Genomic DNA, 71,188 nt, shown 5'->3' with positions numbered 1-71,188 from the left:
CCATCTCAGCCACGGTGGCGAGGGAGCACTCTCTGTTGGAGAGGACAGAAGACTTTGCCTGTAGAAGCCCACACAGCTGGAGCCCAGGCTGCCCTTCAGAGCTCAAACACATCCATTTGATGTTTCCTGTCTATTTTTTTAAACTCTTGACAGCTTCTTGTGTGAAGTGCAGAGAAGACAGACAACTTCAGGGCACCAAGAACAGACACGTGATCAGAAGATAAAGTGGGACAATGAAAAGAACAAAAGCAGAAAAAAAGATGTGATGCCTCAGCACAGATTTTCTTATGACAGGATCTGCAATGCAAATATTGCCTGGAACTACAGGATCATGAAAAAAAGCTTTCCAGTTCCTCCGATGCCACTACTGCCGGACTTTTTCCTTTATCTCTGTGAGGGACACCATTTGGATCAAGGAATAAGATGCACTTGTTTTCTGTCTGCTGAATAAACCAAGGGCAGGAGGGGTAGAAAGGGGCTTGTCCTGTTTGACCCTCACTCAAGGGGGGAATATCGTGCACTGCATACAAAATAGCTGTTTGGTCAGTCATACTCACTTGGGGTGGTGACAGTCTTCCACCAGGCTAACCAGCAGCTATCATTCAGGGTGTTAGTGGAGCAGGTATTTTGCAAGAGGTTTGGAAGAGCTGAGGGGAAGGAAAAGCAGAGCTTCCCCAGGAGCCACGTGTCATGTTTCCTGCCCTCCTCTGGGCAGAGGCCATCAGGTCAGTGCCCTGCGCAGCTCTCGGTGGGGAGATTTACAAGGGAAATAGCCCCTCTCTGGAGACTGGTACCCAATGGTCCCTCCGCAGCTTCTGCTTAAAAGGTGGCAAGGAAGAACATTAACCTCCATCACAGGCCCTGTGCCCTCTCTCCTCTCCATCCTGTGCTCCTGGGTTCTTTTCTCTTGAGCACAGAAGTCTTGGGGCTGACAACAAGCCTCTAGAAGAAGAGGAGGTTGCTAGCAAGACAGCGGGGAGCAAACGGGCTCCTGTGGATCTGTGAGAGAGCGGGTTTCATCAGACCGTGAAGATCTGCTGGTGAGTAAGGTGCACCTACAGCCGGCCTGATAAACCTGAGAGGGTCGCCTGCCTCGCTTCCTCCACCACTGCTCAGCCACATGAGTACGACTCAACCCATAGATGGGGACAATTTAAAGCTACCCAGTTTAAGTTATGAAGGGCTTTATGCCTGATGTTTTCAATGCCATAAAATAAGCCTTGACAAGTAAAATATATATATGTTTGACATTCATATTGGGGGAAAGGGATAAAAAAGCTGGAGAACTAAATGGAGTTAATCCCTCAAGTAGAGGATGTCTCTCCAGTGGCATGCTTAAGAGGAAAGGACCCAGCTATCTTTTGACCTGACAGTCTGTAAAGCTGTAGCTTGCAAACAAGCAGCAGATATATTTTCTTAACTTGTAACACTCCTTGGTGCTGTTGTGACCACAAATAGCACTCTTGAAATGAGCTCCTGTTGCATTTTGCAGTGGCAGTAAGAGGCAGATGAGACAGTTTTAAGTGGCCTCTCTCTTCTGTAACAAACATCTCCATCAGTGAGCTGATGACTGTGGGTTTCAGGAACATCGACCCATGAGGTTTTCCCTCTTTTATTTAAATAGCTTAACTGATTACATTATGTCATGCCCAATTAAAGTTCTTAAATATGGAAGAGAAGATAAAACCAGGCATGGACAACTGCTGTTTGACTCTGCCGGTACAGACAAGACAAATACGTATTTCGAAATGTCAAGTGGCTGCTGCTTTCAGCTTTCTTCAGTGATTACTTGGCTATGGTAGCAAATAAATGATGTTTGTACTCAGCAGCTTCACTTTCCTGAAAAAGAAAAACAATTTCCAACTAAGTTCTAAAGATTTAAATATTTAAGACTATTTCCCGATTGAGGTGTAAACTGGCAGAAATGCAGAAAAGTCCCTACCAACTCTTCAGTGTAGGTGTAGGCTGTCACAGTAATAAGTAAGACAAGAAAAACCACCAGCCCACAGCTTAACCGGGGCAGTACAGAGCAGCAGGTTCTGCTACCTCAGGGAGGAAAGTAAAGGAAAATATGTCCAGAGAATCAATCTACAGCAATAACTGCTGAAACGTTTGGAAAAACATGTCCTTTACATTCCCTCCCCTCAAAGATCTTGATTCTTTTTTGCAAGAGCTGATGGGATGGTAAAATCCTACACCACCACCAAAAGCACGACTGTTCCAGGTCATCCAGCTCGAGCAATGGATATCTCAACAGAAAAAAACTCAAACCGGAATACTGGCAGGTAATCTGAGGGCTTGCTCTGACATTCAGGAAAGTCAGCAGTAGACCTAAGTGGCCCTTGGCAGCAGAGGACGAGGGCCGCGGCAGGCAACCAAACTGCCTCTCTCCTTCCTGCTCCACAGCTGCACCTCCGCTTGTCCTGCTTTCAAGAATAAAAACTTAGACTTCAGACACATTCTCTGTTACTAGCTCAGGGTTTTATCTCATATTGATTTATTACCCAATAAAGGCAATTTTCAGTCACTGTTAAGATTTAAGCCCATGCATTTGATCTAAGTGAAATCCATAAATGACAAGACTAATAGAGAAGCCCATGAAATGCCCATTTAATACCAGGCATTTAAATGCAACTGTAGGTCCAGGTGCAAAAAGACTATTTACATGGAGATGGAGAAAGCATGAGGAAAAGACCAATATTGTAGGACTGCAGTGTTAAGATATCACTGTTACAGGCATTTGAGATATAGACTCAAATGTGCAAATGTTTGTGTTGGAACAGAAGAAAAACTGAGGAGAGGATGAATGAAGCAAGACATAATGTGCTTAGCAGAGAGATCAAGTGCTCTCATGTCCAGAAATGGCTTGGATGTTTTTATGGTGGACTTAATATATTGGAAAGCCTTCTGTAGCTCCTGGTCATAGACCAAATAAATCAAAGAATCCCTTCCAGCATTAACCATCTATTGATCTTCTGCAGGGCCGTAATTACATTGGGGAGCTCTACTGTTGGAACAGCAGCTGTATCCTGGATCCAGCCACAGCTCTTCGCGGTGAACCGTGTCGCAGGTGTTTAAAAAGCAATTGTACAGGAGAAAACCCTAATTTTCACCCATGGAGGACAGTTTTTTCAACCTGAGCTGCAAAGTCATTTTTCTATTATAGGTACTTTTAAAAGTGCTGTTTGGTTTTAGCCTAAGTATATTGCAGCTTCACATAGGCTTTGTTGAGGCTACCAGATTTTGACTACAGGACTATGAGACTGTTGATGAGCCATGGGACCTGTCAACAAAAGCTTTAAGCAGACTAACTGCACACAGCAATGTTCCAGGGTTGATTTCACTTCTGTTTTCAGTTTTCTTTGCCTGCTTTAAGGCTGCTCTCTGCATCCCTGGGAGCATGTACATTTGTTTTTAAGTCCGTATTACGAAGAAAGTTCAGTCACTTCCATGATCTGCACATGGATTACACGATGTAAACAGCAGACCTGTCAAAACAGTCGGGAGCAAAGGCTACACTAGGCATAGAAGAAAATCTCAGGCATTCCTAAAACAGGACAGCTTGCTGTCCTGCGTGTGCAGGATTGTACACGCATTGTCACCTACTGCCACAGAGCCCTGCAGTTCTGTCTAGCCGATGCCTTGTGGCTCAGGATTTTGTGACAATACTCAGACACATCCGTCATTCCCTCCCTATGATGTGCTAGGCCAGGGTAAGCACTTCACAGCTGATCAGAAGGAACATACTAAGCTGTATTTTCTACAGTGTTTTCTAGTGCAGATTAGGCAACAGGAGTGCCTAGGCCCCGAGGGAAAAGGAGAGGGCTGACCTCCTCCTTTGGCCCAAAACACTTGAAAGCCACAGAGCCCCAGGCTGCAAACCCCTTCTCACGCCCAGTGTGCCCCTCCTGCCAGTTACACCAGCGCCTCGCAGAGCTGCAATTTTCTTGACCGTTTCAGAAGTCCCAGGGAAGCGGTAGGCCCTCCTAGGCCAAATCCCAAGGGGCTTATTTAGCCAAACTTCCACTGGCCAGGCCCCGTTTCCCCCCACTGCATCGTTTCGGTGCAGAGCCGCTGGCCGAGCCGCTGGCCGAGCCGCCGCCCCGAGGCCGGCAGCCGGCGGAGGGCTGGGCGCTGGGGGCCCGTCGGTAAAACCCCGCAGCCAGCGGCCGCCCGGCTGCGGCCACCCCGCCGGCCCGGGGGGGCTCGGCGCGGCCGCGGGGGGTCCCGCCGGCGGCCCCGGCACTGCAGGGCGCGGCGAGGCACCGCACCGCGGCCGCTCGCAGCCGCCTCCGCGGCGCGGCTGCAGGTAGCCGGGCGGGCGGGCGGGCTGTGGCTGGCTCCTCGGCTCACCCCGCTCCGCAAACACCCCCAGCCAGGGCGCCCTCCTCCCGCCGCGGCTCCCCGGTTTCTCCCCACGCCCGCCCCGCCGCCCCGCACCCCGGCCCCGCGGCGGGGCTGCCTTTGCCCCTCCCGGTCTCCCCCGGCCCGGCCCGGGGCGGGCGCCCCCGCCGCCGCTCACCTCCTCCCGCACGGCGGCGGCGGCGGCGGCCCCCGGCGCGGGGGTGCTGCCCGGCCCGCTCTCAGCAGCCGCCTCGGGTTCCCTCTCCGAGGACATCCTTGGCCATCACCGGCAGCGGCGGCGGCTGCGGGGCCCCGAGACGGCAGAGCCCGCCGCGGGCCGGCCCCGCGCCGGGGCCGGGGCCGGGGCGAGTCGCCCCCCGCGCCCAGGGCCGCCCAGCCGGGTGCTCCCGGCTCCCTCCACCATCCCAGGCAGGCGGGCAGGGAGGGAGGGAGGGAGGCGGCGGAGGGGAGGAGAGAAAGACGAGGCGGAGGGGGGGTGCCCCTGCCGCTCCCGGCCCCTCCAGGTGGGCAGGCGACCGCCCGGCGGCTCCCGGCGCGCCTCTGCGGGAGGCTGGGAGCTGCGGGGTGCGCCCTCCCCTCCCGGGGGACGCCCTCCCAACCCCTACCCTCCCCGGGGTGCCCCCTCCTGTCTCCTTCTCGGGGTGAGCTTCGCCCCCCGCCCCCGCGGTGCACCCCCCCGCGGTGCACCCCCGCCGCCGTCCACCCCCTCTCAGCGCATCTTCACGCCTTCGCCGCCCGCAGCTCAGCCCCGGCCACCTCTCCCGCCTTTCCCCAGAGCCCGCACCTCGCCCGGGCTGGCGGCGGCACCCCTCGGGACGCGGCCCGGCAGCAGGAGGAGGAGGAGGAGGAGAAGGAGGAGGAGGAGGAGGAGGAGGAAGGCTGCCCCGGGGGAGCGCTCCGGCACGGAGCAGCCGGACAAACTTGCCCGGCGCCGCCTGGCGATGCCCCGCTCCCCTCCCCGGTCGCTGGACGCTCGCACCCGGGGCAGAGGGCGACGCTGCCGGGACCGAGCCCTGGGGCTGTCCCGGCCCCTCCAGGCGCAGCCGGGGAGCAGCAGCCGCCCCCCCCTCGCCCCCATCCCCCGCAGTGGGATTTCTGCTGCCTCCGGTGCGACAGGAGCGTTGGCGCGGAGCTGCCCCAGCACCCCGGCCCTGCTGCCCACCTTCACCTCCTTTCTCCCGGAGGAGAAGTTGGCAGAGGAAATGGAGGCACCCTGCTGCTCCTGCCCCTTCCTCCCCTCCCTGCTGCCTGAGCCTTTCCTACAGTTTCATCTGCCTCCAGCACAGGTCTCCCCCCCGCAACTGCAGCATCCTGCAAACTCCCTGCACTGTCAATATTTCTTCCTCCCGCCTGCATCCTGCACTCAGCACATCCAGTCATTATCTGCTCTCCTGCTGACCAGGACTGGTGTACTGCACCATCTTATCTCTGCATGTTTGCTTCATGTTTCATTACACTCTTTGCCTTGTGAGGCTCGTCTCATTTGATCCGTTTCTCTCTCTGTGCCCTAGAGCAGTATATATTTTAAATGCTTCATAAAATCTTGCAAACAGGCAAGTGAGCACACTTGAAACATCAACCTTCACTTTAATATTCGCACCTCAACTCCTGCCACAACATGCTTGCTGCTTTTCAGGCATGCTACTCTGGAAAACTGCACTCCAGTTTCAAGGCACTCAGGCTGCCTAAGAGGTTGGTTAGAAGGACTGTAGAGCAGGGAATGGTGCTTGGTGTGTGAATGTATAGAGAAAAAAGCCCCAAAGCTGGGATTTTCTAGAAGTGTTGGGGTCTGCTAAATCTGAATTTGAGGATATTAATTGCATTGGCCAAGTCTTGGCTGATGCCAGATGGAGAAACCCACCCATTTTTGGAGGTGCAGGATGTCCGTGACAGACAATTGACAAACTCCCTTTGCCTCCTGTGGCTCTGGATCACACTGCAGTGCATCTACTGCCACTGTAGCTACAGCCGCATGTGCCTTGTCCTCCCCTGATGACATCTCCTCCTGGCAGGAACGGCATTTGTTTGGCTGCATCCAATATATACGTGCAAAGTAGTCTGGCTTTTGCTTCTCTCAGCCCTGGAGAGGAGCTGCTGGATGCACATAGTGGAAAGCAGTACAACGCAGGTTTATAAACCGCATTGTGCTGGTTTTGGCTGCATAGAGTTAATCTTCTTCATGGTAGCTGGTATGGGGCTATGTTTCGGATTTGTGCTGAAAACAGAGTTGCTAACACGGGGATGTTTTAGTTACTGCTGAGCAGTGCTTACTCAGAATCAAGGCCTTTTCTGCTTCTCACACCACCCCACCAGTGAGTAGGCTGGGGGTGCACAAGAAGCTGGGAGGGGACACAGCTGGGACAGCTGACCCCAACTGACCAAAGGGATATTCCATACCATATGACATCATGCTCAGCATATACAGCTGGGGGAAGAAGAAGGAAGGGGGGGACGTTTGGAGTGATGGCATTTGTCTTCCCAAGTAACCATTACGTGTGATGGAGCCCTGCTTTCCTGGAGATGGCTGAACACCTACCTGCCGCTGGGAAGTAGTGAATGAATTCCTTGTTTTGCTTTGCTTGTGTGCGTGGCTTTTGCTTTACCTATTAAACTGTCTTCATCTCAACCCTCGAGTTTTCTCACTTTTACCCTTCTGATGCTCTCGCCCATCCTACCGGGGGGAGTGAGTGAGCAGCTGTGTGGTGCTTAGTTGCCAGCTGGGGTTAAACCACAACACACACGAAAATGCACATTTAAAATACCCTGTTTCCTTTCTGTAAGTGGCACAATGGGAAATTATCTCTTGGGGATAAGATAGCCAGCAGATGGGCAGGGAGTGGGTCACATCTGGGACACAGGAAGGAGCTGTAAAGAATGCATAAAGAATGCCTGTGACTTACCCACCAAGATCTATAGGGGAAGAGAGAATTAAAACCCTGTTCTGCTTGGTCAGCCCTTGTATGTTTGTCTAGATGGTTTCAGTGACCTTATATACACTATGAGACGGGTGTCTGTGGCCGTGCTGGGGCATGATGGAGTGCTGTGGTTAGAGGGGAAATGTGCCAAGCCAGAGAATTGTGCACTGAGAAAGCTGGGCTGAACATTATATTTGTGCCAAATTTCTACTTGTAGGGACTGTTAAAAAGCAACTGTTAAAGGCAATATGAAGGGAAGTAGAAAAAATGGGCTTCGGCGTATCGCAAAGCAGCTGTGAAGAAGCACCCCCATTCGGCAAGGCAGAAGGGGTGACAGTTTTCTGAAGTCGGGGACCCTATTTGTACAGACACCAGGGAGAGGCTGTGCACTGGAAAGGTGTCAGCTGGGCAAGCCAAGCAGCCCAGGAGTAAGAGCATCAAATTGAAAAGCTGAGTCAGACAAGGACGGAAAACGAAGACCTGGCAGAGCTCAGCCTGTCAGATTTGTCTGCCATCCCAGTCCGAATAGTCGCCTCTATTTAATAAATACGTCTAATACCCACTGGGCTTTGGGGCAGCCCAAACAGCTTCATGAAGGTTTTTAATTTATTTTCATTTCCACAGACACTCCGCTTTTGATGTTGAATAAACTGTGACTTATTTCATCTAAACCAATCCTGACTGTTGCTTGGCTTATGGCTGCAAGCAGTGCCAAGGACTGGCTAATTGGCCCTTCCACCTTTAAGGGATGAAGTTGTCTCTGAGGATATGTAGCCTCCAGTTGAATTCAGGCTTTCGATCTGAAAGGCACAGGCATGTACATCTTCCCACCTGCCATGCTGTCGGCGTGCTGCTAATACCCGAAACCAAGACGTGGGAAAAAGCCTAGAGATGAGAGAGACCTGGAGAAGGGAAAATGAAGGCTGCTATCCCTGAGATTTAAGCTTTGGAAATGTCATCTCTCACTTGGTGCCTCTATTTCCACCTCTCTAGCTCCAGATTCAAGGTATCAATCTCTGTTATCAAGGTCGCCTTCCCAACCTGAAGGAACAGGGGGAAAAAAGGAAGCTTTAATTCCAGAGAGTACTGCAAAATCTACGCAAAGAAACTCATTTTTTAATTTCAGAAATGCAGAGGATCAGTGTCACTGGTATGAGCTGCCTGAAGGGGCTATTTTTGTTCTTTAGAAGCTTTTCTCTCTATTCTAACACAGATTAATTATGAATATTTATGTATATAGCACCAAAAATGTGATAAGCAGTTTGCAGGCTGGCTTGCAAAATATGTATACCATATTGCAAAAATTAGCTCTCTCTTCTGGGCTTTGTGCCTGGTCACTCACTCTTTCTAAACAGCTAGCAAAGAACAGAGACAACATGCATTTGTAGCGCTGCTGCCTCTATTCAGAGCAAGAAGAAACTGGTGCAGTCAGGAACTGCAGTTTGTGTTAGTTTAAGATCAGCGCCCTGTCACTCAGAGCATGCCTCTGTTAAAACATTGATAATCCTTTATCTGAGCTCGGCTGGGCCATTGCACCAATTTAACAGGCAGAATTTTGTTCTGCTCTTTAGTGAGACATGGCATTTGGGCTAAATTTGCAAAGATCTGGTACCATTTTAAGATATACTTGGGAGCCTAGCATCTGTCTTTCAGATGAGACAGCTATCAAGATCCTGAGCATTTCTAACCATCAAAACTTGCAGAGCACTATTGAAAGAGAAACATTAAGCCTTCTGTCCAGGGGAGACTCCTACCAAGGAAATTGCAGTATGATGACTTCAAATTACTTTTCTGCCGCTCCAAAAAATAGCATAAGTTAATATATGCTGTTAAGGAACTGCCACATGCTGCCCCAAAGCTGACAGTAATGGAAAGAGTATTTCCAATACAGATGGTTTGTTAGTTGACTTATGCAAATAGGCATATTGGAAGAGAGGAGCTATTACTAAATATAAAGTAAGTCATACTGTCCTATGACTTGTGTGAGCTGCCAAAGAACTATGCAAACTATCCATAAGGAGCAAGTCCAGTGATTTCAACAGGCTTTCAATCAGGCTTTTAATACAAAAAAAGAAGTGTATTCCTAGTTAATAATAAGCTCTGCCTTTTTTAAATTACAAATTCAAACGTCTGTTGGAGTCACAAGTGGCATTTCCTTCACTGTATCTGTTTATGAGTCTGTGTAATCCAAAACACGTCTATTATCTTTTGCAAAGCCTGTAAAGAGAGAACACTGCACTGCTTCAATATTAACGCTTAGTGCAATATTTGTGAATTAAACTGTGGATATAGCAAAAGAGAATCTGTCTGGACCATTCACAAAATGAGCTTTGATATCCTTTTAGTAAGTAAAAAGCTGAAGGGAGACATCAATAATTTATTAGCACTTGGATTACATCCTCCGGTGCTTGTAGTTTGCTGCCTTCTTGGAGGAAAAGAGGACAAAGGCAATATTGTCTCTTAGGTTGTAGTCTTTGCATACTCTAATATGTTGGTGCTGACAAAGGATGCCTCATTTTGAGGGGCATTTTGACTCTCAGCGTGATGGTCATAGCTCCAGGGACCACAGTGGGATGAACCACCAGCCTGTTGTCATGTGATGCCTTTCCAATTAACAGCATGAAATGAGCCGGGTGGTATTGGTACCACTCTGGCACATAGGCACCCCTGGTGTAAACAGCAGGCTTGGTGCCCTGAGACGCCTGGGCTTTAACAGCCAGCGTACAAAACCTCTGGGGACCCAACGTGGCTGGAAAGCATGGGTGACACCCACACAGACGTGAGGCCCGAGACAAGGGTGTTGTGGTTTAACCCCAGCCAGCAACTAAGCACCACGCAGCCACTTGCCCACCCAGTGCGATGGGGGAGAGAATAGAAAAAAAAAACCTCGTGGGCTGAGATAAAGACAGTTTAATAGGACAGAAAGGAATGAAAAATAATGATAATGATAATAATAATAATATTGACAATAATAAAACTAAAAGAATTAGAATATACAAAACAAGTGATGCACCAGGCAGTTGCTCACCACTCACCGACCAATGCCCAGTTAGTTCCCAAGCAGCGATCTGCCCCTCCCAGCCAACTCCCCCCAGTTTATATACTGGGCATGATGTCATACGGTATGGAATATTCGTTTGGCCAGTTTGGGTCAGCTGTCCTGGCTGTGTCCCCTCCCAGCTTCTTGTGCCCCTCCAGCCTTCTTGCTGGCTGTGCACGAGAAGCTGAAAAATCCTTGACTTAGGATAAACACTACTTAGCAACAACTAAAAACATCAGTGTGTTATCAACATTATTTTCCTACTAAATCCAAAACACAGCACTATACCAGCTACTAAGAAGAAAATTAACTCTATCCCAGCCAAAACCAGGACAAAGGGCCATCTCTAGAGGGGTGAAGTGCTCCTCATTCCTTGTCATCTCCTGCCATTGTCATCTCCTGGCACTGCTCATTGTCTTCTCTTTATTTCTCAACCCATCTCTACACTCTAGGCTTTTTTTTTCATACTCTTAGATGTCCCTGCCCTGCCTCCTACCATCTCTTTCCTGGTGGCAGTGATGCCTATTCTCAAGCTCTAGGCATAGTAATGTTATTGCCACATTGCACAGATATGCCAGAATTTGCACTGACATTCACCCTTTCCTTTCAGAATTAAATGTTCTCTCTTCTCATCTATTCCTCTGGCTTGTGTCTTTCAAATTTGGCACCTGTCTCCTATTTCTGTCTTTCCCTTATCTTGCTCCTTCTGATGTGCTATTTCCAATACCTGAACAATCACCATCTCCCACACCTTCTTATTTCCCAGCTTTTTCAATCTTTAAGTCCTGAGAAACCTTTCCTACTTGTGCCCCTATCACTGTCACGGAGAGCTTCATCTCCCCTTACAGCACTCTCTTGAGTCATTCTCAAGAAGCACTTAGGAATAAGCAAAGGCTATTCCTCTGCTAACTGTATCAGAGCAGAATCCAGCCTCTCTTTTTTCTGCTTCTTCAAACTGTTGCTCGTCTTTTTTGAGGCAGCTGGTGAGGGAGGACATCTCCAACTTCCATGGACAGAGACAGAACAGATACTGTCCTCTCAGCCCCAGGCAGGACATGAGGGGCCATGGGCAGCATGAGGGACCTAGAGCTGCCTCTGCCCTTCTCTGTGCACAGGGGTTTTGTTTTCTGCAGGTGCTGACATTTCCTATTCCATGTATGCTGAACATACCTGCATAAAACTGGACTGGACAGATGCTCTGAGAGACAGGCAGCAGCACAAGGTCATGCCTACAATAGTCCACCAGCATCCTCTGAGGCTGCTGCTGCTGCTCATGTTGTTCCAAGCCTGAGCTGATGTAACCTGCTTTTCAGTGGGACTTGGTAGCCCAGCTTAACACTAGCCAGGTTCTGCCTACAAACTGCTTTGGAGCAAATGAGGACAAAAGTCTTTTTACAAATATTGTAAAGGCATCCCGATTTTAATGACGTGCTACGGACAATGATGAGGAATTTGAGCCCCCAGATTCTCTCTCCTCAGCACTGAGGGGCTTTGTAAATCAAAGGGAGTAGCAATGGAAGAATCTGTTCACAACATTTTGTTATCTTAAATAGGAAAGAGAAGTCCTTAGACACAGTGGCTGACCAGAGGAGTAATCCTAGGCTAGGCAAATCACCAGCGGCTCCAAGCACCAACATATGGCACGTATGGCTGGAAGAAGAGCAAATACCTCTGGTCCTTAGCAGGAAATACCTAACTATCATGGGGCTTGGCCAACTTCTTTCCCAAGTTAAACTCAGAAGCCCAAATCTATCCATTGACCTCCATGGCTCACGACTTCTGATGCAGAACAGCCATCTGGACAGTGCCATTCCAGAGCCAAGTCGATAATTTGGAGAGTTCCCAACATTTTCCCATGGGAAGAAAGCTGGGCAGTTGCTGCTGCTGTATGTCTCTAGAAGGCAGCCTGCCAGTGCCCAGGGCTGTTGTCCAGTGCCAAACAGACTTTTAAAATGCATGGCCCTCGGTGACAAACCAAAATGAAAAGGTGCACACACGCATCTGAGCAATCAATGCTCCCCCACGGTGACATTGAGCAAGCACTGGAGTGATCTCTGCTGTTTCCCCTGTAACTGTGCTACTGAAGAAAAGGGCTTTTAAAAGTTGGTGTTGCTAGTGGTACTGCTTGTGACTAACAGGAGGGGGGCTGTCTGCCTGTGAGCTTTCCTCTGGCCACCGTCAACTTCTTTGCTCTTGATGTAGGCAACTGTCACGAGAGATCACAACAGCCATAAATACCTCTGAAAATAAAATAAAAAACCCCCAACACTGAAGAGAACTTTTTGTCAGGCAACTAATGAGTATAAGAGAGTACTCTAGAAAGATGCTTTCACGTTGACCTGGTAGAGAAGTGTGTACAGCTGAAGCTTTCTAATGACTTCACTTCCATCACCAAGTATCACCAGTGAGGGAACAGTCCTGTCCTGCTGCCAGGCATACACCAAACTTTACAAGCACTGAGCCTCTGGAAAAACAGGGTGCAAGTTCCTACCCTGCGGAAGACTGGCAAAGCCATTTCTCCAGTGTACGAGGTGGCAACAGAGTTCAAAAGTGACTCAGCACTATGTACCAGTGCCACATCTAGGTGTTAGACATCCCATGTGATAACAATACAGTTCTGGTAGTTTCCTTAGAATACCTCTCTTCCAGGTGTCTCTTCCACCTTGCTGGGCTGTCCTTTTAGACAGTTGTTTCTCATTAGGCTGCTTGTCTCTCTCTGCCCAGAAAGTTGGGTGAAGCAGTGTGTGTGGCTACTCGAGAAGCAGAAATGCACACCGCCAGCACACTCCTCTGGGAACCCACAGCTTTTCATGTCACTCCCAAGGAGATGGGGAACCAGCTCCGGCCTCATAAGACTCCATGGGCAAGTACTCACAAAGACGAGGCACAGCTACCCACCACAGCCCTTTACGTTTCCAAAGATGAAGGCAAAAACCGAACTCTGTGATTGCAGTTAGTTCTGCCAGACCACTTAAATCATCGGGACATCATGATCATCACTGTTAAAAACTCTTGGCAGATCTAGCAGCAGTAGCACAGCTATTTAGAGTTAAGTACTTCAGGCTTGGGTCCACTCGCAGTACGAGCTAACTGCTGTGCCTGCACCTACACTGAATATTGAGCTCTCTAAAGCGAGTGCATTGCAGAGACCATGCTTTTGGTTCCCAGGGTGCGAGAGTTGAAGCCTGGGAGAGGTGAGCTTCCGATGGCACTCCTTTCAGTATATATGCTGGCTAGTACAGATGGGATTTGGATAAAGCACGTATGCATCACTCTCATCCTGTTCAGGTGCAGAAGTGTAAGGTTTTCCCCATGACACAACAGTAAATAATCTGAAGACAAGAAAACAACAAATCCTGAACTGCCAACAAAACAGCCAGTTCTTCAGATTTGCCATGGAGGATAATCAGCTGAGCGTATCCAGTGCTTTAAACTGTCTTAAATTGCGTGAAATATCAGGCTTAGGCACTTTGACAGGCTTCCTTTAAAATCTATGACAGTAGACTTGAATGCATCTACTACGTTGCTCAGATTTTGGCAGACAGATCCCACAGCAGCAGCCATGAGAGACACTGTTCTCAGCCCAGAGAGGCTGAATTTCAGAAATGTTGCTTTCCTCGGTGATAGCAGGGGCAGAGGGCATTGTCAGCAGGGTCAGCTCAGAGACCATTTTCATTTAAGCCTTCTGTGAAGCAGTGACTGTCAATGATGACGCATTCACCATCTGTGCAAACACTGATTTTCACCTGCAATACTCTTCAGAGGCAGTGTTTGAATGACCTGACTTGAGAAACACATTTGCTTGACTGCCCCTTCTAATTTCCACAGCAGTCTGTTCTCTGGAGTCCTAGCTGTATGGCAGCTCGCTTTTAGCTGGGTTTTATTTTGATGTTGTAATGAGGGGACGAAAACCCGTCTATATAATGGATACGTTATATAGACTGAGCGAGAAATATCTTTATTTGCTGAAGATGTTTGTTATTTCAGGATATTTTCATTTAGTCTGATAAAAATGGCATTTCTATAGAAACAATTGATAAAACAAACAACAAAGAGGAAATCCCATGCTAACTGTCAAAAGCCAACATAATGTTTGGCAGATGCATTGCTAGAGATGAGTAAATACTCTGCTGTTTTGGGCTTTTAAAATACACAACCCTTCCCCCTCACTTACATGGTTAAATCAATTCGCATTGGGCATGGATGCATGCTTTTTATTGGTGAGCAAGTAGAGGTTTGATATAAAATATCCCTGCTTCACCTAGTCCCAGGGATGCCCAGGAGCCTTTGCTCGGTGAGGTGTTACTGCCATGGAGTCCCAGGGTTCCACCCCAAAAGTAGACCAGAACTGCAGAAAAAGCCACTCAAGGCTCTGTGGGTGGATCTCTGAGGCTATTCGGACACACACACCATCTCTGCTCGCCTATCGTGTTCCCCCACCAGCAAGAAAGCCACCATTGATTGGTCACAATCCAGTTTTGCTCTCATGCACACACATTTCTTTAAGAACATGCACAGTTTTTTTACTACCACAGAGAGTCCTGACGTGCTGCACGTGACACCGCTGTGTGTAAGTCTCTGCTCTGCTGGCTCAGGGCTCTCACTCTTCCAGATGGATTCCTGCAGACATTGGTGTTGATATGCAGTGCAACCATTCCTTTGAGGCATGATATATTACCATTCCTTCTGAGTTCAATGCTTAGTCCTTTGCAGAGTTGAACCTTTAGCACAGGTGACAACTTACTACTGAACACTTTGTCCTACCAGACTGAACTCTTTTTTACAAGGGAGCACAAGTAAGGACTTGTATCTTGGACCGATCCCTTATTATCATCTGTTCTCCATTCCCAAGCAGACCTGCATGCTGCCCACCACCCTGCTCTCCAGCTACTCTGTTCTTGACTTCAGTTTCTGTCTTCTGGCAACAAACCACTAGGATTATGTCTCCTTGGTCACCTGCTTCTTAGACAACTCATCCTAATATTTATCATCTCTGCGACACAGATAACAGTGTTGTGTTTACAGATTTACCCTTTCTAATCCCACCAAGGCCACTGCCATATTGTCTTTGTCGTTCTGATACCTTCCCTGTTACAATCCAGTGAGAAAGCATTTGACTGTAGGCTCTCATGCTTCTCTCTGCTTTGGAAGACCAAAACCATCCTCCAGAAAGTCACGTGAAACTATTTGCTTGTGGTGAGCTCGAAGAAGGGGATGAGAGAGATTGTTGGGGCTTGTGAGAAGACTGACAACCTTTTAAAATCTCATAAAATAGCTCTCCTTAAGTGAGGAATTTTGAGTTCACCTCCAAAGACTCTTAAAGATGCTCTGGTGGGAATTTCTTTGCTAGAATAGCTTAGCAGATCCATGCAAGTGTGTTGGTACTTATAATTTATAGGATAAATATGAAGATGCACAAGCATGATTTATTGATAGTGCATAAGCTATATATAGTGCCCTTAACTGTATTATTAAAACTGAAGGTAAATAATTAATGGAATGAAGAAAAGATACATAAAACTCTGGCAGTTTTGATGGGAAGCATTCCTCTCTTGCAGTAATTAAAATTGAATATATTCTGAGTATATTTTTATATCTTTCTGACAAAAAAGATTATTTGCCCACTTCACATGCATTCTAAGAGACACTGCGTGTGGCCGCAGAACCTGTGCAGCCAGCGTGAGAGAAATGAGGGAGGGAAAATGCTTATGGCTGTCAGGCTTGAATGCCACCCTGCGCTCAGGACAGGATTATCATCTGTGGGTATTGACCAGTTCTGCCTGGTTGACCCTCAGATTAGTTTCAGATTAGATATAACTCAAATAACACGTGTTAGTTTTGCAAAGTTCAATGCTGACCACTCACATGAGAAGTATTACAGAAAGGTACAGGCTTCCTTCAGCAGAAAGCAAGAGACAAAGTTAACGTTTTTTATGATTAGAATCAGAAGACTACTCAAGCAAAGCAAAATTCAGGTAGCAATTGCTTATGTCTCCATAGGCACCTCTCCTGGGATTAAGAAGAAAAGATGACAGGCGGACCACCTCAAAGAACCATAACTCAAACAGGCCCTTTCATGACTCAGGCCATCTAGTTCACTGAATTGACTCAGGTAAAGACACATAGGGTCAAATATCCTGTAACACCTTTAGGGTGTCTTTTTTCACTGGATGAATAGTCATTCATTTACATCATTTCCATACTAACAACATTAGTAAGGTCAAAGTGACCTTACAACTAGTTATTGAATTCCCTGGAGTCAGAACAGCTCAACCTCATAAGCGGTTGTCAGACAGTGTAAGCAGTCCCAACACTTATCCCAAACACGTTCCAACACAACCGCTGCCAAGGCCTCCCTGCCTTATTGTACAGGTAAAAGAACCCAAGTATCTTCATCGGGGACCATGGAAAATCATTCCTAAGTTCAGCACCAGCAAAGCCTTGAAGTGCGAGAGGTCTTCTACTCACACCAGCCCGTCTGCCAAACCCTTTTGTAAGGTCAATGGTGCTCTCTTGTATGGTCTGAAGATGAACAGTGCAAAAAACTAAAATCCTAGTTCCACCTTTTGCCTCAAGCAGAGGCACAATCCATTGATTTCAATAGATTTTGGAGCAGCCCTACATGACCTTCACTGACCCACAAGCAACGACACAGAAAAGCCAACAAGGCACCAAAGGGAACATTAAACTTCCCACTTCAGTCAGCCAGGCCTGTGGTAGCAACAGAGTCCCAGAGCCACCAGCAAAGTCGGGCAGTTCCACAGAGAAAGGAGTAGAAACTGCTGCTCTTGAGGTTTAACTGCAAGAAACTTGAACAATTATTTCAAAGTGTTTCTTGCATCCCAAACCAGCAGAAACTGGGAATGACAAAATTAAGTGGCAGATGGTGGTGGTAGGGTAACAGTTGATTTCAGTGAAATGGAGAATTGGACATCACATTTCTCAGCAGTCACTGCTATTCCTGAACTGGGTTTGACTTTAATTTGATTCCAGTTCCTTTAGGGAATGCAAAGCAGGGCTCCACCAGCTGATGAACTGCAGTCTGGCAGGACAGCATCAGAGAAGCACTCCAAACACTCTCGAGGCTCCCTTCTGAGAATCTCCAAATGTAATTACGAGCAGCTCTATTTATTCCTCCTGCCAGGGGCACCAATAAGCACCAGATGTAACAGTAGTAACTGCTCAAACACCTGTGCCAGAATCAGGTGGTAGAAAAATGTCCGCTCATAAGGTTAGAATTGGGGTGAGTCTTGGCTACTTAGTCAGTTGGTCTAATGGGGCATCTTCAAGTGATTTTGGTGGTTCCTACTTCAAAAAGTGCTCAACGACCTAAAATAGTGCAGTCATCAACTTCACCACCTCACGAACATGGTTGCTCATCAGAAGGCACACAGCTGAGGGAGATGTTTTCTGCCCAGCGTTTTCACTGAGAATTTCACTTTTGTATGAGTTCATCATGGCCCTAGCTCCCTGACACTGTGGCTAAGACCAGCTGTCTGTTGACAGGATGGTTTATCTTAATTTCTATAGATTTAAGTGCTTTCAATGCTCATAACAGATAAAACTTGTTTCTGGCTCCAATTTTGCTGTAGTATCACAGCTTTCTGAAGGGATAAAAAACCCTGGTGAGATCCAGTAGACTAGAAAGTGCTGCATTTCTTACAGCATTAGGGCACTTGTGGTGAGTCCTTCCCAAACAGTGGGCCCACCTGGCCCGGTCCAAGCCCAGATGAGGATCTGTGTCTGTTCTCATGCTCACAGAATTCATCTCCCAGGTAAAAAGGCTGAAAGGTGACCAAGCACTAAAACTAATGGCCAATATTAAAACCAATGTTTCTTCAAGTTCTGACAGCATTCCAGTAGTTTTTAACGAAGCTTGGCACATATAATAAATGAATAATCAGACATGAATAATAAATTACAGCCATGTTTATATAGCTTTAAGTATCTGCTCTCCTGAAACACCTCCAGTCTCAGGCACATCAACGCCCTCTAATAATGAAAAGGCACAGATCTTACATTTACATAGATGTATTTCTGTCTGTGCAGACACACGCTATTGGATGCAGGTGCCCTATATTTAGATCCAACGAAAACGCCTGGGAGAACCTGCACTTGGACTGCACAAGCTGAGAGCGAACCTGGAGAGGTAGTTCAGCGGCGGGACTTTCTTTCACGAGCACCAAGCCGCCAGTAGCAGCAGGCAGCCTCCCCGCACCTTCTCCCCGGCCAGCGGGGGAGCCGGCACGGGACCTTCCTCAGACAGACCGTGCCTGCTGGGCTGCTCCACGCACCCACCCCACGGGGAAATCTCCGGGAAACCGCGGGTGAAACCCCTGAGAGGAGGGAACATGGCGCCGCCCCGCCCCCGCCGGCGGAGAGGTGCTGGCAAGCGCAGACGGAAGTGACGCCTTGCCGGGCGGAAGTAACTGCCGCGGGGCAGAGCGGAAGTGCTGGCGGTGCGCGGCGCGGGCCGAGCGCAGGTGAGTCGCGGCTGGAGCTGTGGGGGCAGCGGGGCCTTCCCCCCCCCCCCGTGGGGGTGCAGGGTCCCCCGGGATGGCGGCGGGGGCAGGCCGGGCCCCACTCGGGGCAGCCAGCGGGGCCCCAGGTCTTCGCCTTTACTATAGCGTAAAGAGGAGCGCGGCTTACAGGCGCCGTGTGGCCTCCGGGGCAGCGGCCGTGCCCGTGCCCCCCGGGCGCTCTGTGCTGCAGGGCCCTGCTTCGCTGGGTCCCTCCCCTGAGCAGTTCCCCGTCAGGGAGAGGCCTCGCCAGGCCTCTGGGCCTAGCCTACGTCTGCGTGTTTAAGACTTCGATTCAAACTCGTTTAGGGAAAGCCCATGAGGGCTGTGAATGCGGTGAGAGCATCGGGACACATCAGCTCTTTAGTTTGTTAATAAAAGCTTGTTGCTTTTAATTTTATTTTGTGCCATGCTGGTGCCTCTTTATTGCAGGGACTCTTCAGGCAAGCTGGGGACAGCAGTGTTTCTGGAAGCAAGGTGCTGTATGCGTGCACATAGTATGTGCCTGACAGGCAAAGTAGCAGTCACTGAGTCTTTCATGATCAGCGTGAGATGTGGAGCCTCTTTGATGAGACGTTCTTGCAGTGTTTGACTGGGGTTTTCCTTCTGGGAGGGGGGTCTTTACAGGTATCTGCCTTCTCTATAGCAGATAAAAGTTGCTGCCTGTCTTGTCAAGCCTTAGACTGTCAGTCATTACAGTATTGTGTGCAGGAAGTGTTTTTGTGACAGAGCAGAGCATGCACATCACCATTTTGCAAAGTAGCTAAGAATCCTGAGTGAGGCTTTCATTGACTGCTAATCTAGAGCGGAAAAATTGTACCTTTCCATTGACTGCTGAACTGCCTTGGAGAGGCCGAGACGTGACTTTTTGCTTCTCCTTTTAGTTCCTTACCTCAACCAACAAGGTCTGAAGAAATACGTTAATTTGAGGCACTGATTGTGACAGCAGGGCCTTGTATTCTTCTTTGACCCAAATCTGATGATAACTTTAGTAAAAGAATGTGAAGTTGTAGACTTGAGGATGGGGAAAAAAAACGACAGGGTTCAAAAATCAGTGGGTGTCAGAGATGATTCTTTGCTTTTACATGTACTTGCTACCTTTTCTTTTAACTGTGTCTAGTTCATGGCTGTTGTTGTGATGTAAGTATCTCCCTTGGGCTGAGGGCTCTGCTGCTGCGGAAGAAAAATGCATTGTAAATGCAGATGAGCTAGAATAAAATAAAAATCATAATGGTATTGCATTGTATCAAGTAAGTACTTTTGTTTGTAGCCTGATGGCACCTGTAAAAACCTTGGACAGGAGTGGAGCGGTAGTTTGCTCAAACAAATGCTGTGCCTGATTCTTATGTTGTTTTATGTCTGCTGAGAGTAGTGCTAGAGGTTGGTAATATATGCCTCAGAAGCTTAAATGCTGCTTCTGGAAAGCATTGGAAGAGCATTATAGACCTCAGTTTCTCTGTAAAGTAAGTGCCATTCTCTGTGATACGCTGGTGCTGCGTTAATTGGTGATTAGAGTCCCTTACTGTCCTAACTGGCCTTCCTTCTCAGGCTTACACTTGAGCTGAAGTTGATTAATCCAAAAGTGTGTCTTGGCACTTGAAGCAGTCTGTGGCTTTATTGCCTTCTGTGCTTTTGCATCTTCTTTTAGTCTGACTTAGACCACTGGTCCCAGCTGCATTTGTAAAACTTCCTGCAGCACTGATGGGCTTTTCAAACAGTATCCATGGAAAGTCCAGAGTATGACAGAAAACTATTTATTGAGACTTCTAGTGCAGACAGGGGATACAACGGCAGACGATAGTGTATTCACATAATAATCACTGTGTGCTGGTGTGTATAGGTGCTTGTGGTCCTTTGACAGCATTTCTAATCACTTACATGGATTCCTAGGACAATATTTCTAATCACTTACATGCATTCCTAGGACAATATCCTCAGCGGGTTGCATATGTTGGCTAGATGGTGGTCCACCTAGGCAAACAGTTTGTGTGTGGTTAGCTTTTAATTAGGCAGTTGCAAGATTGGAGATAACCAGACCATAGGATGCTAGGATTAGTGCTGATCATCAGTAGTGTGTTATTTTTCTTCCATGTTTTCTCTGAGCTCTGGTGGATAAGAATTACTCCTTATGATGACCAGGTGAGTGTTGCTTAGATGGCTTCCAGGGGGCATGGGAAAAGATATCATTAGAAAGCAAACTATTTTCACTACATTCTGTCTGTCTGCAAGTCCCATAGGTATTTAAGCAATTTCTAGCTCGTTGGACTGCAGAAGGACCAAGTCAAAGGCCTTGGTTGTATTAAATTTCTAGACTCGGTTAGAACATGGAAAGAACACATTTAAAGCTTTTATTTATTTTTGCACCAAAATAGTGCCCACCTCTGTATTACCATCTTGTAACTCTTTACATTTGGGTGGCCTCTATATCCATACGGAGGAAGGAGTGACTTTGAGGAAATGGTTCCTGGAACAACATCTAAGCTCTTTACACAATGACTGCACAGTTGGCTTCTTGTGCCTGACAGTTCCCCAGACAAATGAAGGCAGTTTCAAGGCCTGCTATATTTTTTGATTAACTTTTTTAATATGCAGGGACTTGGACAAGTGTCTGTATATCCCTGCGTGGAAGAGGCTTATTGCAGAAAGATTAGCAGCACACTTTGCTTATAACTGGGTGTTTTGTGTCTGTTAATCCTAGCATCATCCTCATTTGGGCTTTGAAGCCTGTGATGATAGGGCATGAAACACTTGGCTTCTGATGCGTGTGGTGCTACTTATGCATATCAAAGAGGGACCTACCAACTGAAGTATGACTATTGGAGCCCCTGTTGTGGCAGAAAGCTCCATAAATAAACAGCAAGTAGGTGTGTGCTTATGCTAGGAGTGTGCAAAAAAAGGAGCTGTCTGCAGAAGTTGCAATTTCTGCTGTGTAGTTGCAAGGGGACTGGGCTGAAAGGGAGTGTTTCTGCATTCTCAGCGTCAGTCAGAACCACAATGACATCGCAGGTGTTTTTGTGTTAAGTCCTTCTCCGACAGTAGCAAGGCACTGTAGCAGGGTGCTCCCTCCCTGCCCTGAAGTAGCCTTTGCTAGTGGCAGTGTTCCACGGATGTTCTCGACGGTGTTGATAGAGAAGTCAGGCATGTTCCCTGTGTGCTGGGGGAGGGTTTTATTGTTCAGCGGGTACAGCGAAGTTCCTTGCTGCTGCTTGTGCCATATGTAGGCTTGGTGTAAATGGAAGTTGTTGTTCTGGGACTCTTGAGCTGACAGCTTTCATTAAGGTCAGTGTTTTGAGATGTCTGAAATCGAGCAACTGACTCGTGATGTTGGCATTGGATGAAGAGGTCTGGTTCCATATTCATGAAGTGCTGAAGTGAATGGAGTCCCTGGAAACTTTGAAACCTCTGAAAATCTACTTTGTTTTGGTACACAAAACTCTTAAGTCTGAATGGTTTTCGTCCAGCTTTTGCACAAAATGAGGGCAGGAAAGAATTCCAGTGAGTCTTACATGGTTGGTGGTTTTACACTAAAGCCTTGATTTTTAAAAAAAACAACCAAATGTAAAACTCCCTGGACCTCTTTGTGCTCTTGGAACCTGCAGCATCACATTTAACCAACCTTGGTCAAGAATGAGATCCCTGAAAATAGTATAAATATTCCAAGTGTAGGTCGTAAATACTGCATGAAGTAATTCTTGTGTCTGTTAGTATCCTTCCCACAAGGTATCTCCCCACATATTTTACAATAAAGTATGATAATAGCATAAGACAAAACATTGGCTTCAGGGCAGTGGCTGTGCCTGCACAATGATTGAACTTTGGTTTGGTCTGAGATTAAGACAGAGATTCACTTCCAAACTTTGTATTTTCTCATGCATACAGCCTATCCATATGGCAGATAATTTAGATAGTTTTAAAAATCCATATCCGCTTTCCTTTCCAACTTCACAATAAGTCATCGTTGAGTCCTGATGGGCTTTTAAAAGTGGAAGAGATCAAATATGTACAAAATATTTCAACATACCACGTGTGGGAGGGTGTCAAGTCTGTAGCATTAGTGCTGATCAGTGATTCAATTAGTGTGAAATGTATTTGCAAACACTTTATGCACAGCGATATGGGAGATTTGAGTGAAAAGGAGAGCAAACAGAGTCAGGGAGAGTGACTGCATTGTCCAAATCTACGAGGACAGGCTCTTGCATCCTGACAAGGATGCTAATGCTAGAATCCTGAGAAGACTGTATGCTGGAGGGGGGAGGTTTGCATCCTACTGTGCCTCTGATGTTCTTGGTTGGTATTGATAATGGAGTAAGTCAAATCTGATGTTCTTGGTTGGTACTGATAATGGAGTAAGTCAAATCTGTTGTCTTGGACCAAGTGCTTCTGTGGCTTTGCAAATCCAAGGCTGTGTTGTTGGCATTCTGGCAGTGATGCACTTGTTGGCTGGCTTTTTGCTGGATGGATGCCATTCTGCTCCCAGCTGGCTGGTAGACCAGGTGTTGGCTTGTCTAGTAGCGTGTTGTTCAGCAATGAAGAACAAGGTAAACATTTTGTCTGGGACTCTGGTACAACTAGTTATGTCCTAGGGTGATCCCGAAGTAGGGTGGCTGCAGTATGTACAGGAACAGTGGACTGGGACAAAAATGAATAGTTTTCCCTTGCTGTCCCCATCCTGTCCCCAGGAAATTCAATTCTGTAACCTGTTTTCCATGTGTTCAATGTGTTCCATGTGAACAGCACGCAGGGCCAAACTGCAAGAACACGAAGGCAGGATGTTGTCGAGACCAAAGCCTGGGGAGTCCGAGGCAGACCTGCTGCACTTTCAAAACCAGTTTCTGGCAGCCAGAGCTTTACCTGCAGTGAAGACTGTGAAGAAAGCAGACAAGAGGAAGGGGGAGGAAGGGAGCACAGATGCTGAGAGACCCCTGCTACAGGACAGCAAGGATGTAGTCATGTTGGATGGTAATTTCCCTTGTGGGCTTCTTTGAATGACTAGGATTCCCTGTCCCTTTCACTGTTCCTCGGTGCTTGCCTTTTCACCTCCCTCTCCACCCTGTGTTGCTTTTGCCCTGCATGTGTGTCGTCCTTGCAGTATTGATTGTTCTTAGCCTTGTTGGAAAATGCACTTGTCCAATGTTACTAGCATCCCATAGAACCACCTTTCCAACACATTGCCTTTGTCTACACTTATCAACTGTCTGTGGTATCTTACCAGCCTCAATGCAAGAGGTGTTTTCTGTGATTTGTACCCATTGCACACTCACTGCTTATTTTGCCATCTATCCAGACCCTGTTCTCAGTGTCTTTGAGATTTAGCTCTGCCAACAGCTCCAGCTTTCAGCCAGCAGATCTGGCTTGATAAGGCTCCTTCCTGTGGTTTTGTTTTCCTCCATCAGTAGTAACTGTAACACTTCTGTTGTGTGCTTAATAGTCTCAGAAGCTCAAGGTGCTTTTTTAAAAGCAACAATTTAAATCTTGCAGTGCTTGGTTCCAGGTAAGGAAATATGATCCCAGTTTATAGATAGTGAAAAGGAGGCCTTGACTTGCTCATCATCATACATATCACTCACTGTTAGAGCTGGCAGTGGAAATGTGCTTTTCTGTGCCTGAACACAACCTGCAAGGACACTATTTGTTTCTGTACAGCCTTGCTTCTTCCCTTAATACTTACAGTCAGGCCTCAGTACCCTTTCCTGCTTATGCAGCTCTTTGAAAAGACCTTGGTGCCAATACGTAAATAGTAAAATTCTTGAGCGTGTTTCTCTCCACTGCCCAGTGCAAGTCAGAGACAGAGGACTCTTAATTGTCTTATTGCTTCCTCATCTTCTTTGTTCCTCTTCAGAGCAATAATAGGTGCTATTGGGGAGCCTTGGTCTGGTACCTGTTGCACAGTAGTTATATATGAGTAACTTGACTGCTTTTAATTCTTATTATTTCTCCTGCCCAGATTTTCCTGATATTCTCCCAGCTCTGACTCCAGCTCCTCCAAAAAAGTCCAAGATCAAAAGTGCCTGTGTCCACTTTGAGGATGAAGATCCAGAGGAAAGACTGGAGAGTCATGATCAACACATTACAGCAGTTTTCAGCAAAATTATTGTATGTCTGGTTTTTATGTGATGGTCTAGTAGTTTTTTTGAATGCTGTGAACTAAGCAGTGGACGGGGATGAAGGGTTCTGTTGCTGCTTTTTATTTCTACAGTGTAATGAAGCAGTTGTAGCACTGTAGACCAGCGTCCTGGAGCACTTTGAAAGAAAAAGCTCTTTGGGTATATTTTTGCTGTCAATTAAATATGGGTTTCAATCTGCTCTCCTGTCCAGACTGCCTACAGGTCACACTGCTTGCATGCAGGCATGTGCTCTAGTGTGGATTTGGGTGTTTCTGGACTCTCTAAGGGGGATATTCTCATTGCTCTGCATTGGTCCAGGTTTTCCTTTATCTGATTCTTTGAGTGGCATGTGAAGTTTGGCAGCCCAGCCTTTTAGAAGATAGCCTCACTTCGGCTCTAAATAAGCACAAGGTATTCTAAGCCTGACAGCGACGTAGCAGAAAGCTTGTGAGCTGCGGAGCTGAGAGATTTTGCGTCCACTCTTCGCTAAATGATATAAACATGTCTGGCTGTTGTGATGGTTTCTACAGGGTTTGAATTTTTTGCTGCAGGAACGAGACACAAGTGCAGTAGCAGTAACCATGCCAGTGCCCACAGGAGACCCATTTCCAAGGACATTTCACCGCTTTGAGATAAAAAGTGAGGTAAGATTGAGAGCAGCTGTTTTATTTTACCTTCATTAACGATTAAAACTTCCACACAACAAAGCCTAATGCTTGGTGGGTGGCAGGGCTCAAAATAAGTGACTTGACATGCTGGAGGTTATAAACTAGCTCAACATATCTCTGGCATTGCCACCTTAGTGTAGGAGAGAGTTCTTCTACCAAGCTGCCATCAAGTAGGCACTCCATACCCTGCGGTTAAATAACATTGGAATCCTTTCGGTTTAGGAAAAAGGTGATCCCCTTCAGCTAACTTTAGTGAGGTGGATCGATTCTGCACTGCTGTGATAGAATTGATCCTGTTCTGCTTGTTTTTCACTGAGGAACAATCTCTGTTAATTTGTCCACCAGATTTCATTAATGCCATACTTACTGAAGTTGCACCTGATTTCTCCTGGCATGATGTTTGAGTATGGTTGCACAGATTATCTTTTGCAGCTTTTTGGATTTTGACGTAATTTTTTTTCTGAGGCTGTAAAACTGGAAGCCATGGCTGCTATCAGCAGTCATTGCTGTAGTAGCAAGAGCTGCTAGCTGAGTGGGAGTCAGATGCTGGGAATTGGTATGTGATGGATAGCTGTGGCTGCTTTGAAGAGGTAGCTTATTTTGAAGGACAGCTTTTTTGAAAGGAAAGAGTAATACTTTTTAAACTACCAGTTCTGTTTACCTGATGCAGGAGTGCACAAACCAGCTACCAAATGTTCACACTGCCTTTTAAGCTTCTTCTCTGGACTGGGGACAAGCAAGAGGTATTTTGCTTAGTCTGCTTTGGATTTCCTGTGCATCCTGTGCAAGGCTGTTCAGAGCCATGCCCTTCCATTGCCTAGGCAAGCAGCACAGTAATTTAGTCAGGATTATTTTAGCACCACTTGCCCACTTCTTACTGTGTAAATCTCTTCACCCTGCTGCTCTCTAATCGCCTTATAAGAAGCCTATTCCAAGCATGTGGTGAGCGCGGTGCAGTACAGCCCCATTTATCCTCAGAAATGCAAAGTATTCAGCTATGCATAGTTTCCAAACAGCAGGAAAGCTGGAACTGTTGTGTTTTGTGATATTTTAGGTGTAGTTGCCTGGCTTGAATTCACTTACAATTAATCATCTTCCTTCTCTAGGTAGCAAAAACATTCATGTTTTTGTCTCTCTGTCCTAGCGTTAAACTGTGTGTTAAAAAAAAAATAGCACACGCACGAAAAAGGGCAGGTGGCTGCCAGCAGCTTCTCTGTGTCATGTCCCAAAGTCTGATCTGAGGGTGTCTTTAGGATCAGATCTATACATTTGTTAGTGGCAGGTGTGCGGGGGAGTCTGGAGAGGAAAGTGGTGACACATGGCTTCCCTGTTTGCAGGTGAAGGTGGGATCTGGAAGAAAAAGCATCTTTGCGCAAAAGATGGCAGCGAGAAGAGCTGCTGAAAAGGCAGCAACAGCTCCCTCTGCTGCCGAGTGCGTGCAAGTAAGATCAGCTGCTCCGGATGCCCTGGATCCTGAGGGATCAGCAGGAGAGGCACCTCTCCGCAGCATCAGGGACAGTAAGTGGAGAAGGGTCTGCTTATCTAGCCTACCGTATTTACATAGCCTTAGTAGCCATAACATCAGTGCACCTTATTTTTAAATTAGAGTAGCGCTGTTCTCCTCAGTTTAGGAATCTCAAGGTCACTTGGAATGTCTGTGGTGTGACAAGGATTTGAAATGGTCTGAGACCCAAATTAACGTTCTAAAAATTGGGTTAGCTTTCTCGCTGATTTCCTGTTTGCTTCACACAGGGCCAAATAGATTTATTTTTCAAGGTTCTTGTTCTCCTTTTCCTCTCTGTTTGTTATATGTAAAGTTTTTCTTGTTTCATCATTGATTTCCGCAATTTTAGCAAGAGGGTGGTTCTTATGTCTGATGAAGGTGTTTGAGACCACTGTGATGCAGGTTCTCATTCCTGCCTAGAAGCTGAAAGCTCAGTCTTCCGTCACCAGATCTGCTGCCATGAGACTGTGGCTTTGCTCCATAAGGAATGCTGTGAGGCAGTGCTGATGAGTCAGTGCCACCTCCAGCAGTTACTTGTCTGACAGCAACGTGACAAGGAAAAATGAAGCCGTTTCAACTGGTACCAGCATCTCCAGGCTGCTTTTTTTTTTTTGTCTTGGGCAGTTGTATTTGCTTAGGACCACCATGTGTCTGGGTTTTTCCCTGACACTCTCTTTTTCACATTGAAATAGAGGCCAGATGTCATTAGAGGGTTATCGCCATTTGGCTAAGGTCTCTGTCTGCCCTGACCCCTGTCAGAGAATTGGTAAGAGAACCCCAAGACATGCTGTGCATGCACAAATCCATCATCCAGGTCAATATATTGTGCTTACTGTATATCCTGTTACAATTGTGCATGTGTACTTCTGTCTGAGAAATCTCAAAGGGAAATACAGCAGTCCTATAGCTGTGGTCCTCTTGAAGTAGAATGCTTCTAAAATGTGGTAGCACAACAGAGGGATCAAAAAATGGCTTGGCCTCTTCAGCACGGTTGTTGCGGCAGGATCCCTAGAAGCAAGAGGAGAAAAGGGGGAGCTCCATTTCTTGTAGTAACAACGTGTTTGTGCCTAGTAACCCTCAGCTTAGTTGCTAATGGTGGGAAGCTTACTGAATCTTTTACCAGGTCACTGTCTTCTCATCTCTTTCTGCTCAATAAGAAAGACAACTGCTGTGGAAATGACGTCAAACCTTACTGATGTTATGATGAGTGTCATTACTGCTGTTTGAACAGGGGTTTGATGCTTTCAGGGTTGGCTGGTTTAGGGTCATAGGGATATTCGAAGTCACTATATCGACCATGTGAACAAAACATAAGGAATAAAGCCACTAAGTCAGATCCTTGTGTAGTGGGCTACAGGCCAACTGGAGGGTCTCACTCTGACCAAAGGAGCATGTTACCCTGCTGCTAAAGTTAAATGAAATGAGCCTTTAAAAAGGATTTAGATCAGGTGATAAAGGAGACTTGATTTTATTAGGGTAGGAAAAATGCTCCCCTGCTAGAACTTCTAATATGTTTAACCCTTAAAGGTGAACAGAGGACAAACATGCCTGTGTTGAGAATGGATCCTGTATCACTCTGGAAACTAGTTTACCTAATAATTCTCTGTCTCACTCGACAGATATTTGCTAGGTCATGGTTCAGCTGACATAGAAATGTGCATTCAGCTGTTCTTGGGCAGAGAAAGAATCTAGTATTCACTAACTTGGAAGAATGCTCTGACTCATCAATTGTGAATTATGCTCCAGTTTACCTTTTCTTGCTGTTGCTTTGCGTTAAAGAAACAAAATTCCTTTCCCCCCATCCCACCTAAAGAAACAAGGTGGAAATGATATTTTGTTGTGACATGGGATGAAAGCCCAAATATTTTAGTTTTGTTTGAAGCTAAACTAAACTTCTTTACTCCTATTTTAACTTGGCTACCAAGGTAAAAAAAAAAAAAAAAAGAAATTATGCAAGCCTGGTAATGACAAAATTGAGATGCATTCATAATGCTGTAGACACTTAAATCACTAACTGCTTTCTCTGCTGGATCTTATAGATAAAGCTGATGACTTTTTGACCTCTCAACGGCCTTGTCTCATAACGGGAGAGGGTCTTGGAAGCCAAAAGAGTGAGCAGGAAGCTGAAGCTATTCACAAAGAGAACTTGGAGAAGTTGCGGTCCATGTCTGAGGAAGAGATCCTGCAGGAGCAGGAAAGGCTTCTGGCTCAGCTCGGTATGTGCTTCCCAGGGTGAATTCTACAGATGTGGAAGTTTACTGCATGTGTAGGTGTCCTGAAGTCTTACCAAATTCACAGATCAAAGATGGGAGCTTGGGATTCCTGCTCATTGCATATGTGGATAATCTAGCTTCCATGTCATGTCAGTAGCTTATGAGTACGAATTAAGGGTGAAGGAATTAAAGAGCGCTTATTCCTCAGTGAGAGGGGGCTTAGCTTAAGTCTGTCTCATCTCCCCTTTGCTGTGGGATAAGATGGTCCATGCACTCTGTTACTTTGCACACCAAATACCTGGTTACATATACATGTATTGAGGTCCTAAAATGTAATTCTCTGAAGCAGATAAGAAAGCAAAGCTATTCTTAAGATGGCTGTAGCAGTGCTGAGGTGAGAGAGAGCCCTTGGTCTTCCCCTCCAAAATACCTAAGACTTGGGCCAGAACTGTCAGTACCCAGATAGGGGAAACGTGTGGGCATGTGGGAGATTTCAATTCAAATCTGTACTTGGTAGAGCAGAAGAACTTACAACTAGTCTTGAACTTCTTGAAAATGTGTTTTAATTATCTGGCTGTTGGGTGCAGGCATTCTGGCAGGGGTCTGGTCTCTGGTGTGGAACCCTGTCTACAGTGGTGCTCTGGGAATGCCTCTCACTAACAGCTGATGACAAGATGGGGGAGAACACTGTGTGTGGTATGTTTGATAAGGCTTTGTGTGATCTAGGGCACTGTAAAACTTGTTGGTGTTGGTTTCAATGATTTTGTATGCTCAAGAAGAGCAGACGTACAGATGTAGGTGGTAGACAAGCATTTTTTAAATTCTCATGATTTCAGATTCTCTAGCATCAAATTTAGGCGTGAGTGGCATTTTAGATGCATAAGTCTTTTGTGGGTTTAGCTTAAAGATCATATTAATGATCTTGACTTCATTGCAAGCAGCATGGGTATAACTGGAAAGGTGGCAAAGGAACTGTGCAAAATAATTGCGGACAGAATGTTTAGGTACATCCTTCATTCAGAGAGCTGAGCTCTCCAAACTACCTGAAGTGGAAAAAAAAAATCTTTTTTTTTTAACTTCACTGCTTATAACAATGGCATGTGTATGAAAAATACCTTGTTTATGCACTTTCTTCTTGTGACTGATTTGTGATCTTTGCTTCTTGTCCCCACCACTCCGTCCTTTGGGATATTAGTGAAGTGAATACTTAGGGAATTTAAAAAGGATAGGATATATTTTAAGTATTTTTGAACAATAAATTATTTTCTAAAACAATGTATTTGTTTATATGCCCTGTGGGTTAAAATTGTAGATCTTCCAGTCTTTGAGGCCTTAAGGAAACTGGAGTAATTTTGGCGTTCCCAGAATATCTGTGGTTAGGGAGTTATGCATGATGAAGCAACTCCTAAATTGCTGGCTTACAGATGAACTTGGGAACTGGACAGGTACAGAGGTGTGGATTAAAGAGACTTTTTCTCTGTATTCAGGAGTGTGAATGATTTGTGGGTGTTTAATGCTGCCCAGTCTCTGAATTAACCTCTTAGTTATGAAGCAGATGAGACTCCATGGTGTGGAGTATGAGGATGGGTAGGCAATTCCATGCTGGGCAGTGTCTTCAGGGTCTTATTGTTGATACTGTTCTAGTTTTGCCCATGGAGATTCTGGGCAAAAGTAGGCTGACTTTCTAACGTACTGTGCACAGATTGACATAATCAGTGACTTATTTGTCACTGTTTGCATGAAATGATGAAATAATGAATACAGTCTTTTCCTTGCTGTGTACAGTGAAGTGTGAGAAAGTGAGAGCTCTACTTGCATTCAGGAAAAAATATGCGTGCTTTAATGAGACTGGGCTGAATGCCTCTCCTTCGCCAAGGGAGGTTTAAACTGCATCATGAGGAGAGTGTGCAGCAATCACAAGTGTGGAATAGATCCCTGCATCCTCTTTGAATTAACTGTTCAGAGACATGGGAGTCGTTTCCTTTTTGGGATGACTTCTCTCAGGCACAGAGCATTTCTGAATTGTTTGTCCTTTGTCCTCCAAAGAATAAATAACCAATGTAGGTGTTACGTTCTGTTACTTTATACATCTCTGATGCTGCTTATTAGAGTATCTCTACCTTTTAGAGGCACAGTGCACAGGCTTTTTCTGTTCGCCTCTGGCATAAGCATCCCAACACCATCTTCTAGATGAAGAGTATTCAGAGAGAAGGTGTGCTTCATCAAAAATGATGTGGGATATCTGTAGCAGATCTGAAAGTAAAACGATGGTCTCCTAACATTTTCCTATTTTAGAGCCACAGGAATATTATCTGTCCTTCAAAACACCCCTACCTCCCAAATGTTCCTCTTCCTCTCCAAAGCGTGAAGAGAATGGCCATGTCTGTTTTCTGGATGTTGTCAGACCATAATTGACTCTCAGGATGGGGAGTTAATTCAGAACAAACAAGATCTCCTTCTCCTAACATACTATCTAGTCCATGCACTGCAGCTCTAGTGCAATTCAGTAAAGAGCAGGTAATTCTTTTTGCAGTGTCTGTTCTGTGTATTCTTGTAGCGTTCAGGTTGATGCCACTGAGCGCTCCACAGGCAGGGTAGGCAAACTGTCAGACCTGGGTTCCTCCCATAAATCACAGACCAGATTTCTCTCCACAATGAATAGTCTTGTTTGGATGTGCCTTTTCAGTGGCAGTGAGGGGGAAAGAAACAATTATGTCTTTATTTGTAAGCTGGGAGAATAACTAGAATTTTTGTCGTTGCTTTACCTTAAAAGACATTTATCAGCTCTTTCTCTGGTGTTGCCTCACCAGTCAGTTGTACCCAGCTTATGTGCTCAAGAGGTCATAAAGCAGTTAAGTGCCTCAGTTTGAAAAGAAGTGACAGTTGGTACAGAAGAAGAGGGCATGTGGAATGGGAATGAAAAGACTAAAACATAAATAGCAGAAGCTATAGGCATATCAAGTATTTTGAGACTTTCTCACTTCTCTGTCTGTCTCTTTGTCAATACTTGCAGATTCCAGCTTAGTTGCTTTCTTAAAGTCACGACGTGGTGGCAATGAAGGCCAGAAAAAGGAATTCAAAATGAAACAGAACAGACCAGAGGAGTCTGTGGAATCTCTGCCTGTGGCTCAGCATGGTGTAGGATCATCTCTTTCCATGCGGGAGTCAGGTCTGGAAGAATCTGTAAGGAAGGAAGAAAATACGAAGGTAGAAATCACAGGTAAGAAACAAAGTGCGTGTCATTAATGTTCTGAACATAAATGTAAGGTTTGTATGGTGTTTGCATCAATCCAGATTGGATTGATGTGGCACTTTGTTAGTTATCCAACTCAGAATTTTATCATGATATTTAAAAAATACATATATTTTGGGTTCAAGAAAGAATATCTCTGTTATTTCTAGCTGGGCTCCATAGATTAGAAGGGTGATACACCATGTAACGGAGGTGAGCTATTCAGTGGGAGGTCTTGCTTTGTTTTTGAAATTTGTTCTGAGGTCTCTGAAAGGAAAATGTGTTTTAAACTAGGCATCGTTGCTCTTCTGTTCAGTTGTGTGAACAGGGAAATGGAAGAGTGTGGTAGTGAGATTCAGCTGCTGCTTGAATAATTTCTTTTAACTGGGACTGGTTGGGGACAAGAGGGTGTTGGGTAGGTAAGAGTTAGTGATTTGCTCACAGGATAGCATGGAGATGACAGTCAATCTCACTTCAGGGAAATTGCTCATATAGCGCACATATGTCTTATCATGATACTGCTCCTAATGGTCCCACTCTGTGGCTTGTATCTCAGAGCCCATGTGGCAATTTCTACAGGATACAGTCCTTTTCTTTGTGCTGTGGATGGAGGGAAGTATTAAGGTGTAGAGTGTTCATCTGGTTTTTTTGGAAGAATTGTACAGAGCTGTTGCTTCTTACGACAGAACTCTTTAATACTCAATATATGCCTGTATGAGGAGAAAGCTGCTTTATCCCCAGCAGCTAGAGCAACCCATATACTCTCATGGCAGAGAAAAGAAGTGTTTTCCCCTTCAGCTTCTGCTCTTATTGTTGCTTTCTTCACTGCAGTTTTTTCTTTATCCATTTCTTTTTCTGTTGTGATTTTAGGCTCCCATTCTCATCTTCCCCACACTTTTGTTCGTAGCATGTCTCTCCCTCATTACCATGCTTCTCCTTCAATTTCATGTCAATTTTTGGCTGTCTCCATCTCTTGATCCTCTCTTCTGATGCATTCTTTGTGTCCCAGTGCAACGTGCAGACTGATTAAAGAGATCTCTGAGTCACTCCTGGATTTCAGGTTGGTGTTTGCAAGAGATAACAACTGTTTACTATTTTCTTGATGAGGAAAGAGTCTGTGAGTGTATGTGTGCGTACACATGCAGGAGAAGGAAAGCTGATTAGCCTCTTATTGAGGAAGACACTTCACTGAACAGTCCTTTTGCTGTTTCTCCCCAAGTTTTACTTTTCCATGAATCCATCTTAATCAAAAGGACTATTTTTAGTTCTTTTTAGTTCCAGAACAATCGAGTGCATAAATAGCACCAGGTTAAGTGACATTCTTTTACTCACCTGGGAGCAATAGAAGCAGGTTGTTCAGCCTGTAAAGGCTGAACAAGGTTGTAGTAGTGCTGTTGGGAATAGCTCAGTGTTCAGAGCGTTGTGTGCTGACAACATCTTTTGCTTTCCATGAAAGACTGCACAGGAAAGGAGAAGAGGAGTTTTCCCAGGATATTTGAAATAACAAAGAAAGGATGAGCTGGAACGCAGTTATAAAACCAAGGGCAGCCTTTCCAGCACCTGAGTTACGCCTGCAGCCCATCTTGGCCAACAGGAGATGTAAAATATTAATGTGTCATTAGCACTTGGTGTTGGGATTTTGCATCTGTTTGTGCTAAGAAGTAAACTCATCATGAATAACCCAGTAGAAATGGTCATTCTGAATTTCCCCAGGGAGAGTATGATGACACAAAGCAACGGGATTGCTTAAAAGTCAAACTTGTCACTCTAATGAGATAAAAGGCTGCTGTTCCTAATAAACAAGATGGTGAAGCCTTTATCCAGCAACTTGTAATCTTATCAAATGGAAAAGTAAATTCTGACTCCGAGACAAAAGGAGAAGGAAAGCAGAAGGGAAGAGGTTGGGTGGTAGCCTTTAATATAACTCAAGTCTGAAAAAGTTCAGTGCAAATGTTGCATTCACGCTGTCAGCTTGTGTTTCTGTTAAGGGATTTCTCAGTAGCTGAACAATTTGCTGATGCCTTGGAATATATATCTGTCTTTTCTTGTTGTCAAGATACTAATACTAAGGGCTGGTGGTAATATTCGTAATCCTATTTGTAGAATGATTAACTCAACCCTATCAATTTAGTGATTAATGGAGAAAACAATTTGTTGAATTAGAAAAGTCAATAGATTTCATTTTTCTGCTGGTTTTATTTCCTCTAGTTTTGCACCTACCACCCACAAACATTCCACTTTCTTACATTTCAGAAGCTTTTTCCTTCTCTTCAATTAAAATGTGTGCTGAGCCTTTGGCTGAAGTTCTGCAGAACAGCTTTCTGGCTGAGGAAGATAACTCTGTGCTTGGTTCCTTGCCTGACTCAATACCACATTGATCATAAGGGTGAAGCCTCATCCTAGAAAGGATGAGTGCCCTTCCTGAAATTTTATCTGCTAATTAGAGGAAAGTAAAAGGTTAGGTTTCAGGCCAGTTATCAGCAGGAAAAGATCTGATGAAAGAAGAGCATCTCAGTGGGACTCGTTGTTCCTTGCAAGAGAAGACCAGAGCACTAGGATTAATAGCTGCAATGCAAATGACTTCTGGGCTGCTCCAGTAGGAGTGGTGGTGCTGCTGCTGCTTTTCATGACCTCAGACTGCCTGTTCCTGTCCTTACATGTGATTTCTCTTGAGATAGCAAAGACTTCTTAGCTCATCTCTTCTCATGCTGGTATGGGATAGTATCCTAGTAGCAAAGCATTACCTTTCCTAGTGTTCAGATCATTTCCAGTTACATCTCTCCTGTCCCTTCACTTGTGAGATTCTTCCACATGCTGATCTGTCTCTTTCCTAGGGCAACTCTTGTGATGTCAGGCATAAATGTCTTGTTTCTCAAATTTTTCTAGTCAAAGCTCTTTATAAAGTTAAATCAGTAATTTCTTCATTTAGTACTTGCACCTTTGAAATTCTTGTTCAACTGTCCAGTTTCCCCACTGAGCTGTTTCTCAGGCAAGCTGTGTAAATTTTCAGCTGTTTTGATCTTTTCTTCCCAAGCTGATCTCCTCAAGCCTTTAGAGGGGGACACAGAATGAAGAGCAGCATTGCAAATGCGATGAAAGCACTAATAGTAGTGTTTGTGCTCTCTCCAATGTATCTAGGCTGATATCATACTGGCTTCCAATAATTTGCTTGGACCTCTCTGCATTAATACTTTTGAATCATTTCACATCTCCCCTAACACCCCCCTCCTTGGATGATAGTAGTTTGCTTTCTCAAAAGTAGGGCTGATATTATTTTTCTGCCCTGGTTCTGATCACTTTGCCTTATTTGTGTCCTGACTTCTGTTCAACTTCTCCCAAATTAGCCTTGTCTGTGAATTTCATTACAGTGCTGTTTACTGCCTCTTCTAGCTCTCATGAAAGATGAAAACAGCTTTAAACCTTTGATGTTTATGCGTCAGCCAACAGTCAGTTTGAAAATTGTTTTCTTCTTATTTTACATGAATCCTATATTTGATGCAGTCTTTAAGCCAAGTAGGTTGGCAAAGAGGGAATAGTATTTTCTTCATCTCTGCCTTGGAAGGTAAGACGGCCAATTTCCCCACCCCCCACAAAGATGATGATCTGCCTGTGAAGCCCAAGAAGGAATGGATTCACATGGACAATGTGGAGTTTGAGAAGCTGGAATGGATGAAAGATTTGCCCTCACCCCGGCAGAAGAAAACCAAAAAGGTTTGAAAGCACAAAATGATATTTTTCATATTTATGTCTGGCTCATGCTTCTCAGCAGTAACAGTTTTGAAGGCTTCAAAAACTAGTCGTCTAGTTACTCTGTAAGATTTCATCAGGCTGAGAGATTCCCCAGTTTCTTCCACAGGGTGGGATGATACGTGGTCAATTCAGTCTGTAGTGTGTGTGTCCTACAGACTTCACTGTAGGAAGTGAAAGTCTATCAGCTGTAATCTGGGATGAAACAGGTCTGAAAGCTAAGAAAAAAGGAAAGAGGGGAGTAAATTTTTTTAAGAATTTGAGGCCTGACCTGGGGAGTTTTTGAACTGTCACCTTCCAGCAGTTGATGTAAGAAGTGATATTTTAAGTGATGGAGTGGAAGGCAATAGAAATAATCTTTTTTTCCCTCCACCCTTTTGTTGCAGGGAATGCAAGCTCGATTCAGTTTAAAAGGAGAATTAATTCCTGCAGATGCTGATTTACCGACACATCTAGGCCTGCATCACCATGGAGAAGAGGCAGAGGTAGGTGTAATACAGTAGAAAGGGCACACCCATTTCTGTTTTCTGTGTTTGACTCAGCAGATTCCTTTTGTGTCAAGGCTTTTTAGTGACAAAAACCTTAGGAAAGTGTAGATGGGTGATTTTCTTTTGAAATAAGCTCCTGAAGAGAAGTTGGGTCTGCATGCATTAACTGCTTTACTTTCAGAAAACTCCATTAATGCTTTTTCTCTTAATGCCATTAGGGATCTGCGGTGTTGGAAAAAGGTGCGCATACATCCTTTTCTTAAAAAGTTCAGTTTTCTCCTGTTGCATCAATGATTAGAATCTGTTTTGCAATTGCCACAAAGCAGCAAACAATGCTGCGTTGCAGTTTATCTCCTGTTACGCAGCATTTTACAGTTAATCTTATTTTGAGGGGCCTGTTTTTACCTATAGCTGAGGTGGTTTTTTTGTTGGGTTTTTGTTTTTTTTCCCATTTAGAGGGCTGGTTATTCTCTCCAAGAGCTCTTTCATTTGTCTCGCAGCCAAGTTACTCAACAGAGGACACTGGCTCTGCAGGTCTTGGGTCGTATTGTTCAAAAGGTAAGTCACTTTCCATGGAATTCCTCCCCATAATTCAAGTTGCTGGTGGATCAGGGCCCAGATTCTCTGGTACTAGTTGTTTGCTTTTGACTATTGAATGAAGGTGAGCAAAATCACCAGCAGGGCATTCTTTTTCACTGAGGATCCCCTTACTCTTAGAAAAGTTAAGTGTTGGGACATAACAAACTGAGTTTCAGGTTTCTCTGGAGGGAGGTGCTTCCAAGTGTTGTTCAGCAGCAGTGCTGCAACTTCAGTTCTGTTGTTGCTTTCGACACAAGTTATTTTTTTGGTGTTACTTTTGTGACAAACCTATCCTTGGCAATGACCCTTTCACTCCTGTTGTCTGAGCCAGCTTCATGATGTGCTTTTTATGTAGGAGGTGAGAATGAACCAGCCTACTCATAGAGCAATGTGCCAATAGCATAAAGCAAAATGAATATTTACTTCTGTGCACATTTCCACCTAACTCTTAGGGGAAGTGCTAACCTTCCCTCCAATGGCAGTGGAGGCAGAGAAGAAGAAAGTGTGGTTTTGAGAAGAACAATGGGGCAGAACAGGGTGAAGTCAGAAGATGGGTCCAGACTTCAGAAAGAAAGGTTTCCTGCATTAAGGAACTGGAGTTGCATGCCTCTGTAGAATGAAAGGAGGAGAAAATAAAGGAAAAAGACCTGCACACAGTTTAGCTGCTTTGCAGTAGAAATGGGAAGAGGCAAACATGCACAATGTTGAGATGTACACAGTTGAGATGAGACAGCTTTAACACTGGCTCTGTGTGGCATACATTTCAGGCCAGGGCTGGAGAGTTTGCCCCCTCCTTGAAGGGCAGCATTCTGCGTCTGCTGCTTGATGCTGGGTTTCTCTTCTTGCTGCGCTTCTCGCTGGATGATGCAGTGGATAATGTCATGGCAGCATCTGTTGGGGCTCTCCGGGCTCTGCTGGTGTCACTCGATGATGAGGTGAGACAATCAGTGCCTGGGTTTGATTTCATGTTGAGCTGTTAACAGGAATCAGAATGAGAAGACATGGTAAGTAGCTTGAACAAAGGCTTGCTGGATGAGTTAGCTTAATGGTCAATAGAATGCCATTGCTGTGCTTCAGTACAGACGAGGGAGTGTGTTATCCCAGTTTGAGAGATTCAGGCATCTTTTCTCCTGTTTGAATTATCTCTGCCTCATGATTAAATTCAGTGCAGGCTGCTGAGGTTCTCTTCCTTTTGACATCTTTACAATCTAGATCAGGCCACTACTAACGTATGTGTACAATTTAGATTTTTTAATATGGCCTCTTATGTTGTTGGCTTCTTGTTTTGTAGTTTTCCTGCTTCTGAACAGATTAAATATTCTCCCTGCTTTCCCTTATGCCTCATAACGATGCTGTCTTTTTCTCTCATTGTCCATTTTCTGCTGTTCTCATGTGCTTTTCTTATGCTGATGAATACCTAATTTCGCCTTGTCATGTGTCTGTTTTCTTGATGCTTTTTCTCCTGTTAGAAGGTTGAAACTTCTTTTGAGTCTTCAGAGATACTAGAGAGCCCTGAGCAGCAAGATTAAGATGTCTTCGTGGTTGGACAGAAGCAGTCCATTATAGGCAAAGCATGCTGTGGGCTGTGTTTCAGGTTCCTTCCATGAGAGCTGCTCCTGTGTCAGACTGCAAAGGGGCTGGTGATAGTGAAGAGTGGGTAGATCTCAAGAAGTCCCCTGCAACTTCTCCCAGGCCTTTAGAGCTATCCCTAGTGGGGAGGCAAGAGAAATGAAGGACTAGGTAACTTTCTCCACATCTTGCTCCTTTTCTAAGCTATGAGCCTAATGGTGTTCTGCTAGATGAGTCCTGCCCACCCATGGTAGGTAATTAATGCTATGAATCAGCTTCTTAATGTGCTTTTCTTTCTTCTGATATTACTCTGGTTTATAACCGTCTGCAGTGCTCTGATTCTCAGATCAAAGCTTGTGGCGTGATGTCTTGTATAAGCGGGGATAGCTGACTCGCTCGATGCCAAAAACAGCACTGAGTGCCGTGTCAGTATATCGTCTCATTCAGAGAGTCCTTCCTAGAGTCTCGTGCGGTGCAACTGCAGTGTGTCAGCGGGTGATGTTGCAATGGGCGATGGTCTCCTCTCTCCCCGCAGTCTTGTGCTGCTGAGTTTCAAAAGGTCTTTGAGGAAGGGACAGGGCTGGAAGTCTGGTCTTTTGCTCCAGGATTTATAAGACAAACAGGATTTATCCCCACTATAAACACAGAAGATCAACACACGTAAAAATCATGTTGTCTGAAGGTTTTGTTCATTCATCAATGGCTATGGGAAGGAAGCACCTTTCTCTTTTGTTTCCTTTGAAGACCTAGATACTGTCTTGTGCTTTTCCTTCTCTTGGTGAAAGGAAGGCTATAGTCCCGAACTCTGTATTCCAGATGGAGTCATAGCTTCATTCCCTGAAGTCAAGCCTCTTCTGATCATGTCATTCACTCACTTACCAACTTTGTTTAATACCGCTTTTTTTTTTAATGTCTGATAATAACTTGCGCTTCCTTGGCACTTGCATTTGAAATATTTCAAAACAGCTCAGGGTTTAGTTGAAGTCTACTGCTTCTTTTCTGACTAATGTGGTAGTTAGTTCTGATTGCCAGTTCAGGAAATGGAAATTTAAAGCAGTTAAGTAGTGCGAGCATTTGATTTGGCTGTCTTTTTATATTCTAAAACATTTTGGGGGAAGTAGGTCTGCTATGGGAGCAATCTCCTCTCTGAAGAGTTGAAAGCTCACTTTTTGCAGTATTGCCCTAGAACTTGAGAGTATCTGAGACTGTCATTAGCTCAAACAAAAGCCAAACAAACATGAACAAATACACCAGGCAGTCTTTATTTTAACATACCAATTTTTACATGACCATTCTGTATTATTTGTGACCTAAGTTCCACACAGGTCCAGAAATGGGAATAGAGCCAATAAATGCCAAATTCCAGTTTAACTTCTAGAGCTTTGGTGGTTTGTTTATTTATTTTTATCTTAAATGTTTTCCAGTTAAGCTGCATTTCTGTTACCTGTGTAGTGAATTTAATTCACCTCACAGTAATTGCTTTTCATGGTTTCCCAAGTGTGTGTGGGTCATAGGTTAAAATCACTTCCCTGAAAAAGCATTGCATTCTACTTGTACATGTTTAGAATACCCTTTATTGTGTTCCTGTTTTCCTGGGGTTAGGTGGGAATCAATAAAGCATTCCGTAATCAAAAGCATCCTTGAAAATTTTTTGTCTTCCATGATTTCTTTGTGAGAATTTTATTTTATTTGCTTTTACTCTCCGTATAGAAATATCTTGATTGGACTTTCTCATGGTACCAAGGGATGGCTGCATTCCCCTTTGTCCCCAACAATGAGGAGGAAGAAGAGGAGGAAGAGGAAGAATTAAATGGAACAGAGAAGTCTCAAGATAAAAAATTAAAGGATGAAAACAAGCCAGATCCAGATGTGGCCCGATATGATGTTGTAAAGGTAAGCACAGAGCAAGACCCGAAATCTTTTTAGGAAAATAGGCTCTGCACCGTGGCTGTGTGTACTGTTGAAATGTCCACCCTGCTGTGTATGCTATTAAGAACATTCTGAACAAGAATTAGAACTCTTCCCTGGCTGTTGGATGTTATGTTTCTGTCATACATTACCAGGAGGGTAATTTTATTGATCTCTAAAAATGTTAAGACTTGACCTGTGTGATTTCAGTATCATTAAGTATCTCTAACTTCCTCTAGGGAAATTGGCAACAAGTAGACTGATGACCTTGTAAGACTTGCTGAAAGACTGCATACAGACATGATTTTCAAGCTCGCTCACTTGAGCTAAAAGTGAAAAGGTTCCAGCCATTATTAAAGTGTCTGTATGCACTTTTGTAAAGTTAAACAGGAGCATTACAGCTAGATAGTTCAGAACTAGTTAGATTTGTACAATGACATTCTTTTTGTATTTGACATAAGATGGCTACTGAGCATTTCCCCAATTTAATTCTTCGTATTTGCATTTCTCAGATAAAGAGTTACAGCATTTGGACGGAATTCCTCACATATTTAAGCCTAATCCTACATTCCTGATACGAGATCTGAAAATAGCAATCTTTATCTCAAACTCAGCCTTGGTGGAGCTGATGTAACTCTCTGCCTGTTGCAATCATTAAAACCTGTGATCTTAGTCCACTGTGCTTGAGCCTGTGTTTGAATGGCACTTGGTTAAAAGCTTCAGTGGGCAAATGAATTACTGTACTTGGGCATCTGGTCTTGTTTAGAGGCTTCATGATTTCAGATGTATTCTACTAGGTGACACTGTTTAAACAGCTTAACAGAAGAGTTGTAGATAGAAGACATGAGATCAGTTTGTGATTCTGGAAACAGTTGCGTGGTTCAGCATAATGGATTTTAACTTTTCCAAGTGGCCTGAATTCAGAAGATACTTGGGATAAAATTCTCCACTGTTCCAGTTGTGAAATTCCATTTCACACCTGCTTATTGGCTGTTGGAACCCAATTACTCCACACGGTTGGAAAAGGAGTATTTAAACTAGCAGCTGAACTCGGTCAGGCCTAGAACTACAACCTTGCTTGGCTGCAACTTTTAAAAAGTATTGGTGCTACGAACTCAGGTGTTACGGAGTTGCCTTCTCCCGGAACTAGGAATGCATAACACTGTCACTTAAACTGAAGATTTGTTTCCTGGCACCGCCACTGACCATGGTCTTCTGCTCTGTGAACCATAAAATAAAAATCACATCATCTCTCTGCATCTCTCTTCCTACTGCAAAATAGGAATTCACGTCTGTTCTCGGCTTCTGTCAGCTTTCTCTGACATAACAGGTACTATCAGACAGAGTGCTGTATTAGCTGGAGGTGGTGTCTAGCCAAAATGATTCAAGGAGCATGAGAACCCTTTTCAGCCACATTAGGTTTTAGTAGTCCTTTATAGGGAAGGTTATTTTCCTATTCCCTGTTACTTACAGTTTCATACTCTGGAAAACACAAGTATCCAAACCGCACCAGTGGTCTGATTCAGAACAGAAGTTCAGTTGTTCCTGCTCTCTTGAGCTAACTCTTGTGCATTTGCTAGCGTACTGGCGAATCCACAGAAACTTGTTTCTTTGTTTCCCCACTGGTAATTTTAAAACTGTCTCTCCGCAGAAGATGTAATTGAATCTGCTTTTGTCTTCCAGCAACTGCCGTTCAGAGAGCAATCGTTAAGAGCATAATGGAATTTTTTTTTTTTTTTCTCCTTTCAGGGACTTTTGAAGACACGGATCCAGCACCGGCTGAGGTACATCCTGGAGGTGGTACGACCTGTTCCAACAGTAGTCCTGGATATACTGCATATCCTCACCCACATAGCAAGGCACTCCTCTGAAGCATGCAGCCAGGTAAATCTCCCATTGTACAGGAGCTTGGGAATGGTAGAGAAAGGTTTGAAAAAGGGAAGAAAGAAGCAGGTAAAGTTATGGCAAGAACATCAGACAAACCTGTGTGTTTTGCATGTCTTCTGCATGTCTGCATAATTGTGTACCTTTAGTTATTTGTGCTGCCTGCCATTTCTCTGCAGCTGCTTGACTGTCCTCGGTTGATTGAGACCATTGTCAGGGAATTTCTCCCTACTCGGTGGGATCCCCAAGTGGCTGAACCAGGGTGTTTACTCACCAGCCTCCACGGAGTTGCTTGTGCCACTGCTATGAAGTTCATCAGAGTGTTGGCCTCTGGAGGCCGAAATGCAACAGCCAGGCTGGTGAGTGATTCTCGGAAGAGCTTTTCTGATTGCAAAGGCTTTGTTCTCTATGCCTTACTTTCTAAGTAAAGATGGAGGATTAATTGGAGGTGACTGAGCTGAAGCTGAAATAATCATTGTGAAGAAGGTGCATATGTGTGTTTTGAAGGAATTGTTGACGGCATCATTATTATGATGCCTTCTGCTGTGTACCAGTAGAAGAGCTGTCCCAAGGTTTTCTCTGCTCTTTTTTTGTTTTGTTTTACGTAGCACAGTTATGCAAAATCACATGGCACAGCTCAGTGATAGTGACCAATAGCAGACGTTTAGAGCAGACATTGGTGTGTGGTGCTCTGTACTCTCCCGTGTTCCATTGATAGGCAGCTTAGGACTGTATAAACCAGAGATTTAATCGCTATCCTTGTGTTTTACAACCCTGGTTGAACTTTGCTGCCATTCATTTGTCTTAATAACTCTGAGGTCATTTATCAGTATTTCCAACTCCTGTTATCTACTTCTGGACAGGTTTTCCACTTCAGAGATAATTGCATTCACTCATACAGGTCATCACACTGGTGCTATAAATGCATAACATCTACCAAGAGCAGCACCCATTACAGTGCAATGAGCACCTCTTAGGGTTTTTGGTTCAGTATTCTTAACAGCACCTAATAAATTGCCATCCAGAAAATTGCTGACATCAGCAGAACACCACCAGTCTGTGCCATAAAATACATAGAATAATGTGCTGATAATGGATAGTGGGATATTTAAAGGCTGTAAGCGGTGCTAGGAACATAATAGAAAATCTCTCAATTTTAGTCTGGTTCAGGCTCTGTGTACTCCAGGTGTTTCAAGGCTTGCAAAAATTGCTTACAAGGTTCCTGCCACTCAGGCTTTGGTTCTGTTGCACTCTCATATGGCTTGTTACAGGCACTTAAACATGCGAATGGAAGATAATAAAAAAATAAATCAGAATCATCAATGTAGGAATTTAAGCTAACAACAAAATTCTTCCATCTTCCTCCTCTGGAAGTAAATTTGACTTTGCTTTCTGTTCTGTAGGAGGGGTGTCAGAATTCATAGTTTGATTCATCAGCTCCTTTGCTTTCTTGCTGGTGTGCATTGATTTCCCTACAAAATGTCTCTAAAGCATTTGAATTTTAAATGATCTATAATACGTCCTTGTGTTGTGAAAAAGACATTGTTATCTCATTTGTTTAGGCAGAGCACACACAAGCTTTTGTATGTGTTGGAGAGGGAAAGAGAAGCTCTTTTTTATGGTTAAGCAAAAATACCCAGTTGTTGGGGAGGATAAAAATTATTTCTAGAGAACTGCAAATGAGTCATGTCATGCTTAATTCAATACTAAAATAACCTCAGGACATTTCCAAGGCATCAAAATTCTATAATCTTATAAAAGTAATAGGCAGGAGGTACCCTTTTTATAAAATAAACACAGAATCATAGGAAGATTTAGGTTGTAGGACCTCTGAAAGCCATTTAGTGTGACCTCCCAAAAAGAATATCAGCATCAATTCAGTACTTTTGTATACAGTGTTTTTCATAAGATATATCTTTACATGTAATCTTGACTAATAGAGTTCTATTTATGACTACTTAAAGAAGGATAATTTTTTTTTTTTTTAAATCAGATAAGTGCTGCAGAGAGCATCCAAAACAAGAGTGTGTGTGGGCTAGACAAACCTCCATCAGGAATGATTTTGGTGTAGTTGATTTGTATTGGGAATGGATTAGGTAACACCTAGGCATCCCTTCCAGGAATACTTCTCTGTGTTAATAGCCATTGACCATTTATTGATCCTTTGTAGTATGCTCCTTAAGATTACACAAGATAAAGACAGATTTGGATAGTGCAAGAGGAGTTTAGAATGAGCTGAATTGAAATCTGCAGCTCTTCTGGTGTGTCAGAGTAATGAGGTAATGATGCATGCAACTGATGTCTCGTATCCCTTTGTCTTTTTTGTTGTTCGTTCTTTTCTTTTTTGTTTGTTTGTTTTACAGCTTAACAAATATGAAATGAAAAGTCGGTTAAGTCGATTTGTAGCTGAAGACCCGCTGGATCTGCTCCTGCCAAGGGAAGAAGCCATCAGGCTAAGCACTGAAGCCTTCCGGTTGTGGGCTGTGGCTGCTGGCTATGGTCAGGCCTGTGATCTCTACAGGTACAGCCTAAAGCTGGAGAAATGGGGGTGGAGGGCACAACAGAGAAAATGGACATCCTGTTCCAGAGGGGCAAATACAGGGATCTCCAGGCTCAGTCTCTACTCCCTTCAGGGAGTCTTAGTTCCCTTTCTGTGGCCTCCTGCAGTAAAACTCACAGTTTGTAAAGACATTTGTGTTGTACTGTCTTTTTCTGGTTGTTCTTTATCTCCTGTGTTTAAACACTGGTATTTTGTTGTTTCTCCTCTATACTATCGGAGATCACCCTAACTTTTTAGGCCTGCATCTTTTTCCCCTTGAAGGCATGAGTAATCTGTGCTTGTGTGACATCAAGACACATAGTTTGCAGCACACCTAGGATTGAATCTGATGATCTAAAGGCAGTCTGTGGGCAGCAGTCACCAGCATGCGTGCTAAGTGAGGCAGACTGATGCAGACAAACTGCATGCTGCCTCGACTTTCAGTTCAGTACAAGTTCTTGTGCTTGACCATCAAGGTCTGCACTGGGATAAGTCTGACCTACCTTAAGTATTGAATCTTCTTCCTGTAACTGCACTGACTTGGAAGCACAGAAATGGCTATGGAGTTGCTCTGAAGAGGAGTAAAATGGAGGCAAGTATTAAGTTTCAGAAGGGAGATTCTCTCTCCACAGCAGCATTTTGTGTTCTCCAGCCCAATCAGGTGTATTGGTTAATAAAGAGTAAAAATTGTATATAATTTTTTTAGCGCTGTAAATAATGTTGAGGAAGGAGAAACAGCAGAAGATTCCTTAAACTTGCATGATTATCACTGTGGATACTTTGGCTGAGAATTTGAGAACTAGGGAAACAAAGAATAAAATAAAAGTAGTTTTTCCAAGAGATTACTGGAATGCTTGGAAGCAGAGTATTAGGTAGGTCCCGTTCAGATGAATTTGGAGTGACAGTAGTCTTCGTCATTTTTTTTCCATGTCTGTTTATTTTTGTTATTTTGGTAGTGGTGATGGTTCTCATAATCTCATTTTAGCAATCTTTATGTGATGGGAAGGTGTAAAGAAGATAGAGCCAGGTTCTTCCAGTGGTATGAAGTGAAAGTACAAGAAGCAATGGGCACAAATGGAAATAAAGGAAATTTCACTTAAGTGTAAGAAAAATTCTTTTACTGTGAAGGCGATCAAACACTGGAGCAGGTTGCACAGGAAGATTGTGGACTCTCCATCCCTGAAGATACTAAAAATCCAACTGGACATGTTCCTGGGCAAACTTGCTCTAGCTGACCTGGCTTGAGCAGGGAGTTGAACTACACATGATCTCCAGAGACCCCTTCCAACCTCATCTATTCTGTGATTCATACTATAGGGATCTCTACCCTGTGCTGGTGAGGATACTACAGTCCCTGCCTGAGTTGCTCAGCACTTGCTGTGGGAAGAGCCCTATGATTGAGTTGTCTGTCCAGCGAGCTACAGCAGTAGTTACTCTGCTGATACATGTGACACAAACAGCAGGCTACGCGACAGAGCTGCAGGCCAAGCTGAGCAGGTAGGCCCTCTCTGTCACCAGTTCTGTGTATCTGAGTAGTTGGCATCCTGTCTTCCATCTCTTTGGTATAGAGACCTGGCTATCACCTTTTTTTTTTTTTTCCTTCATTTTGGATGGTTTACTGTCCCACATGTGAATCCCTGCATGGTGGGGTGTATTCCCTGTGACACAAGGTCAGAAGTGGTATCTAGTCTGACAGCTGTATGCCTGCTAGCCTGGTAAGAGGCAGGAGTAAAAATCTGCATTCAGCTGTGGGGCAGGAGGGCAGTGTTAGCCAAAATGCCCTGCTGAAAGGAGCTAGGAAGCTCCTTTGACCTTCCCTTTGGGGAAAAGAAAGTAACCTCCCTGAGGTTTGGAGGAGAACCTCTCTGCAGAGACCAAGATGGGTCAGGATTAAGAGGTTGTTGGTTTTGATAGACATCAAAGCAGTAGGATTTGCTGAAGACACAGGTACTTTTTCTGGTGAAAAGCAAGAAACTCTTTAACTAAAGCTGGATACTGAGGTAGCATGTCTGGTAAAACTAGAGCATAGCTCAAGGACAGAGTAGTGCAGGTGAAGAAACTTCAGCTTTCATGAGTAGATTCTGCATTCATCCTTTCTGCCTAAATTGATTTGGTCTGGTCTGTGGGATTGTGCAAAGACTTTTTTTTTCCCCTAGTGGCTGTTGTCGGGTATCGCCTTCCAGACTACATGCAATTAGAAATCTTGCTATCAAAAATGATGATTTAGAGAGGAAATTGTTTCTGAGACATATTTGTTACCCTGTGTCATTCTTCCATTGTGTTTCAGTAATCACTCAGAAGATCGTGAACAGATTCCACCTCCTCCAGTAGCATGGAATGAAGTGTCAGGCTTACAGCCCTTCCTTGAGACCAGTCTGAAAAAATTCCTCCAGGAGATATCCCAGACAGAAACTTGGCAAACTCTCCAGCCTCTGACCACAACCTACATGATCTACTTGGGAGTTTATTACAGTGCTTGCAGCCAACAGGTAAGGCCTGAAAATACAGGTTGTCTTTTCATCTCAGTATCATCAGCTTGTGTATTACCTCTGAAAACCTGAACTTACAGGCAATGCTGCAAAAGGCAGACGTTGAGGCATCTAGCTGAGGACTAGGTTTTGTTTACTACAGCTCATATATAGGCTGCGTGGCATTTAGGGTCAGATAAGTCTGCTGATCCTTCACATTAGCAGTGCCAAATATCACTGTCTTCCTTTCTTGTCCTTTCTTCCTTTGGGCTCAGAGTCTCAGTCAAGGTATGTGGTAGTGCTGTGACTATTTTGATTTACTGTAGAGATCCAAAGCATGAAGCAAATATGACCTAATTTAGTTTGGCAGTCCTTTCTCCTTGTGGGCTAAATCAATTTGCACATTTTTGCATTTGCTGTGGTCTGAGAGCTTACACGTGGACAGCTACACTGCAATAATCTGGTTGGAAGATTGAGCGTTGAGGGTCATGCCATATGAACTTTGGATAGGAAACAATAAAGATAAACTGATTTGCTGCCCCACTGACATTCAAGGTCAAATTCTGTAACCGTTACAGTTGTAGTATGTGACCATCTTTTAAAGTGAGCTTTCTGAAGGTGACACATCACTGTGATGCTGTTGAAGAATAATGTCTTATACTTTAGCTACCTTGAAGATTCATGTTCTAAAGGTAAATGCAATTTTCCTCTTTACTGCCCAACTGACATGCACGCGTTCTGACCTGGGAGAGCTGTCTTCAGGGTGTAGGGGTAATTTAATGGCTGTAGTTATTCACACTTCTGCAACTCTTCTGAAACTTACCCAAACCAACTGAGTTTTAGTTGTGGCTGGGGTGGAAACCGCCAGTATCTTTCAAAGATGTCTTCAGTGCCCTAAAGGTTGGTAGTACCCTTCACATGCTGTCCTTAGGTGCTGAGCATTAGAGAACCAGGATAACCAAGAGGTTAATATTCATTTTTAACCTTTATAGATATCCCAGAAGAGTGGCTGACAAAATAATTTAAGTCCTTGAACTATGACATAAGATTTTTTTTTTTTATTTCCACTTAAAAAGAAGTTCAGTCATCTACCTGTGGTTAGCTAATCTGGTTAAAAAAAGAAGAATAAAATTGCATGTAGCTCGTTTGAATGGACTAGTGGAAAAAAAAATAAACTTGTATAGTAACTAGATTAGTGTATACTGGAACCTTCTTGGAATATTTTTGTTAGACTACTAAAAACTAAGGTTAACATCTTCATGTAGATTTTACTGATTTCTGGAGGAGGATTTTACCTGGGGGAAAATTAGATTTTATGTTATGGAAATGAGTATTTCTGTATCCTAAAGCAGCATTCTAATGAAGGGAAAGAACATTAAAATTTGCTAGTATGTTCCTTCAACCTGGAATATTGCTTACTAGGGTCGGAAGAATTCGGATGGTTCTCTAAAAGCCACAGATCCTCCTCTGTGCAGTGTTCATCCACAGTCATGCTGTGATGGGTAGGTCAATTGCACTTTATAGAGTTGATTTTTTTTTTTTTTAAATAATTTTTTTTTGGAAACCCTCATGGTGCCACTCTGCTTTTTCAAGGTAGTTCTGATCACCTTTGTGCCATCTTCAAGTTAAATGGAAAGATCAGCACGTAGATGGTACGGGGAGGGGGGTTTAGCCACTTGAGGCAAGTTTTCATTTAGGGAATCTTGATCCCAAGGATCCTATACCTTACTTCCAGCCAATTAAGAAATCTCTGTGATGCATTTTAATACTTGAGTGCAAGAACACCTTGAGGTGCCAGCTCTCAGCTTCCACACTACCAGCAGTGAGGCCAGCTCTAACCTAGAGCAGTACCACTATGTAGATGATGTGGTCTGGCAAAAAGATGATAAACACAGAGAAAGCAATTAAATCAATCTGTCTTTTTGCCCTCACTGGAATGCCTTCATTCACCATCTTTTCCTGTCTTTCTCTGTGTCTTCTGCAGCCATCAGTCAATCCAATTGACTGCTTAGAGGAACTGGAACGTTTGACATCTGAAGTGCTGCAGCCCCTTCTCAGCCAGCCAGCCATACACAGCATGTGGGACTTGCTCAGGTAAAATCATTTCACTGCTAAGATGGTGTTGCCAGAAGCTAAGGGAGCCTCATTTCTATACTGTACTGTGTAGCAGTTTTCCCCTTCCCATTTCTTTTCCCCTGTACATATGTGCGAATCATAGTGCAGTAGGGCTCTGTCTACACCCTGCTTTGTCCTCTCCCCTCACAGCAAAAAGCATGATGGCCACAGACGTTCTCCAGTTCCTCCTTTCCTACTGGTGCTGCTGCAGAGTCTGCATCTCTGCCCTTCCATGTAGCTGTGTTTTTCATATCAATTTCGGATTGATTTTTAGTGACTCTTGGCTTTGATTCTTCTTTGGTTTCACTGGTTTAAAAAACAAAAAAAAAACCAACATCAGTTTGAGTCCCTCTTGCATTGGGGAGGTGAACGTGTGTGTGCATGTACTGTTTATGTGCTCTGTGTGATGCTGCTTATATAAAACAATTTAAACTAGACTCTCATCTTTAAGCTCCTGCAGAGCTTCACAAAGGCTTTGAAAGTGCTGCCAGGAAAGTGAAAGGCCAGATACCAAACTGTTCTTTCAGACATTGGAATAACATAAGCCTTGTCTCAGGCTCTGGGAACTGTTAAGCACTGCAGATATTGTCTTTCTGCTGTAGAGGGAGCCTCCCTACTAGCCTGTGATCAATCCTCTGGAGAGGGGGAACCTAAAAGGCCTAACTTGTAGTCAGGGAGACATCAGGTTGCTTCTGAGAACATCTGATATAAGGGGCGCTTGAAGTCTTTGGTTTTAAGTGGTATTTGAATGATCACCAAACAGTTTGGCCCGTGTTCTTTCATGACTGAGAACTGAGGTCTGAAGCTCTCAGCCCCAAAGCTTCCAACACAAGGGCACTAATTAGACCCTTTCCTACCTGTCCTTGAGGTCTGAAAACAATGGGTTTGGTCAGGCTGTAAAAGCCCATCAGCAAGAATTCTCATAGGCTGTTCTTAACACTGGCTGGTAAAAATGAGGAGTCAGCTAATCTCTGCCTTAATATTTTGACAATCTTGTCTAAATGTTCTGGGCAGATTAGGGCCAGGAGTTCAGGGTACTCTGTGAGCCCCAGATGTGTTCACGCATCTGCTACATGGTAATGCCAGTGGAAGGAAGAGCAATGCATTTAAAGAATTAGTTCTCTGTCATAGAGTGACGATATGGATTTCTGACAGGATTTGCCCTATTGCCCCATTACTGTTGAGCAACATGGTTATAGTTCCTCTTCCTTGTAGTGGTCTTGCCTGTACAGACATGGTATGTCTGGTGTGGGCCCCACAAGCACTGCTAGTATGAAAAGTTCTAGTTTCGCCTGCAGAGAGTGAGCACACACACAGAGTGGTATGCATGTTCATGTATGTTAAAGCTAGGTTCTTTCTGAAATAGACTTTAAAAATATGCATTTCATGAGTGTATAAGGGGCAGCACTTTTGCAATGTCAATTTTAGATATAAGCTGGCTTTTTGGCTTTGCCTGCCAGTTTATTATTGAAATGTCTTGAGTGAGTGGGCAGCTTTATTAGCCTCGTTTACGTGTGTACATGGGGAAATGTGTATTTTTTTTTTTTAATCAAAGGCTGAATGCTTTCAAATGTTTGACATCAGAGATGTGTCACTGCATCGTATTTCTGCACGTCATGAACAATTTAGCTGCAGATTAGAATTCACGACAGCTCACTGGCATTAGCTTGTATGGCGACAGTGCTTACTTGACCAACCGTGATACTAGGTTTTTTTTCTTGCACAGTCTCTGGGGCTTCCATTTTACTGCAATGTGTGGCACAGTTCAGATAGTAACATTCCTACAAGGTAATTCTTCAGTAATATGAGTGCTTTTGAGCTGACCCCTCTCTCTTTATCTGTTCACACAGGCCATGTTCTGCTTTGTGCAACCCTCTGTCATGTTCCCCAGCACCAGAAACTGTCTTCAGCATTGCATCTCTGAGTTGCACTGGAGGCAAACCTCCTTTGAGCCTGGTTGGCTCCAAGTCACCTTTCTCCTTCCTCACTGCCCTCCTATTTCTCATCAATAGCATCACTCACATTCACAAGGGCCTGACCAGCAAGGTAAGAATAGACTTTTTCACTGTCATTTCTAGGTAAATGATGATGTACTTGTGAGGGAGGTTAGTATTTGTATCTTCCCAGGCTTAAGAGTGATGTTAGTAGGACTATTAAAAAGGAATTGTTGTGTATTTTTATTTTAAAAATACCAAAGTACTATAGAGAGAAATACCTCCATTTTCAGAACAGATGGGACGAGGATCTGAAAAGTATCTTCTGTCTTTGAATTCCAATATCCAGTTGATACTGGGAAGCTGGAATTATAGAGCAGGTGATGAATGATGATGACGCTTAAAGGATGAATTTATAAAGAATGTTGAGAAGCATTAAATGACTGTTGTTTAACTAAGCAAAATAAATAACTGAGTGTCAGAAGAGGAAGGGCATGGTTGAAGTGTATATAACAAAGAAAAATGGGATAAAATTAAACAAGAGAATGAGCGCTACAGTGACTGAAGAGGTTTCTTCCCACTTCTGGTTGTCCTGAATTTTTAGAGTGAAAGTGTCATGGAAGAGTGCAAACTCTGAAGAAGAAACAGCAGAGCCCTAGAGAGATGGAGTACCTAGCATAAGCTTTCTCAAAGCCTTCCTCTGTCACCTTATGTTGAATTAGCTGACTAGTTACTAATATGAATGTCTGGCCAGATGAGAGGAAAAACATCTCAAGCCACTGGCCAGACATCTGCCTTACAAAGCACTGTGGAAAATGTAGGCAGTGACTGTTGGTTACCTGCAGTGGGGATGGTCATGATGGATGCAGGTGAGCCCTGAGGCAGAAAAGCAGATATTTATCAGGCTATTTTTAAATATGCCTTTTGGAGTAGCCAACAGGAATCCTTACGTGAGAAGGTAGGGGGTAGGCCTTGGAGAGGGCTATGTTTTACTTTCCTCCAAGCATGACCTGTCTTAGTAGTATTTGTCTCCACTTCTGATTCCTTTATAGTACATCTCTGTGCTGGGCTTCAGAGGATTGAAGGATTATCTGCATCAAAGCTTGCAGACCGGACCTCCCTCTGTAACTCCCTCATCTGCGTGGATCCTGCGCCACGAATATCATCTGCAGTATTTTGTGTTGGCGTTGGCTCGGAGAATGGTATCATTATTAGTCCTTTCATTTCTCTCACCCAAGGAATTGACTTCCCCCTGGCCTCTCCAGCTCAGTGTGTCAGACTGGCAACTGGTCTCTGCATCCGTGTTCTTTCTCATATCTGACTTAGGTCTGGTGACTTCAGCTGTCTTTTATGCCTCATTAGCAAACAATGTCTTTACAGTTACTCATGTGGGGATGTGGGGACTTAGATCCAAAATACTTTGGATGGCAAAATTATATTTTTGCCTGTCTTTGGGCTAGAGTGAGAACAAAGTTTTCAAGTGTGCTACTAAAAAAGATGTCTGACTATCTAAGACAATCAGGAGAAGCGGAAAGATTTCGGTATGAATGCTGACAGTTCTTGCAGTCTGCCTCAGTCTCTCACTTTCCAGTGAGATCTGTGTCTCGGTTGACCCTCCTGTCCTTGTTGATTGCCTTGTTGGCAAATGATATAGTGCTTTTATCTGTTGTTTTGTTTCCTGTACAGGCAGGCACTTCTCCGGATTACGCCCAGCATGCCTCACTCCATCACTGTGTTGCCATGGCATTGCTAAGCCGTCTGTTGCCAGGGAGTGAGCATCTGGCTTATGAGGTCCTACTGGATCTTGCCTTTAATCCAGAGTTTCTTCCGTAAGCTTTGCATTTTTTCCTTTCTGTAGTCTGGTACATGGGAAAACTTGGGAAAATTGAAAAAGCACATGTTGGCACTGCAATTTTGTCATAATTTTTGGCCTTTAATAGGGCCTGTGTTCAAATTCTAGTTACTCGTTGGCATATTCTCCAGTCACAGAGCCTTCTAATCAGACCAGCAGTGTGGTTGCAGATTTCTCTCCAATGTACCAGTGTTGAGAAATGTGACCAGTTTCTTTTGATCTTGTCTGTGGCAAGAGTCCTGTGATTCCTCATAGAACTGATTCTCACTAAGGCCCAGCATCTGCTGTCCTGAGAGTAATGAGTCTACAAAATACGTGGTAATTTGACATAGCCTCAAAAGCTTATTAAATCTTCCTCAAACCCTTATTATACAAGTTCTTACACAAATTTTTTCTGATTTGATAACTGTGATGTCTTCCATCTTGCACTGGAAGAAATCATGAGCATCTCAAATGTGAAGCCTCCCATGTCTGGCCAAGAAAATGGTAGTAGTTTATCTTGTTCATCACAATCTCTTTGAAATTTGCCATGGTGCATCCCTGTAGGAGGCTGGACCAAGGTGCTGCAAGGAGATACTATAGTTTTCCAGAAAGAAGGGAAGTTTGTGAGTGGGTTTGTTTGTCTGGGTGGTTTGTGTGTGTTTGGGCTGGTTTTGTGTGGGTGTTGTTTTGTTTGGTTTTGGTTGGTTGTGTGTTTGGGTGGGTTTTTTTGGTTGGGTTTTGTTGGGGGTTTTTTTTTAGTTTTGTTTTTTTTTTTTTTTTTTTAACTACCTGCTATAGAGCTACCATTTTGTGAGAATTTGGCAAGTAATCGGAGACCATGGTCAGTCTCTGGTCTGAGATTGTGGCACGTGGATTTGACAAACACCTCCCCTCCCCCCCCACCCCACCCCTCCCAGCCAATTTCTACCTACCAGTCTGTATGGTTCCCCCAACCTTGCCCCTGCCAGCTGCAAAGGTACTGTTTTGAGCATTGTCTTACTGATTCATGTAGACCTTATATGACATGCAGTATTTCATCTTAGCACCCTGACAGCTGTGTTGGTAAGTAGAGTGCCTTTCTAGACAAGGGGTTGCAGCTTCCACACCAGACTGCTGGCATTGTGTGGAGGTTTTTCATGGCAAGGCTTTAGTGTTGCTAACTCCAAATGTAGTTCTGTGAATTCCCTGTAAATACCAAGATAGCTGATGCTTTACAGGCACTCAGTGTTATCACAGCTGAATGCTGTAGAAAGTGGTGCGAGTGCTGTGCATATACTAGTCTTCCTGATCCAGGAAGATTGTAGAGATTAATTTCTGTGGTGTTTTGTTTGTTTGGTGTTCTGGGGTTTTTTTTTGTTTCTTAAGCTGATGTTTGTCTTTATCTTACAGTGAAGGGAAAGCTGGAGGGCCAGAAGCAGCTGACTTCTCTGATATCCTGCATCTGGGTACCAGTGCCAAACTGGCACAGCCTGGCTCTGCGGCAGCATTTTTTTCAAAGGCTACTCGTGGTGCCCTGCTGAGAGAATCATACCAGAATCTGCCTTTCATCCGCTCCTGCTACCTTTCTCATTTTGTCCACTTGCAGCCTACCGTTATGCGTTCCCAAGCATCCTACCAAGGACGGAATTACCTCATCCAGTCAATGCTGCTTCCTGAGGTCAAAGGGCCCATCCTGCCTTCAGACTGGCCATTCTTTCCGCTTATCAGCCTCTACAACAAAGTGACTAATGCAGAGATGCGTGGGGCTGTACTGAACTCTCTCCCACTTGATCTCATCAACACTGTGACCTGGAACCTGCAGTGGGTCTTGTTGCTAGAAACCTGGCGTGCTAAAACCCTTCAGAGTATCCCTACTGCTGCCAAACTTGCCCGGCTTATGTGTGTCTTCCTCACAGGCGGTGACCTCTTTCTAGAAGCACCGATCCACCACTACACAGCTGCCCTTCTCTCTGTGTATTGCCAACCCAAGGCATTGGACTCCCTGAACTTGGATGCTCCTCTCCCTGGTTTGGCATCCTTCCACGATCTCTATATAAGTTTCCTGGAGCAGTTTGAAGGTGTCTCCTTTGGAGATCCCCTCTTTGGAGTCTTTGTTCTTTTACCTCTACAGAAGCGTTTCAGTGTTCATCTGCGTCTCTCTGTTTTTGGGGAGCACACAAGTATCCTGCAGGCACTGGGAGTGCCGCTCCACCAGGTAATCCTGGCTTATGGTAGTTGCCTGTCACTGCATATTTCTGGGTTACTGGGCTCTTGCCTGTGTTTCTCCAACCTTGATTTGGCTATCCCTAGCACTTCCCCTTCTTCCTCATCCCTCCTTGTGCAGTAGAATAATCATGCTTTCTTTGCTTAGAAGCCTTTCACTCTCTCTGAAGAAAGTCTAGTGCATGGAATGTAAAATAAAATAGGAATGGAGAGCAATGTTCTTTTGATTTAGGGCTGTGACAGCAGTGTATACCTTTTGTTGTTGTTGTTTCTCTCTCTCTTTTTTTTTTTTTTTTTTTTTTAAACAGCTTGATTGATTGTAAGTCTGAAGAACAGAGTTCAGCCCCTGTAGGTGCAGGCCCTTGTCACGTAATAATTTTCAGAAACCTGTTGAACTTTGTTTTGAGAGCAGATAGTGTGTATATGTGGAGGGCAGGAGCTGTGACGTTGTTCAGTCTTCAGGGGAAACTGTCCCACGCCCTGCTTGGTCTAATGATTGAGAACCTCCTTCTAATTTATAGCCTGTATGTATGAAGGGCTAGTTTGCAACCCATGTTCTTCTGCCAGCAATTACCTTTCCCTTAAATAAGTCTTTTCTCACCTTTGTGAGAACCTTTTCCTTGCCCAATGCATGGCCAAACAGCCATTTTCCCTCTCAACCATGTTTCCACGTTTAGTTATACTGGAGTTGTGCTTTGCTGGGTAACTCAGCAAGAAAATTTGATCTGTCAAGTGCAGGACTGTGTTTCTTTTGAATGAGCAGAGCACAGGAGATGGAATTTAGCTGGCTTTAAGGTCTATGTCAGTTGACAGACAATACCTGATCCAGCCTAAAGTTTGCTAATACAAAGATAACCTTTCGAAATTTTATTTTTCCAAACAACTGTGAACCAGCAGTTTCCATGAGATCAGTGCTTTCCATGGTGTGGTTGCAGCACTTTTGCTGTGGTTGTAGTAGCCCTGTGGCCAGTTTTTCTATATCCTTATGGCCAGATGAGCCTTTGTTTCTTAAGCCAGGTAAGCCAAGATATTCTGGCCTGCTGCTTATGGTAAGCTCTCTGTTCTCTTGATGTTCCCAGTAGCCCTTCCCTGTCTCTATTTCAGTTCCACAAATATATGTAGGAACAGAGCTGAACACCATATTCCAGATGAAAGCCTTGATTCTACATCACGTCCTTTATCTTGTCTTGATCCCTCAACACCAGATCCATCAGTACCATCAGAATTGTGGCATGTGTTACAATGGAGAACATTTCAAAGCAGGTTGTTATTCATGTGCTTAGAAATTTTTTAAATGCCAAATACTTTCAACAATGTTTTCGTTGCCGTGTTGCTTGAAAACAAACTATGTGTTGGAAAATTTGAGCAAGATCACTTGAGGAGGTGTTGTTTCTTTGGTTTTTTTCCCTTTTTGTCTTGAGTTAAAAATACCTTAGCAGGCAGTAGGAATACCCTAGCGGGCAGACTGCTTTTTGAGTTTAGTAAAATCAATGATTGTCTTTAATCGTGCAAAGAAGATACTCCAAAGTAAAATATGTAATTTTAGCCCTAGGGAACTTACCTCAAAATTGAGAAGAATAAAAATTGGACTTCTGGAGAGGGGAGAAGCAAAGAAAACCAAATTGTTACTAAAAGCTTTTCTAACCTATTTTTTGAAGCTAGACAGTGAAGTCAGAAAATGTTGGAAACTTCACTTAACAACAACATTAACTCTGGCACATATATCTGCTTTCCTTTCCTGGCTAAATGCATAGGTCAGTGTAAGCCTCTCTGGTACATTAGCGGCATGTGGTGCTGTTGAAAGTACTCTGTCTCCTCACTTTGAAACCACTCTTCTTACCTGTGCCAAAAAGCAACTGCAGTGATTTAACTAGTAAAACATCTCTCTATAAAGCTGAAGAGGTCTTGAGGATGCTTTGTCAAAGGCACATCACATTAGTCAGTGTGGGCAGTAACAGCTCTGCTCCAAATGGGGGTCGTGCCACCGAGGTACATCATGTTATATAGGAGTGCACGCACAAACAGCCGGGGAAGGGCACCCAAAAGTCATGAACTTCCCCTCACTGCTTAGACCCTGACAAAAATTGTAACGTTGCCTCTGGGTGGTTTTGTTGCAGTTTCCTGTGCCTCTTGAGCGATACATTTCCCCTCCTGAGGATAACCTGAACCTCCTGCGACTCTACTTCCGAACACTGGTCACTGGTGCACTGCGCCACACCTGGTGCCCTGTTCTTTACGTGGTGGCTGTGGCTCATGTGAACAGCTTTATTTTCTCACAAGACAGCACGACGCAGGTAGGTAATGGATAGCAGAGCCTCAGGGCTGGAAGCTTTGCATTTTGCACCTGCTCTTCCCAAGGGTCCCATGTAGCTTGTGGCGAATCACTGACCCTGGGCTTGAAAACAAAGATTGTTTTGAGGACTGGTCAGCTGTTTGAGAATCCACATATGAGACGCGCGCAGCATACCCTAAAGCACTTGCATTAATGGTAGCCAATCCTACATAAACCTTCGAAGTCAGCAACTACATGGGCTATGGTACGGGGGGGAAGAATGAAGCAGAGAGGATAAGGGAGCTGATCAGGCAGAGAGAGCTTGTAATAGGTTTAGCCTCTGGCTGGGGCAATCTTAAGGTGCAGAGTACTCTTTCCTTTCACTTTGCTTGAATAACCAAGCAGAAGCCCTCCCATGGCCTTGGGACCTCTAGCAATGATTACTTGTGCTAACACTTCTCCTCTGATCTACAGTTCTACCTGAAAGTTGAGAAGTTGGCCGAGTTTCAGGTCAGGGGAAGGAGGGGAGAGGCAGGATCCAAGCGATCGCCATCTCAAGCCCTTTCTGCTGGAACAAGCTGCTCTTTGGAGCATCATCATAATGAGCAAAGCATCCTCCTGGAGTGCTGTACACCCGTGGGCAAGGGTAGCGCTGCCATATTAAGCAAAGTATGTGTTTTGTTCCCAGGAGACTGATGCTGCTCGGAAAAGCATGCTGCGGAAGACGTGGCTGTTGGTGGATGAGGTAGGATCTGTAAGGTTCAGTCTGTGCCACTGGGACTTAAGTTTTTCAGACATGGTACTTTTATAGATTTACCTTTGGCTTTTGAAATTTGTGTTTAACTACCTTGCTAACGTGAGAATGAGAGGAGATTAGCAGCAGGATTTTGGCCTGCGATGGCTATAAATACTGTTATCCAGTTCTTGTAGTAATTGAACTCAAAACACTGAGCCCATTGGAACCTAGATGAATCTCCTGTACTGTATTTCCGTGCCTCTTGCCCAAGCAGCATTGTATCTGAATAGTGAGAGGTCCTAGAGGGATGATTCTAGCACAACTATGAATAGGTGGCCAGCAGTGACCTCCCTTAACTCTTAGTTGGATCCTTCCCCCAAAAAGAACAAAACAGATGTAAAGGTTTCTGTTTTTCTCAGGGAGCTTGCCAAAGTCTATCATTGTGTGACAGAGCTGGGTCATTTGGCCCTTTATGTTTAGTGTCCAGGGTAAATTCTTAGATCCCACTCAAAAACCCATTTGGGCTTCTGGCAAGAAGTCATTGTGAGGGGTTGTTGAGGAGACAGTGGAGTTGTGTTCAGAAGAGGAAATCTCATGCAAATCAAAATTGAATTTTCTTGGAAGAAATTCACCTTTTATAGCTCTTCTGTTGAAGATGATGCAATTAAATACGTTGGGCATGATGGAATTGTACTATCTGGCAGGTTGCTATATTGTGTTGGAGACAGGGTGGAAAAGATTAGATTCTTTTCAGACATGCTTAATGGCTGCTGTTTCTTTCTTCAGACTTTGAAAAAGCACCTACTCTACTACAGACTGCTGAATGCAGAGAGCCCTTTGGGATTTGACCTTTATGAGCAGCTCCCTCCCATGCGACTGAAGTACCTGCAGATGGTGACACAGAAAGAAAATAAGGAGAATGCACCAGCGCTAATCTCATAGCAAAACACTTGTGCACAAAGAGGGTCAAGGTGAAGAATGGAAGAGCTCAGTTCATGCTTCACTGATGAACCTATGTGCATTTCAGATAGTGTCAATGTCTTACCTGGACCCTCTTGGCATCTTCGCAAAGTGAAGCACTAGTAGAATGCTCCCAGCCCTGCAGAACGATCCACATCTTCTCAAGATGTGACAATATGTGTGTGTGGCCTCTCCGTGATCAGTGCTGGAGCATTTTCCTCCATTCTCTTTCAGGTTGTTCTGCTTCTCCCCAGAGAAGGTGAGAATGTATCTGAAAGACACTGGACTGTTGAATAAACTGAAGGAAGTGGAAAAGCTATTTTGTTCAGTCAGGCTGGAGACTGTGGGTTCTCAAGATGATGTCTGTCTTCCCCAGATCTTTCCCTTGCTTTTTTTGTACCCTGAGTTTTGAATGGTTCTTTCCCCACACTATCCTCTGCAAATAAAATGATGGTACAACAGGGAAGCAGCTCATCCTGAGAGCTTTTTTTTAAAAATACATGTACAAGCAGTTTCTCCAGGACAGTGTTCTGTGCACATAATGTCACACAGACATGTTGTGTCAGACCTCTAAGACATAATAGTTCCTAGTGCAGTGGTACAAACATTGGATATCCTCCCTTCGCTGTCTTTTGGATAGTCTCTAAACAGCTTTCTTTTTTCCCTTAATTTGGTTACATGTATAACAGGATGAAAAATAATTTTTGCAGGGCAGGATGCTTGGCAGTAACTCCCTATTAGAGGGGGGAAAAAAAAAGTATCTGTTTGTTTAGCTAGACTATGTATTGGTTGCCCTCTGAGAAAAGGGGACTGTAACTTAAATTTTAAAGTGGAGTTCCTAAGCTTAAATGTAATTTTTAAAATTCCTAATTTGATCCCACTTCTACATCCAAATTCTGTGTTGCAGCCTCAGACACAAGGGCTACAAATATAGAGCCCCAAAAGGCTCATTACAAGTGCCAGGTTAAGTCCAGAATTTACTCTAGGTGTGATCTCACTGGATTTTTTGTTTATATCCAATGATCTTTGCAGAACTATGGTCACTCTGGCAGGCTTTTGTTTGGAGAACTTTTATGAACAAAACTTGTTAAAGTTATTTCTTATGAATAAATTCTTCTGGAAGGTGCAGGGTGATGCCTAGCCTGAAGACCTAAAAATCTCTCTTGACCTATCAAACAGGCCAAGCCAGATTTCCCTCCAAAGAAACCATGCCTCTATTAACCAGTGAATGTCCTAATAAGAGCGTGAAACACTGTTAATAGGCCAGCTTCTAATTGTTGAAATTCTTCCAGACAAGAAACAAATTCCAGCTAGCAACTTCGTGGCTGTGGTGCTGTCTTTGCATTGGCAGTTTTCTAAGTGTACCGGTCCCCCTTGCGTTGCCAGAAAATACACCATTTCATCTTTTTCCCCCTTATTTCAGATAGGTCATGGGCAGAACTGATGTTTCATTTTAATCTCTCTCTTCCCCCCCCCCCTTGCAGCTTTTGATCTGTGGTTTCCCTCTGCTGCAGATGAATGGCACATAAAGTAACAAAAGCACAGTGGTCAACATGGAGTTTTTTTTGTTGTTAATTATTTTAAAAGTACTCGATGTGATTAACAGTTTAATCAAAGGCATTCAAGTTTGTATTCTGTCTAGATGGCGAGAGCCCAGCAGTTGTCTTTCAAGTGCGATGGATGGTAAAATTTAAGGACTCCTAGCTGCCCATTTAAGAGCAGCCTTGATCAAGGACTTTGCATTTTGCTTTTCAGACCTCCAGTTATAAAAACTCTTCCAGTCCTTTGTGTTTTGCAAAGTTGAGTTTTGTAATGTGTACAGGGTGTAAATAAATATTTTGATAGCTCTGCAGGTTTTTTTGGAACTATGAGAATGCTCTCTTTTATTTAAATCTTTCTTGAGTTTGGATAGTTCTGTTTGCCAATTTATCAATATCTTGGGAATGCTACTGCTGTGAGGAAATCCACTAAGCTTTGGAGCTGTGTAAGAGACCTCTTCAAACCAAAGGCATCATCCTGCTTGTGTGGTGGGTCAGTAACACAGGGTACCAAATGCTGTGTGTACTTGGGGAAGGTGCAGGGTGGATATTGTGTGATTTGTCATGTGCCACAGGTGGGAAGACAGTAAAAAACTGTCCATGGATGGTATTTGTAGGTGATGAGAGGGGAGGTGGCTTTCATCTATTTTGTGAACTCTGGGCAGGAAAGGATCAGGCTTTTGCCTGATTCTCAAAAGCCCCTCTTGTTCCCAGATGTTCCTCAAGCCATCAGTGTATGCCCAGAAAATACCTACATCTTTTGACATGAAATTCTGATGCAAGCATCAGCAATGGAGGGAAGGAAAGGAAAGGATCCCAAATCGTTCTGCAGGCCACAACTGTGTGCAGAACATTCTAAGGATGCTGCATGTGAACCGTAAGCTTTCAAAACTTTGGCTGTCACTTGAGATGGTACAGAAATCCTAAGCTTGAATTTTTTAAGGCTTTGGGCAGCTTTTAAGGCTTTGTACCGGATTTCTCTGCAGAACACTAGAGGGCATTGCTTTATCTAGTTTAAATGCAAACTTTCTTGGCTTCAGTGCGATTGGGACTCGGGGAAAAAAAAAAAAAACCCAAACAAAAAAAACCCAAAAACCAAATAACCCTTAAAACTGGTTTGAATTTTCTGCATCTTTTATTTTTGCATATACTTTTGGAGGAAGTGTGGAAAATTAAATACTTTTTGATGTGATTGGTTGCTAAGAATCATTCAGTGCTTTGCCAGCAGGAGCATTTTGAAAACATCCTGGTAGAGTGAATGGAAACTTAAAACTTAAACTGAATGGAGTCTGAAGCACAACCAAAGTGTGCCAGTACTGTTAATCCAGTTTAATCCTGATCAGAGTAAGTGAGGAGATAAAGAAAATTAAAACCGTCCCAAAAAATGATGTGACTTCTTAACTCCTTATCAAAAGCTTAAGATTTCTTTGAGAAGAAAATAATTCTGCTGAAATAAGACCCACAAATAGGTTTCTGGGGTTGAAGTGGTTCTAACTCAGAACAGCATATGTTGTCTGATAACACTGATCAGAAGACACAAAACCCACCAACAACCAAATAAAAAAATCCCTACAGATGCTGTCTTAATTCTTGGAAAGAAAAAAAAACAACAACCCATTTTTTGGTCCTTTGTGGGTAGAAAATGCTTGGTTTCATCCAAGTTACTGATGTTATCCCATGTAGGAACAGTGGGAATCTGTATTGGGACAAATTCAGCAGGGGCTGTGCTGGAAGGCAGCAACAATGTGGTTTTAAAAACAACTGGTTGATTGGACTGGAGATGAAGATAATCCTTCTAGTATTGCTGTTGAGTTGGCAGGTAAGATGGTGGGGCTGTCACAGTTTTGCATCCCATAACTTTAATGGCAGCACTTTTCTGCATTCTACTGAATCTTTCTTTGCATTTTGAAAGGGGAGAGAGCCTTCCCATCAGCTTGGAAGCATGTCCTTTTCTACCTAGAAGAAATGGAGTTGATTTGTGATCCTTCGACTGCATGAGTGGTTTGAATTCCCTGGGTTTAGGATCCCTGTGTGGTGACTTAGCCCACTTTGAGCAGGGGCAGTTCCTAAAGAAGATGTAGGCAACGCAGTAGCTGGCTGTCCTACACACCTGAGGTAGGGCAAAGCCTGGCAGAAGAAAGTAAAGAGTTACGCAAGGAAGGAATCAAAGTAGGACTGAAACCCCACTGTATGGGAACTTTCTAACGCTAAAGTACGTGTGAAGCATTATATGATTAAAGCACTTGCATTCCACTGTATTTATTCACTACTTCAGTTTGACAGTGGAATTTAATAATCCATTTCTAGACTAATGCATTCTGTCTGGCCACTTAATATCAGGCAAACCCTAAACACCTTTTGCTGATGAAGTCATGGACAGATAGAACAAGCCATAAGATGTGGGTGTATAAATATACTACGGGTCAGACAAATGTGTTTCTTTTGGTGTCAGACAGAAAGTAGAGCAGAAAGGCATGTTAATCCTCACTTTTGCTCCTTCCTAGTTCTGCAGTTCTCCTTGGAAATCTCTCATCAAAGAAGTGGTGCTGCCTCCAGCTGATAATCAAATTTGGGGGCAAAACATGTTTTCTTTCAGCTTACAGAGGCTCTCCATTCACAAAGCTGGCCCTCTGACATCCCTTGTATAAATAACTTTATGGTAATTTACTGGCCTTTGCCCTAGTTTTTAAAAACTGGCTTTTCCCCCGCCTCCCTTTGAAGGGAGAACATGCAGTGAAGACACTCTCAGAACTGCTGCTGTTTTGCATCACGAGTGGTGTTTGTACGCAGGGGTAAAATGGCCACCATGTGCTCCCCTCCCTCCCTTTTTTTGTGGTAATCTTGAGTTTCAAAACAGCTGTTGCAAAAATGCTGTATGTGGATTTCTGGCCAGCCCCAACCTGAAGAAGAGCATGAAGAGCTCCAATTCAACCCGACCGAGGTCGTATTGTGCACCAGCAGTGTCGTGGTGAGCCTCCAGCCAAACCTGACCCCGAGCAACAGCTGTGTGCAGGTTACTAGCAAACAAAGGACATTTTAGACAGAGTGACACCTGGCCCATCTTTGGGTCTAGTTCTTTATTTTCTGCTGGGGCATAACTAGCAGATACTGGCAGATACCTGTGGCTCCAGAGACCAGAGCAATATCCTTTATACTGTCCCTGGGAAACTTTTCTGCAGTACTCTGTTGCCTGTTGAGGAACGAGCTCATAAGTCTGGTCAGGGCGATCGATATTTCCAGAAAGTACTGTATATGGACATCATAACAAAGTTTAAGATATATGAGGAAGGCCAGGGGCATTTACACTCCGTGTCCCCCCCACTCCAGTCTAATGTGGATGACACACCAGACCACTGATGTTAATGCTTGCTATGAAGCAGCAGCTTGTCCTGGCCACAACAAAAGGGGGCTTGTGTGACCTAGAAATACTGCTCATGTCAAAGCACAGGCACGTGTGTGACAGGGTGTGCTAAAATCCGAGGTGGGTGCATTAGTTGATTGCTAAAGCTGGAAGGAAGTTTTCTGGAACAATCTGGGTGCTGGGAGCCCGTCCTGAGGGGTGGCAGCTGTGGGGCTGGGGTGGATAATGGGGGACACCTGGGCCCAGCACCAGCCCTCAGAGAGCTTGTGGAGGGGCCAGCAGCAGCCGCATCGACAGGAGGAAAATACTGTGTTGCATCCATTTTATCTGCTTTTCCAGAGCGCCAGGTGACTGGCAGGGGCTGTTGACGCCGTGGACCAGGTTGGCAGTGTTAAACCATGTGTTTCATGTGCTGGGGCCCAGGGCTGATGTGTTCCCATTGGGTTGAGGCTTTTGCCCAGCTGAGGTGATTGCTGTGTTTTTGGGACTACGCTGATGGTTGCCTCATGCTTCCCCCAAGGAAGGAGGGAGGGTTGCCTGAGTCCTCAGCCTTGTGCTTGTCCTGTCCTTAGTGAGGCCTCACTTTGGGGTGATTTGTGGGGCCCTGGGGTGCACTGAGGGGGTGCTGGCAGGCCCCTGGCTCCTCTGGCCACTTGGTGTGGAGGCGCGAGATGGGAGAAGCCCAATCCTGGCAGTAACTGAGGGGACGGGGGAGCGGGAAAGCAGGTGCTGGAGGTCACACCACAGTGCAACCTCGCTCCCCGACCATAGTGACTAGTCTGAGGCTTTGGGAAGGGCCAAAGGGAAGGATTGAGTGAGCTGGTGAGCGTGGAGGGTGGCTCAGCTTTCGGGTGCCATTGTTTCTGGGTCTCTCACATTGAGGTGAGGTTTGTCGTTCCCCCTCTCTCTCCATAGTGTCCCCTTCCCCCAGTACTCCCCTCATTATTTTCTTCTGTGTCCCCGTTGTCCTTCACCAGGCTATCCTTCCCTCCTCGTCTCTGTTTGCCTTTCTGTTTTGAATTTTCCCCCATCATAGTAACTTCTGGTTCTTCTCTGTTGGCTTTTCTCACTCTCTTGGCCATTTGCAGAAGCAACCAGTAGTTCAATAGTTAAACTGGAGAACTGAGATGACGCAGCTGAGTTTGAGGTAGAAGCTCAAGTCTCTTGGGGTGTTCATCTGAAGGTCTGGGCAGATGTCCATAAATAACGTGTGTGACATGCCCATTTGGAAACCTTACGGCAAAGAAGGCTGTAACTTTACTTTTAAGACTCAGATTGCCTGCTGTTTAGGTGGTGTAAGCACACCACGCCATTTGGGTCTGATCTGTCAGATATTTGATGGCACTTTAGCAATTAATCTATTGGATCTGTCTGCTGAAAGGAAGACTGGTGCTTGTGTATCAAGTGACTTTTCTTCACTGTTATTGCTTCCACCACAGTAAGTTTTTGCCTCACAAAATGAATGAGCATGTCTCCAAAACAATATTCCAGTCTTCCTCAGCACATGTGGGCTTTTGTTAGCAGCTTCCATCACAATGCACATTCAGGGTGGCTCTTTGATCTCTTCAGAGCAGCAGGAAGTGCAAAGAGCTCTGAATTAACTTCAGGTATTGTGCTGCCGGTAGTGAATTGCAGTTTCAGAGGGGGGTTGGTTTGTGTCACACCAGGACGATACAACGACAGCCACACAAGTGTGCCATGCAACTGTGAAGGTATGTTGTTAGCAACCTTCACAAAAAAGCAGCTTGCTACTCCTGGCATCAATATTTCTTTCAATATAGATTATCAAACATAAATTTAGAATGATACAAAAGTTTCTGCTAAAGCGTCATGTGTCTCTTGTCTCTGACATGAGTGTCAGCTCACTCACAAAATGTTAGTTGTGCTGCCACCCAGAAGATGCCACAGATGGTGGCTCATTTTTGTTCCTCTTGGTACTGTCTGCTGTAAGATTGATCAGGTTTGGATCAATGAAATTATTTGGGCAGGAGCTGCCGTTGCTGTCATCCTGTCTGTCCACTGTTAAAAGGTGTGGGAGCAAAGGGGATGTAAAATACACTTTTTAGTGTCTTTCTCTCTCTCTTTAGTACTGTTTTGTGGACGTTTAAAATATTTATGGTGGAGAGTGTGGGCTTGCTGACCATGCTTCTTTGCAATGAGCTCTTATCAGCAAGTTTTATATTTTATAGCCATCTCTGAAGCTCACATTATGGGGGGGGGCCTTATATTTTCTGTAACAGTACAATTTGCAAGTTAAAAATAGGATGCAGAACTTTGGGTATTTGTATTCAGCAGTGACTGTGAATAACTACTCCTGTGCATCATGAGTCAGTTTCATTCTCAGCATGCACTGGTGCCACGAAGGCCAAGCATTGCACTGTTGGAAAAGTTAGCAGGTGTGCCCATGTGTGTTTTGCAGAGCTCCTCTAGAATTAGTATGTAATTGCCAATATTGTCTTAGGGACAATAAATTGTGTCCTTGTATGAGTCTCTTCTGCTACCAAGATACTCTTGAGATGAAGAAACTATTCTCAATTTTGGAACCTAACTTTCCCTTTGAACCAGAAATCTTTGCTTACTGCTTTCTGTAGCTATTTATTTTGGTAATTCCTATAGCTAGCTGCATATGGAAGAAAGAAGCAATAAGTGTACAGCTAGCATGGAATTCTTGGCCTTCATTTAAACAGAAAATGCAGTTTTATAGTCATGTTAAACCCTGGCCAGGAACATTTTCCAGAGTGCAGTTTCTGGTCTAAACTAGAGAGAAAATATGATGCACCCCAGAAAGACCAATAGCCTGAGGTTAGGGTAATCTCTCATGATGTGGGAGACCCCAATTACTGAGCTAGCAGCTGTTCTAATGTGAAAGGTTTTCCCAATTTTCTGATGTTTCCACTTCTCATGCTACAGTGAACTTAAATGTGACGGTGTCAAAACTGTACCCAAAATGGAATTCTTATTTTCTGGTTCATCCTCAACAGACTATTTATGAAGAATTAATTGTTGTAGGAAAAAGGTTCTTATAGTGTGATAAATGTAGTTTGTGGTTTAGTTCAGGCTTCTTTTTTGGTAACCACATATTGGTCCAACAAATTGTACTAAATCAGTAACTGGAAAATGTTCCTGCAGTCTCCTTACTGCATACTGTAAGCTAAACTTCACTGGTGCCTTTTTGGCTTGCTAGCTTTGTTCCCAGTGTGAGAGGAATAGGAAAGAGTGAGCATGAGAGTCCTACTGGGGTTGGGCTCTCTTGACTTCAGCGCACAATGTTTTACCAGGAAGTTGCATGCGATAAAAAAGCTGTCATGTGCTCTTATTCTGCAGGCTTATCAAAGAAGCAAGCTTCACCATGAGAAACGACTTGTTCTTGGATCCTTTTTCATAAGTTGTGTTTGGCTTTTGGTTAGGTAGGGAGTCTGTTGATGTAAATGGATAGTGAAGATCAGGAAAATGGTAACCTAATAGCCTTTCCTGGTGAAGAAAACTTGGATGTTCTGCTTTTGGAAGATGCAGTTGAGAACATCTCTGAAATCATCTGCAGATTAGCCTTGGTCTTTCCCCAGGGAATCTATTCTTCGATTTTAATGGGAATGGAATCATGACCTCTGTTTAGTAATGCCAAAGGATCACAAGAGGTAAATGCTGTAAGTAACCATAATTGAGTGCTTCTTTGATAAGGAGCTCTCCTTTTCATCTAGCTGCAAAATAATAACATACTTGCTTTGACAGATAGTTGTGAATGGAGAGCTCAGTACAAAATCAGCCTTCGCTGTTAGTATCCAGAGGCACACCCTGACCCAGGCGTTTTTATGTGTGTGCAGGCATGCTCATGTTAAGACACTGTGTCTCTCAAAGCTCAGTCTTTCTGGTGACAGATGTGATTGTCCTCTTACATTTTCATTAGAGTAAAAATTCCACACTATTTTACTACATCCATATTTCATGTCTTCTGTAGCTCAAGCTGCGCGTGCCTTCAGGATTTTATTGCTGCTTTATTCCTCTAAGAGATAATTATTGACTATGTTGGGAGACTAACTCCTTACTGAATAGCACAGTTGATGCTTCTGTTGCTTGGTTTTGTCTGCTCTCTCATCTGCTGCTATGGATTTCCATACTGAATGAACCCCAAGGAGTTTTGGGACCCCTGGTGATGCTATTTGTAAAGAAGTTTTGAAAATGAGACATGCTTATGAGTCATCCTGGGTGGAAGCTGGAAGTTGTGCTTAGGATGAACCTGTGTGTCTTCCTTTAATGCCTACCAAAGAGCCCTGTCCTTACATTTTGAAAATTTACTGGTTTGGACCACCCATAGTTTCACCTGCTGACCATTGATGTGTTCAGCAGCCATAATTCAGGCAACATTGAGCTGTCCTGGTCTTGTCCCTGTCTCTCTTTGAGTATTGTCCGATAGGCTTATTCAGTGGCAAAGGCATAAGCATTCTACTCTTCTGCATTTGTAGTTTATCTGTTAGCACTCAAAATTTGGGAAGCTCTAATTTCTAACTACTCTAGTGTGGAAACGGTTTAATGAAAACTGAACCATGTTGAACACCGTAATAAATTTCTTATCCATTGCACTGTGCATCTCCAAGTTCCTTAGCAAATGTTAAGGTTCATAACCCCCTTGTAGGAGTGGCAGTGAGTGCATAAAAAAAGATTGCTTCACCTAATGCTGAGATAGGGAGGACTCTTTTAGTCATGTATTACAGCACACAGAAATGCCACACGCTATTTTAGCCTGGAGAACAGAGGAGAGTACTGTATTTAGATGAATCTGTAAGATTGATTTAGGTAGTTACCTAAATTGGATTGTTTCTAGACCAATGGGATTAACAACCCTCTTTTTGCAAAAAGCGTTCTGAGATCTTTAATGATCACACAAGGTTAGGACCCGGTTTTACGTATCATCTGAAAGATCATGAACTTATAACTACTGATCTGTCATTGTCTGATCTGACTATCTATTCTAGAGACTGCTTTATTTTAGAAGAGATTTGTGAAGCCAGGAGTCTAAATGCCATCAAAGCTTTTAGTCCTTGCCATATTCCTTGCCTGAGGAGGTTTCTAACAAGTTTTTGTTATGATGTATCTTTTTGATTTGTTTTTCCCTTTTCACAGCAGTCTCAAAGTGAGACTGCAAAGAATATTTTCCAGTTTGTATGTCTGTCATTTGCTGCTATGCATAGAACTGCTTATTGATCTAGGCCTGAAAATCGGTTAATTCCCGGGTTGTTCAGGAGGCTATCCAGTTCCCAGTGCTTTTTCTGGGTGAGCTCATCTTCCTGTCTATATGGCCACCACTCTGTAAGGCCTCTCATTGCCTCTTACTGCAAAACTGCAGCCATAGCAAACTGCATAAATGTAGCAGGTGTGTATACCATGACAGTCCTGCTTTAAGTATTTCACAGTTAATTGTTTTGTGTGTGCATGTGTACGCATATTAAAAAACCTCTAGGAACTGTATAAGCAAAATCTTTCTGGTACAGTAGCTCCACTCTGAAAAGGCATGTGTGAGGAAATTAGAGGAGGTCTCCCTCCCAACTATTCTTAGCACATTATATATAACTTAGCAAGTGGTTTTTCTTTATAGCAGAGGTATAGAGTATTGACCCAGCTCACAACTTCATTGTTTATATGGTGTGGCCATCTGATTTCCACCCTCTTGCACACACGTTCATATGTGGCCATATGATTTCCACATTGCCCACAAAAGCACACTCACTGTGGTGGTGTTTGATAGCACAAAAGTGTGTATTCGTGTGGTTCCTGCCAAGGGCCTGTTTGGCCTGCAGCAAGGAAATGTGTCTCTGCAGTAACATCTCCCTGACCGAGCCAGATGTTATCTGAGATGGGAGAAAATGGACAAAGGAAAACGCTCTCCTATTTCAGGGTGCCCAAGGAATGAGCTGTGCCAAGTCCTTCCCTTTGTTTATGATGAAGTTTTGTTTAGCCCAAAGAGGACGTTGCTGCGCGTCATCTGTGCTTTTAGCAGCTTCATTTCACCAGCAGCAGAGAAGGTGAAATTGAAATAAGAAGGTCTTAATTTCAGAGAGAAATAAATTTGTTCAGTGACAAAAGGCTTTTCTCTCTCGAGTCACCGATATATTATTACCCTTGATTTGATTTGAAAGCTATTTAGGATGTTGCAGTCATATGGTTGGCTGGCAGTCTGGGTAACCTCATCACTGATGTGCCCATGAATGGCAGTGAGTTGGTCACACCATACTGTTTGACTCATGGACTCTGAAGGTCAAATGCAACAGCCTTGTTTGAGGGACTTGGTTGGCACCAGCAGTGGAAAGGGATGCATGAGCTTGTACTGAAATGTAGGAGCAAATCAGTCCTTTCCAAAGAGGTGGGTGGAGAAGGAAGCCAAGTACAAAAAATGAAAATATCACTGGTGGTATTGTACATCAGTCAGATGTACACAGAATAGTGTACATCACACATTCTGAATCATCTGGGGAAGGTAAGTTAGCAAGCCCTGCTTGTCT

General features: G+C 44.1%; 1 protein-coding gene across 1 annotated transcript; it reads left to right on the top strand.

Moving 5' to 3' along the window:
* Positions 1 to 18,768: 18,768 nt before the first annotated feature.
* Positions 18,769 to 61,260, top strand: RPAP1 (RNA polymerase II associated protein 1). The gene is made up of 25 exons (XM_050897577.1): positions 18,769 to 18,803; positions 23,574 to 23,798; positions 24,784 to 24,932; positions 25,495 to 25,587; positions 26,949 to 27,129; positions 29,155 to 29,331; positions 32,342 to 32,548; positions 36,123 to 36,271; positions 36,694 to 36,792; positions 37,252 to 37,353; positions 38,142 to 38,309; positions 40,654 to 40,836; positions 42,601 to 42,735; positions 42,915 to 43,094; positions 45,099 to 45,256; positions 46,592 to 46,771; positions 47,562 to 47,763; positions 49,727 to 49,836; positions 51,708 to 51,903; positions 52,844 to 52,993; positions 53,478 to 53,620; positions 55,015 to 55,819; positions 57,945 to 58,121; positions 58,788 to 58,844; positions 59,622 to 61,260. Exons 2-25 carry the CDS (start codon positions 23,609 to 23,611, stop codon positions 59,775 to 59,777), a joined length of 4,347 nt encoding a protein of 1,448 aa, XP_050753534.1. The 5' UTR covers positions 18,769 to 18,803; positions 23,574 to 23,608; the 3' UTR covers positions 59,778 to 61,260.
* The last annotated feature ends 9,928 nt before the right edge of the window (positions 61,261 to 71,188 follow it).

This window comes from Gymnogyps californianus, chromosome 5, assembly GCF_018139145.2.
Source record: "Gymnogyps californianus isolate 813 chromosome 5, ASM1813914v2, whole genome shotgun sequence".
In the NCBI taxonomy this organism is placed as follows: domain Eukaryota; kingdom Metazoa; phylum Chordata; class Aves; order Accipitriformes; family Cathartidae; genus Gymnogyps; species Gymnogyps californianus.
The sequence above is the reverse complement of the archived record's forward strand: the minus strand, read 5'-3'. Positions and strand labels throughout refer to the sequence as shown.

What these genes read in the sequence shown, in the direction of transcription:
- RPAP1 (XM_050897577.1), top strand. Translation starts at nt 23,609, where the DNA reads ATGTTGTCGAGACCAAAGCCTGGGGAGTCCGAGGCAGACCTGCTGCAC. An exon ending in GGATGTAGTCATGTTGGATG is followed by an intron (nt 23,799 to 24,783) that starts GTAATTTCCCTT and finishes TCTCCTGCCCAG; the next exon opens with ATTTTCCTGATATTCTCCCA. An exon ending in TGGGAGTGCCGCTCCACCAG is followed by an intron (nt 55,820 to 57,944) that starts GTAATCCTGGCT and finishes GTTTTGTTGCAG; the next exon opens with TTTCCTGTGCCTCTTGAGCG.